Source organism: Lathyrus oleraceus, chromosome 2, assembly GCF_024323335.1.
Source record: "Lathyrus oleraceus cultivar Zhongwan6 chromosome 2, CAAS_Psat_ZW6_1.0, whole genome shotgun sequence".
Taxonomy (NCBI): domain Eukaryota; kingdom Viridiplantae; phylum Streptophyta; class Magnoliopsida; order Fabales; family Fabaceae; genus Lathyrus; species Lathyrus oleraceus.
The window spans coordinates 42,446,707-42,518,795 of NC_066580.1; the positions used below are offsets into that span (position 1 = coordinate 42,446,707).

Here is a 72,089-nt window from a genome sequence, read left to right on the forward strand (position 1 = left end):
GAGCCAGAGCTCTCCCATTACGATGTGGTTAGGGGACGAACCAAGCAAAAGCTAATGGGCATGTAACATTCGAGGCCGAAGAGGACAGAGAGTGGTTACATGTAACACTAGAGGGCGAGGGAGTGGTTGTCGGTGCATGAGGCATGACAATGAGACACTCCTAGAAGCTTCTAGGGGAAAAACCGAATTCACATCGGAATGAGAGGGATCATAAGGTTGTGCAGGTATGAGACTACATGGTTGAAGAAATGATTATAAGGATTAATTGGTACTACCTATACCAACAAGATGCATCTTCTTTTTGGTAGCCCAATAGATAAGAACTCTACAGTTAAGCGTGCTTAACTTGGAGTAGTATTTAGATGGGTGACCTTCTGGAAGTTTCCTGGAAAGCGTGTGAGTGAGGTCAAAACATGCTGAAAAGACCCGTGTTGGTTTGTGGGGTCAGTTAATAATCTTGAAGGCAGTCTGGGGCGTTACAACTAACACAACGGGAGAACTTTGGTCCATCCTGGGTATTAGTTTGACCAACTGGTGTTCTTGATCAATTGTTTTGTCGACCATCTCCTCATGTTGGACTGGGGTTTCCGGTTGAAGTGGTGGTGAGGGAGTCTGTCGAACTTGCGCTCTGGGAGCCCATAGGAAATCCCCTATTCGGGTCATTTGAGTTGCCAGTTGTTGGTAACTTTGAGTAGAATCTTGAATCAATGGTCTCAGTATGGTACATATTTTTTGAGTTAGCATATGGACCATTTCGTGATTTCTTTCATCCATTTGTTGTCTCATGACTGCGACAGAACATGATGTGAAAGTTGGGATCGACTGAGATGAAAAACCTAAACCCGGGGGTCGACCAAATTGGTTTACCAAAGGTCCTAACCCCTGGTAGGGTGGGAATGGTGATGATGGATTTTCGCCAAATGCCGAACTGCTATTATGTATACTTGCCATAAATTCAGTTAGCCTTCCTAAGGTTCGATACATGGGAACTGTGAAGCTGGGCATATGTTTCCTTGAAGTCCCCATCACCGTCGACCTTGGAATCTCATGCTGACGCGGTGTTAATATTGGTCCACTATATGCACTCGAAACTGCAGATATAGTGCCAGAACCAACATCAGTTGCTCGCGACACAAACAGTTCTTTGTCTGGATTTGGACGTGGTGATACCATTTTACCACTACCTAGTTGCATATACTGAACACAACATGTCCCTCCAGGTGTGCCAATGTTTTCGTACGTGTTTTCCACGTGAACAATCTTTAGCCTTCCTATTGAGCTTTACTTGCAGGACCAACTACAAAGTCCTAAACTAAAACGTTGAGTATATTGTTTGTTTTGGTGAAATGTTTGGATAGGTAAATATGCTTGTAAACAGATGCCAAGAAATAAACGGACAAAAGCAGGATAAAGATGTAAATAAATAAAATAAATAAAAATACTTGATAAGTTAAATGGTTGGAAGATAAATATGGAAGCAAGTATACATTTTTGCAGGAATAAACTCTTTTATCTTAGACGCTTGGTACTCTGAATGTTTTCCTTTTGCAATACTACAAATGTCACCCCTAAAACTGGAAATCAAATCTACTTAAGTAGTAATAAAAAATAACTGCTCTATGGTTGTTGTCAATTCACGACGCGCCACACGTCTGAGCCTGTAGACCAATGTCCGTTGCATCTTCCTTCATGTTCTGCTTAACCGATTGTATCAATCCTTGCATGTTCGCTTTGATGTCGACAAAATCACCCCTAATCGACCTTCGTTAGACTTGGCTTAGGTCCTTCCTGATTGTTGAACCGCTTCGACTACATTCCTCCTACTTCAATTTTTCTTCTTCGGCATAGTCCAAATTTGCTAGCTAACACCTGAAGCTAGCGGAAATATACCTGAACGCATCGCACGCTCAAACATACAATAGAGTCATCATCGAACTTTATTTATTCCCAAAGTAAAGGGAAAACATCGATAAAACCCGAAGAAAGAGATATGTTGGGTAAGGAAGTCGGTTATGCAAGGGGAAGGTATTAGCACCCTTACATCCATGGTACTCCATGGGAACCATTTTAATCGTTCTCGCTCGAATAGGTGTTATATCTAAAGATTACTTGCAAAATAATGGGGAAAAGAAAAAGAAATAGATAAAGTGCTCGGTGAGGATTGGGGCCCTCATGCCTACGTAACCTCATAATGCAATGAGGAATTCAGAGCTTCGTAGTTCAAAGAACTAGTGGTAGGAGATGAAAAGAATTGTGATAACGGTATGATCTGAACTAAAGGATTATATGATTTGAACTCTAAAAGGGTGAAAATCTGAACCCAAGAGTAAAACTGGCGTTGACCGATATGTGGACTAGTTTGGCTGCCACTATATGGTATAGTCAAAAACAAGGAGAATTAAGTGTTTAGGTACGAGCCAAACAGCTCTTGGTTCATAAGGCGACACAAGATGGAACTCAAAGAGGTAGTGTATTTGGCTCAAAGAATAAGTATATCATATGGAGTGACAGAAGGTAGTATATGACTTCATCATGGAGATGAATGGAATGAAATGCCCTAAGGCAGAAGTAATAAGTATGCTCGTGAAGGATTCGAACCCTCGTGCCTACGTATTTTCATCGTACAATGAGAAAATCAGAGCAATCGGTTCATCCCATGACGGCTAAAACAAAATGGAAGGAGATTGATTTACCAGGGTACACTACCCTTCTAAGTTGAAAAATGAATGCCAAGGTTCAAAACCTTCTAGGAGAGGTATCACTACCAGAGCTTATAACTGATGATGTCGAGGAACTGAATTGCCAAGGTTTAGCACCTCACAAGGCATAGAGAAACGGGTGCCAGAGTCTATGACTCTCAGGGCAAAGCACTGAATTGAATAAGCAAGGTTTAACACCACACGAGGCAAAGAGAAATATATGTTAGAGTCCATGACTCTCAAGGCAAATAACCAAATCGGATAGCCAAGGTTTAACACCTCACAAGGCAAAGAACAAGTGCCAAGGTTTATCACCTTAAAAGGTAGAGATAAGTGCTAGATTCCATGACTCTCAGAGCAAGGGATTGATTGAAAAAGGGTGTACAACCACCAGTTGCTAATAGAAGAAGATGCTCAATTATTAAAGTTTTGAATGATTGATATGCTTTCTTGAGGAAGAAGACTTGTCAATTGCATGATTTGAATTGCACTAAAGTCTATGAACATGGGAGAGTGCTTTGAATAGCTAGAGCATATGCCCCGTACGCAAAGTCACTCTAGACAAGGGTAGGAGAAACTCCATCTCATCATTCCTCATTACTTAAGGCTCATAGCGTGTGACTCTTATCATGATTGACAAGTGTTGTTAGAGGCTTTTGATTATTGAGAAGATCCTGATTGTTGATCTTGATGATGCCATGTTATATTGAGAAGACTTGACAATTGTTTGATATAAATTATGCTAAAGTCTATTAATGAGGGTGAATGCTTTGAATAGCTAAGGCCTACGCCCCGTACGCAAAGTCACTCTAGACAAGGGTAGGAGAAACTCCGTCTCATCATTCCTTATTGCTTAAGGCTTATAGCTTACAATTTGAATCACACTTGTCAAGTGTTGACACCTTTCCTGTGCTTGAGAAACTTTGCTAGCTATACTTGATTGATGTTGACTTGAAGTCTTGCACTTGAACCTTTAGGTCTTGAGCTCCAGAGATTCATCATGTCCACAATAGCTTAAGCGCAATGAACTTGCCATATCAAGTGATTAAGGGTCTTTTGATCACTTGAAATATGCTTGGGGCTTACAACACAATTACAAGGGATTTGGTTGACCAAAGTGACCTTTTGTCAACACTAATCAGTGGGATTAGAATAATAGTTGAATTATGTACAATGATATCCTATTGAAATTATCAACCAAATAAATCAGAGAATTTGATTCAAGCCCTAAACTAAAGGGTAAAGCATTAAAATCTTGATTTTGGGCCCAGGGGCAAAATGGTCAATATGTATAAATTGATTAAATGGAAATAATGATCAAGATTATTTAGAATTAATTAATTAAAACCAATTAATCAATAACACATGAATACATGATGGAAAATTAGGTTAAGTTCAATGAACTAAAAACCTAAAATTTCTAAAGATTTCTATTAATCGATTAATCACAATTATACAATTAATTAACTAGACAATTAACCCAAATAATACTTAATCTATAAACTGACAAACATGATTAATTATATTAAGCAAAAAAAGAAGTTGATTAAGCATAATTAAAGTGATTTAACTAATTAAAGGCAAATTAATTAAGTTGAAGGAGGGGGTACATGCCTAATGGTGCAAGGTGAACAAGATTCTGGGCGTAGAGGCCCACCAAAATCAGGCACATTTATCCTTGCAATGGGTTAAGGCAGGTGTGGTGTTCAGGAGAAACAAAACTGTTTGGGCGTTATAGTAGTAAATTCATGACCATTAAGCTATGGATAAACTTAACATCAATAAAACCAGAGTCGCCACAACGCTTTTATTGTTTTCAAAGGAAAAGGGGAAAGTACGAACAAAATCCAAAGATAAGAAGTTTTCAAATAAAAACTAATAAAATGTTAGAGATTACAGGTAAGGGGGTTGGTTACACAGAGGGAAGGTGTTAGCACCAAAAGTGTCCTAGGGAGCCCTTTTTTATGTGTGTATGTATTTTTGGTAAAAAAAGATGTTTGCAATAAATAGAGTGTGGGGATGAGAAAAGAATTCATCAATTTTATTTTTTTGTTTGACAAGACCTTCAGACTTGTGCCTACGTGCCAACATAAAAATGAGGGATCAAAACCTCGTAGTTTGTGGTATCAATTTCAAAGTAAGTGGATTGCTTTTAACAAAAGTTTAAATTTAAAAGAGGCACAAAGGGCCTAAAAGAGTTTGAATGAGTTCTAGTTCTTTTTGTCTTTTGAAATTTTAAGTCAATATGATTAGATTCATTTACAAGTTTGTTTTAGAAAAGAGTTTAAAAATGCAATGGCATATGGCCAAAGTTTCTAATTTTACAAGAGAGTCTAAGTTTAGAAATCATAAGCAAAGAATATTTTGTAAAGGTAGAGAGATTTAAAACTTAAGAAATGGGAGGAGATGAAGAGGCTAATCCTAAGCAAAAATTTAAAAGTTAAGAGTTGAAAAGATCTGACCAATGGGATGTAATCCAATAGACAAGAATGTCATATAGAAATCCACTTTCCTTTGGACTTTAAATCAAGCATTATCAATAAGCAAGTAGCAATATGAATAGCAAGACATCAAATAAAGATAGCCACATCTAAGCAAGCAGCTTCACAGTCTTCTTCTTAATCTTCCCATGTATCAGATGACATACTGCTTGATTGGCTCAGAATGAGGCATTAGACACAGGTTCAAAGTAACAGTTATATCAAGATCATGTAGCATATGAATTCATGTGGATCTCAATACTTACATCAGATGAAAACTCAAATCACAATCACTTGGTTTCAGAAATGTTTGCATTGGCCAAGTCCTTTTGCATAGGGAATGTTGCCTAACTCTAAGTCCAAAGCTCAGATCAAATCCAACAACCCACACAAATATTTTTTTAGGGGTTTTTGTTGTTTATTAAGTATTTTAAGGTCCTAAGACCACAAACACAAACAAGATACACAAACAAATATATACAATCACAATATATGGCTCAAGTGAGCAAAGTGAAAATGGCATAAACATAAACAAGTTAAATGATATGTAAAATGGCAAATGAAATGGTAAATAACTTGAATTTAAATGGCATAAAATAAATGACTTGAAATTAAAAGTAAGATAATAAAAGTTAGTCAAATGTTAGTTGATTAAATGTTAGTGGTGTTTTTGCTTTTCAATTGATTAAGTCATTCTTTGGAGAACACTCAACCCTCTATTCACAAGCATGGATCCTTGAACCAAGACATCTTCCAAAGGAAGGAAAAAAGTCCAAGTTTCCATATAATATCATGAAAGGGGGGAGACTTACAATCTCACTTACTAGAATGATATGCCTTTGTGTCAAAATTTAGCGCTATGTTAAGCAATCGTAATTGGACTTATGTAGAAGTCACAACTATCTGATGTTGGGCAATAGAAATTTTGGTGTTAATGCATATTAGAGATATGGTATAATGAACCATACTCCTAAAACATACCACACACAAAAAGAAAATGATCAAAGGATGTACCTAATCTCATTCATACCTGTATTGGTTCATCTAACATGAAGTTATTGATGAACCAATTAGCCTTAGGATATTGAGACTTCATTGGTCAATGAAAGGGATGAGATGGAATGGGATTGAAGATGAAGAGGGAGGGGAGATGAGACAAACACAAATTGTTCATGGGAGGAATTTTATCAAATTAAAATCATTCATTCATTTTGGGAGATGAAATATATCTTTCATCAATCCCCTAAATCCAATGATTTTAATCCAACAAAAGTCAAATCAACCTTGACCAAGGCCCAAACACAAAGTCAAACTTCACAAGTCAATAAAAATGGCTCAACATAATTTCTACACAATTAAGCAATTAAAAATCAAATTAAAATGCATTTAAATTAAATTATGTTTGATCAAAAACCTAAAACCTCTTCAAAACACCAAATAAATCGCCAAGACATTCATCATAGGTCAAACAAGGTCAAAGGACCTTGGACAACAAATTTCATAATTTTTGAAAAGTCAAAAGTATTTTTAAACAATAAAAAATATGCACAAAAACAATTAAATCATGAAAAATATCAAAATTAATCCAAAAAATAATTTTAATTCAGAAAGAGAAAGATAAAAATATTTGAATTTTTTTGGTGAAAGTCCCATATTTTTGGATTAAAAATGAAACTAATATGAATTAATTAAAAATAAGGGATTAAATTAAATAATCAGAAAATAAAAAAAAGGAGAGTCATCTGATCTCCGTCATTAATTGAGGTGGCAGATCAGGTGGTTAGAAACGCGCGTTCCACCAATGCTTTAGTCAACTGTCCCACACGCGTGGTAATCAATTTTTTTTTTTAAGATTAGAAGCTATGGACCAGATCAGATGGTTGGAACCTTGCCAACACACCACCGGAGCCCTAGCTCCGGTCATCTTCTCCGGTGAGGACCATCGGACTGGTCCAAGCTCAACTCAATGGAAAATGAAAAGTGAATATACTAATTTGAAGGAAAAATGCTCAGGAGCACGAATCTGGCCTCAATTTTTTCCAATTCCAAGTATATAAAAAGATACAGGGATTTGAATTTTGAGGATCATGCACTGAGTTGCTTCGATTTGACCTCAAAGTAACTCAATCTTCTTGCCTACATTGATAGGACTTCAGACAATCAAAAATCAACAAGAATGGTGAAGAATTAAGGGAGAACTGAAGAGATGAAAATTCTAAAAATTCACCTTTAATGGAGCTTCAGATTGACACGATCTTGCTTTCAATTATGCTTAGCCTTGCTTCAGATGCTTGATGGAAGTGAAATGGATCAAGGAAAAGGATGGACTCTTGGAGTTTCAATCTCAAAACAGATGGAAAATTGAAACTCGATTTTCAAAGAAAATCCTCAAGTTTATCCTTCAATGGTGAGGGTATGGGGTTGTAGGTTCAAAGCTTAGGCATGATGTCCTTAATTCTGAGCAAAGAGGGTCTTATTTATAAGCCATGAGATTGATTTCCACACACTTCCAATTTTGGCAATTTTTCAAAATTCCCTTTGCATGGTTGCATGGGTGTGTGCTAGGCCCATGAAATGATGTGATTTGATCCATAATTGAGTGTACATCATGCGGAATTCATGTTAGAAGGTCATGCAAATGTGTATGAAAAGTGGAAGTGGAAAACATCCAAATGGTTCTTCAACTTACACCCATGCGCAAGTCCTTCATACTTTGGTCAAATGAGGTGATCTTGGGCTTTTTCGAAAGGTAAGATTTAGGGGAACAACTTTCATGTTGAACACTTTTTGATTTGAAGCTTGGATCATTATAAATTTTGAGGTGGAATTTTGGGAAATCAAACATATTTGAAAATTTTCTAAGTCCCAAGTCAAATGTTCCCTTCTTCCATATTGAATAACTTTTTTCTATGGACTTCAAATGAGAAACGTTCCTTCATCATAGTTGTAGATATTTCAAGCCTCTTTAATATGGTCACAAATTTTACCCCATTTGGATTTGGCATGAAGGAGTTATGCATTTTAGAAGTTGAGGAAAACCACTTGTTCAATGGTATTGACCCAAAATGACCTATAATGTTTCCTCTTGACACATGCATTTGCAAGTTGAATTTGCACTTCCTACACACATCAAAGTTGACGTAGATATCTTGAATTTGATCATGAAATTTGAATGGTTTTTATCTCATAAAAATTGAGCAAGTTATGGTCTTGGGAAATTGACCTCCAAACTAGGACTCAGACAAAATGACATATAATCTTTCACCATAAAAAATGGCTTTCCAAACATAATTAGCTCTAGACCTCATCATTAAAGTTGTTTGGAATGTCATTTTAAATAACTTTTCTCTTGGAATATATGACAAAAATTGTAGGAGATAGGGTCTAGGGAACCCCGATTTTGACCAGTTGACTTTCTCTGATCAACCACCATGAACCAACTTGCTAGATTGACATTCTCTTGATTTTTGGGACTCATGGAGGATCATATATGCATAAGATGATGAAATATGAAATATCCCTTTAAATTTTTGATCAATTGTTGAAGAAACTTGTTGAAGAAGTCACACAAGATACCCAGATGAACTAGGGTTTCCAAGGCAAACCAACTTCAAACTCTTGATGATTTCTTGATCAAAATAACATATGAAGATCATGGGGATCCATATATGACACTTAGAGTCAAAGTGAACCAAATCTTGATTGTGCTCCTTGCACTGAGGGTCTCAAACCCTAGATATGAGCTTGATAGAGCATAGGTGAACAAACACACTACCTACAAAAGTAACAAACTATACATTGACATATTTTTGGTATTTTGGTTAGTGAATAAAGAAAAATGAAGCATGATATAATAAAATGTGTTTGGTGACCTCTCCTAATGCAAACCCAATAAATGACGGATAATAAGAATGCCAAAGTGTGATCATAATGCTAATGCATATGATGAGATAACATGAGAGATATTAGGATCAAAATTGGGGTCTTACCGGCGTTAGGCCAAACCGGATTCAAAGTCAACCCAACCAGAACGGTGCACATTCTAAAACAAAAAGAACAAAAGGTAAAGACGCTTGAAACCATATCGCTCACAGCAAACACGAACCATGCTAAAATCGCTTATCCAAAAAAGATCAAGGCGGCAATGCAATTCACGTCTCTGGTTTTCAGATCCCTGCTTGTGCGTCTCAACATCACCAACGCCTTCTTGACACAACAATGTCGCGACCGTGCATTTGCATAATTCATGGATTGTGCTTCAGAGCGGCGTCGCGTTTTCACAGATGAAATGAATCATCCAAAACGCGCTTGGGTTCATAAGTTATAAGCACAAAAAATGTCCATCTATCTGAAGCAGACATCAAAACGTGATTATGCAACAATCGCAGCTCAGCATCGCGTTTCACAACCGAATTTCGTGGATTCGCGTTTCGGTTCATAACGGCCACGTTTCACACGTTGCAGCCGAAGGAAAAAATAAGTGCTTATACAACAAGCTCAGCAACATATTCTCAACGCAGTTGTTCGAAACAGAATCAGAATCACAATGCAAAATTGCGGATTGAAACAACAAAAACTCACTGGTACGCTAGCTTCTTTCTACCCTTTGCTCTGCTTCTGTTGGTATTGTTGAGTCTGCGGCTTTGCGTCGTTGTTGATTTGTTTCCTCAATGGATTTTTGCAGATCAGTTGCAGAATCGATGAGGTTCGGTTGTAGAGTGGTAGATTTGGTACGGAAATGAAGCGATCATTGTTTTCAACACCTTCAAAATCAGTGACACGCGGAGGGAATCATTTCTTGGATTGTAAATGAGTCACGACGAGTTTACCGTTTGAATTCCGGCATAGTGAAACAACAGGTATGTTTTGCTCTCCCTTCTTCGATTTCAATTCTCTCTTCTTCTTCCTTCCATGCGAGGTTTCCTGTGAGAATAGACTAGTTTAATCAATGTGCAATGAAAATGCAGAGATTGAGGATGAGATAGTTTGAGAGGATATGTGATTGAGAGGATTTATGGATTCTGAAATCGATCTTCTGGCCAAATTAAGGTGTTCTCCAATTTATAGATGATGAAGAGTTAACAGAGTTAACTCTGTTAACTTGGATCGAAGCAAATTTCGTTAGGTGTGATTCACATTGTTAGTTTTAGGGCAGTGTGATATGTTAGAATCAGTTGAAATCATTAGAACCGTTAGTTAAACTCTTGCAACTTGGATTAATGTGTCAAGTTAATGCACTTCCTGTTAATTGTGAAAATCATGGTTAATTTTAGAAACTAAATGAATTGAGATGAGTAACTATTTTATTGTTAATTGTGAATGAGTATTAGTTGATTGGCAATTGGTTATATATTATTTGAAACTTGCTATGTATTTCCTTGTTAGAAAATGGTGCAGTTAAGCATTGCCTAGATGTTTTGTATCGTTGCTACTGATATGCTTTTACTGCTGCTTGTATACTTTGCATGATGTGTATTTTTTTTGGCAATGGTTTATTGGCATGGCTGGAAATCGATGTTGGAACTGTTATGAAATTTTGCAGGTCGAGTTTCTAATGGACATCTTGTATTTGTAGGATTCTGTAGGATGCAGGGTGCATTTTCTTGAAATCTGCAGGCTAATGCATCTGAATGGAGGAGCTGAGCTGAAATGTTTCAAGAATGTAACCTATAAGCGGGATTGGTTTATAACCTGTAGCTTTTGTAATTTAGATTGAAATATGAATGGGAATGTATAAATAAAGATTGTTAACATGGATATTTTATGTAAAAAAATGAATTGAAGTTTGTAAATAAAATTGGATTTTCATGGAAAGGTATTGAATATAATATTGAATGGTTTGAAAATAATGAATGTTTGAATGTTATGGAGGGTTAATTTATGGATTTGAATACACCTCGAATAGAAAGGATTAAATGGAGCACGTGTTCATTAAGTCGGAGGGAAAAAATATGAATGGAAAGTTAATTTGAATGAAACTAAATGGTTTGTGGAAGAGAACTATCAAATGTGTAAAAAGGAAATGTTAAGATTGGAACTTGGATGGATTAGTTCTTAAAAATAAAAAATGGCGTAGAGAAAGATCAATGTTACCAAAGTCAAGACAATGTGGACTTAGGAATGGATGGTTGACTTTGGTCAACTAGTCCACCAAAATGTCATCAGTTGACCAAAATCTACTATAGGCTAGAAATTATGGATTTCTTGTGTAAAATGGGCTTGTAACAAATGCACTAAAGACCCAAATCAAAGACCAATGACTAATGATTTTAAAGGCACCATACAAATGGGCCAAGATCAAACCCTGAACCAAATGACAAATCGAGGATCCAAAAGGGCAATGCACTAATGCGAACATGAATCCAAGATCTATGAATCTTGAAATCACCCAATGGATGGTTGTCTGGACCAACCTTGAACCAGATGAAATCCCAAGCAAGTGGTCATGTAAGCCAAGAGCCTTTTCCCCAATAAATTAGGGTTTCGTATACAAACCAATACCACTAGGCGACCCATATGAACAAGAATGATGCAACAAGCAACAATGCTTCATAAATGATATGCACCCAGAAACTAGGATTTCCGTATCAGCCAAAGCAGGCAATAAGGCACTACAAACTAGCTCACCCCAAGATAGCCCATACAATTAGGGTTTCAAGGACCAAATAGTCCATCAAAGACAAAAGCCAAGTGAACCAGGGTTTAGGCATGAATGGCATGCCATGATGCAATCCTAAGGTCTCAAGCAATAAGAGTTTAGGGTTTCAAACGTTGGTCCACATTAGATTCAATACAATAACCTATAGGGTTTGATTCCCAAGCCAAACCCTAGATTTTGTTAGGTATAAATAGCCACAAACTTTGAATCCATGATATATGTTTGCAAGTGTTAATATGAATGCATGATGCACATGTGTGAAATATGAGTGTGTACAGATGAATCTCAAGTCAAAGGTTAAGTAGAAAGATGAAAATGGAGGGGGGGACAAATTTTGGGGTATGACAACACCGTCAAACCAAATAAATAAGAGAGTCTCACAGAAGATGTCCAAGCTTTTCTTTGGACCTTTCAAGATCATCAAACGCGTTGGAGAAGTAGCTTACATGTTGGATCTCCCTTATCTTCGCATATGCACCAGGTTGTCCATGTTTCCCTACTCAAACCTAATCATGGAGACAACCCTAGCCAGGATTTTTGCCCTTCCCTTTGCATGGCAACATTCATTTTTGTGTGAGTGAAAATATACAAACAGACAACATGGAGCAGCAAGAGAAAGAAATAAGTAGGGATGTTGTGTATCAAACACGAAACCAAAACGAAAAGAATTTTTTTTGAAGTTAAGTTTCAAGATCCAACAAAGAAAACACATGCAAAAAGTCTGAGTTGTGATGTTCAACTTCCATCCGTGAAAATAAAGTTTGAGGGTCCAAATGACGCTAATTGAAGTACACATGTTACAAGTCTCTTAAGTAATAAAGTAAAAGTTATTCAGCTCATTTCTCAAGTTTGCTCACGCGATTCTAGGGACCCCACAGAAAGCTATCACCTCCCTTCCACTTACATGTGTCCCAACGACTCCAATTTAATGACATCCCCACCATTCATTAAAAATTCCCTTTTACAAAGCCCCGCGCAGACAACTTGCACACTTGTTCCCGAAGCTGCTCCCACCGCCCAAGACTGTACACCTTCACCTACCCCCACTTGTCCCACTGCCCAACAAACATGTTGTCAAGATTCCCCCTCATCTTTTCTCCCTTATCCCCAATCTCCACCACACACTCAGATCTCCCCTTATCCTCTATCCCCCTTGGATCGAATCCTCAAGCTATCCCCAACTCCTCAAGAGGCCCATTCCCCTTCCGACACGTGTACCCCATCCACCCTTAAGCCCAATGTCACCCCTCATTTATTTCAGTCCGACCCAATTCCTTCTTTCATACCACATGCCAATTCACCTATCAACCTTGAGGACAGGGTTCTTTATGGGCCTAAGAGTATTGTTAAGAAGCTTGCAAGATCCATTAAAGAGAGGAAGAAATGAATACTATTAAAAGATTTTATTATGAAGTAGATGTGCATTTAGAATTATGTTAGTGTGGTTGATTGTACATTTTATTTCTAAGTGGCTCATGGCCCATTTGAGTTGATTAAACCCTAACTATATATTGTAATTGCTGTTTGGAGATGAAGGCAGAAAAAAAATAGTTTTATTATTTTATCCTCTTATGCAATTTTAGATCTAGAGTAGCCTAGCATAATCTATCACATAGCCCCAACATGGACTTCACTAGTTAACATATGAGCTCAAAACTAAACCATAAACAATGCTTAAGTTTCAGACCAGTCCTTGACACTTAAATAGCAGATACTGAAGATTTAGCACCGATGGTGAAAGGAAAGATGATACATGTTAACTGATCACCATCATTATCATCGAAGGTCAGCTTCACATTATAGGTGCCCTGCAAAAGTAGCACAAATCTAAGCAATGAACTCAACAAGTTATATAGAGAAAATGAATCTATATATTGTCCCCGCAAACAGGGCGCACTCACGCACACGCGCACACATATATATGTTACGTGATAAGGTAATACTTACCGGCGGGGTGACTGGAGGCAATAATTCAGTATGAGTGAGCAAAAAGCTGCCTGGGCGGACGGGAAGCAGTGTTTCCTCGCTGAGAGCATGGTGAAATATTGCAGGTTTTCCTTCAATCCCAGCATATGAAATTTCATATATTAAATCACCACTATGAATTGGTGCATCTGCACCAAAGATAGATACCATACCATTTCAATTAATTTCCAATATGCTAGTAAATGATCTTAGTATAGTAGGAGAGAAAGAAGTATGACCAGTATAAGCTTCAATTTTGAAGGTGAAGGGCTGTCCTCTCACCACAGGGTCAGGTAATATTTCTACACTGCTGATCTTCACTGCATAGCCAACATCTTTTTCTGCATAGCATAATACTCAAATCAATAGACAAATAGTTTAACAAACATACTGAAAAAGAAGAGTAAAGGTACTATAATTACGACAGTATTCAAGATTCTGAGATTCAGCTTGAGCATGAGAAGAAGAAAGTAGCAAAAGTGTTGATGATAAGCATAAAATGAGGTTGAGCTTTGAAGTAGAGTGAACTGCCATGGCTATATCTTACTCTGCTACAAAACGTTTCTAAAGTGGCAACATTAGCATTACATACTTAAATACATTACAATATACAAGTATGATAGTTACGCATGCACCGCATGGATATTATTATATATTTTTTTCTCAAAAGGCACCGACTCGGTAGTTTGTGGACAACATTACTCTCACTTTTTATATTAAAATATATGTTTTTCTCTACAACATATCGGAAAAAATTAGATATTTTTATTTAAATTTTTTTATATTCAAATCTACACTTATTTTCTTTGTTAAATTCTAGTATTTTTTTTAATATATCATAACTTCTATCGAAAATTTTCTCTATTTTTTTTTTGTTAATAATATGATCTATATTAAATCTTATTAGTGTTTATAAACGTATATAGTAGGGATTTTTTTAATTAAATTTAAAGAAATTTATTATTTATATTTTTAATTGTTTAGATGCATTTATGGTCTATATATTTTAATTAAAATGAATTATTAGTCTAATTGTTTTACCAAAATAACCCACATTTTTAATTTTATTCTCAAAATAATTCAGATTTCAAAAAAATTCTCAATCAACCCCACTTTCAACCAAAAATATTTAGAACACAGAGTCAACGCCGAATGAATTGGCGTCTCCATTGTAAAATTAAAGGGTGGCGCCAATTGAACTGACGACTCCATCTAGTATAGTCAATCCAATTGGTGCTAGTGTGTTAAGCTTTAAGTGGTGGCGCTAGTTGAATTGACCTATGTGTGCATTGCTAAAGTGTGACGTTTTTTTCTCAGGAATCTCAGAACACATGTTGCTCTACAACTCAACATTTATTTGATTTCAGACAGACATGCAACTATTGAGAGTGCATACAGTAATCCTGAGAATGGATGGTAAAATCCTCCTTCTAGCCATGTCCATTGTATTAGACATATTGCACAAAATTTCATGTGAAAAATCAAAGATAAGAATCTTTAGGAAAAAGTTGTGAATGCAGGGTATGCTTTAACTCAACCATCATTCTGACACTACCGCGAGGAAATTAGATTGTCAAATGTGGATGCATTAAGGTGGGTGGATAACACTCCATTGGAGAAGTGGACAAGGGCATTTGACGAAGGACACTAATAAGGGCACGTGACAACAAACCTTGTTGAATCCATAAACAACATCTTCAAAATCATAAGAAACCTACCAATAATTGTGTTGGCGAGAGTAACTTATTTTAGGTTGGGATCACTTTTTGCAATCAGAGGCGAAAAATGGAGTTCGGTGTTACAGTTAGGATAATTATTCAGTGAAAGTTGCATGAAAGTGATGAAGGAGGAAACTATCAAAGCTAGCACACACGCGGTTACAATCTTTTTTTAGTCAGCGACACACTTTCAATGTAAAGGAAACAATGGACCACAATGAATGGAGGACAAATGGAGACTATCTGATCCAGCTAAATAAAGGTTGGTGTGATTGTGGCAAGTTTCAAGTCTTCTGCATGCATTACTCTCATATCATTGCAACATGTTCATATGCTCTCCAGGACGCTTCCAAGCATCTATCTGATGTTTACAATTAAGTCATAAATGTATTCAATGTGTATAATAGTAGCTTACCGTTGGTAGCAATGGAAGATTATTGGCCTACATATAAGGGGACATAATTTGGCACAACAAAAATATGTGACATAAGAAAAAAAAGTTGCTCCAACAGCACGCATATTATAACAGAAATGGATATGAATGATAAAATGGTAAAGTTATATGATATATGTCGTCAACCCGGATACAATCGGACAAATTGTCCCAATATTTGAGCAAGTTCTACGTGATCATTTATTTGTTTTCTTTGAATTTTTGTAACCTTTGTGTGTGTGTGTGTGTGTGTATAATTGGACAAATTGTCTCAATATTGGAGCAAGTTCTACGTGATCATTTATTTTTTTTCTTTAAATTTTTTGTCACCTTGGTGTGTGTGTGTGTGTGTGTGTGTGTGTGTGTGTGTGTATATATATATATATATATATATATATATATATATATATATATATATATATATATATATATATAACAATTTTTGGTTACAACAAAAATAACACAAAAAACCCTAAAACAAACAGTTTCCGCACACGAACAACACACGACATAGCATACCAACATATATACGCATAAAACAACAACATAAACAATAAATAAAAAATACTTAACACCATAACATGTCTAAGAGATTACAACAATCAAAACAATGTCATCTCTTGTAGACATCATATCACTAACATCATGTTCATCCTTAACTCACACCCACATACGCTGCATAGCATTATTATCATCTGCAATTGAAATGTACGAAATAAGTATCTCGATAATTCTAATTTTTCCCCATCATTAATCTCTCTGTCTAACCAAATTTTCAAACTCCTTTCAAGATGCTTGAAATTTTGGATGTTCCATAAAAACATTTTCATCGGAGGTTTCATTGTCGAATAACACACATGCCCATATCTATTGTCAATCATGATAGAGTTGGTGATGAAAATAAAAGAAGAATATAAAATGAGGTGTGAAGTAAATGGTAGAAGACACTTATATTTATACTAAAAAACACAATACACACTAGTGCCAGATGAATTGGCGCCACCATTGAAAAGGTATACACTTGTTCCAATTTGGATGGCAACACCATATGCAGGTGTCAATCCAATTGGGCCACCATTGGAAAAGTAGGTGAAGTCGCCAATTCACTAGGCACCACCACTATGTTCCAATTTTATTTTTTGTTTGAAAGTAGGTAGATATGGAATTTTTTGAAACCTGGAATATTTTGGGAATAAAATTGAAAATGTGGGTTATTTGGGTAAAAAATTCTTATTAGTCTCCATAATATTAAATTAATTTTTTGGTCTCTAGACTAAATATATTTTGAAATTTCTTTGACATTCTCATTTATAACCTGACAATAATGTGACAAGGACGGAAAAAAAAGTTGATGCAAAATGTTTTTGGATGAGGATTTGAAGTAGAAGGGGTAAGGATAAAGATATTAATGTAAGACAATGTAATGAGAATATGTTTATGTATGACAAGGTAATGATGAAGATGGTTTTTTTATAAGCAAGAAATTCATTTAAGAGAGTAAAAGGGGTACTCTTGCCCAAGAAAAAAACACAACATATTTCCTCCTACGGACAATTCAAAATGGATGTATACCAATCATAAAAGTTGCACCATATGTTGTTATTGTTTCCAATTACATGTCATTTCTATAAGATAAATTTAATTGAAAATAAAAGATCGTATAAGTTAAAGACCCTCCCTTGAAACAAAATGCTATTTTTAATTATCTAAATTCTCCAACAAGTTGAGAACCAAACCAAACCCTCCTTATTATTTCTTAAATTTTTACTTGGTGGACTTATGTACCTGTTGGAGTTGGCCCTACTATTGGAGCCCACCATAGAGCATATGCCCAACCAAGAATCCACTATTTCCCAAACTTTTCTAGTAATAGTGCAATGCAGTAGAAGATAATGAATATCTTCATTTTCTTCACAACAAAAGACACAAACTTTATCTTGAACTCCTTGAAGTATTCCTCTTTTTGTGAGTTGATCCTTCGTTGGTAGTTTGTCTAGAAAGACTCTTCATCCAAAAGTCTGAATTTTAAGAGGGGCCTTTTCTTTCCACACTCCTTTCAAAGGCATCCTCAAATCCTCTTCCAAAGCGTCCTCATAAATATTTTTTTATAGCCAACCTGTAATAAGAGTTTACAGTAAAAGTGTATGTGTTATCAGGCATCTAGGAGAAAGAAACAAGTTTCTTTTGGTGTTTGCTCTATCCCTAATGTAATGATGAAGATAATTATGTAGAACATGGTGATGTGAATATGTTGATGATAAGCATAAAATGATGTTTAGCTTTGAAGTAGAGTAAACTGACATGGTTATATCTTAGTCTGCTAAAACATATTTCTAAAGTGGCACTATAACATTACATACTTAACTACATATACAATATACTAGTATGAAATTATCAACTAAGCAATTATATATCAATTATTATAACATATTTTCAACTACCTAAATTGTCCCCCCTCCCAAATTAATTACACTTACAAAAGGGCATGCAAAATGTGTATTTGACAAATGGCCAAAGTAATACTCTCTCTCTCTATCTCTCTCTATCTCTCTCTCTCTCTCTCTCTCTCTCTCTCAATAAAAGGAAGAAGATGAAGATGGTTTTAGAAGATAAACCAGATTCTGACTGAAAATTTACTCTCGTACTTCAAAAACATTAATCAGGAAAGTGTTCTTTCATTCTAATTTTATCTTTGTAGGATTATATATCTCAGGGGGAGCTTTGTGCTTCTGTAAGATGTATTATTCAGTGATTACCCTGTACAAAATTATTCATCAAAATACATGTTTTATCATCATCAAAAAATGGGAGATTGTTAGAACAAGATTTGGTTCTGCATATACACCTTGAGTTTTGATGATAATAATATTGTATTTGTGTGAGAACAATTTTGGTACCCTAATGGTTTGTTATTGTGTAGCTTTAACATCCAGTTCCAATTCTGAATATATGACGTGCAACGTCATCAATTTTTGAACAGTGTGCTTCAAATCCGCTTATGCGCCAGCTATTAGAAGTTCTGGAAGATGCTCAATATTGTTGTTGCAATGATCTTTCTACTTCTGTGTTGGTTCACTCTTGAGAAGCATCCGAGGAGACACAATGTTGTTGCTGCAATGTTCTCTCAGTTCATGCTTCTAAACGTGACTCTGATCACCAAACTTATGAATAATGGAAAGCTTATGAAGTTGTGTTATGTAGCTGAAGATTCTTAAGATCTCAAGCTATACGATTGAAGTTATCAAGGTTCTGTCTGAAAATTCTGAAGACTCTAAAGATTCTGAAGATACCAAAAATCTCAAGCCAGACTACTGACGTTGTCAAGGTTCTGAGCAAAGATTCTGAATCCAGCTTTATGTTTATTTATTTCATGCTTCATCAACTTTCATCAGAAGCCAATGAACTTGAAGATAAGATCAAATGGGAACATGATCAAATAATACATAGTACAAATCGAACATCCTTTCCACTGCCTGATTTCATGGGCAAGGACAGTACTATACATCACACCTATCATTGAATTTGTGGGCGTAGGACGGTATGCAATATCACTCATATCCCATCCAACTGTGGACAACTGCTCTATAAGCTTTTCCCTTTTTGCCCTCCAACGGTCTTCTTCTTATGTTATATAAGTGAGACTTGGAGACTTAAAGAAAACGTCGGTGATACAATATTTTGACAAGTCTATTTCTTTGTGAAAAGCTTTCATTTGTTTGTACACATTTTTTCTTTAAGTGTTTGTTTATTCATTTGTGTAAAATCTGCTTGTATAAAAGCATCTTGTAACATACAAATATTATTCAAACTGTTTGTTTGATTCCTTAAGGAGGTTATCCTTGAGAAGACAAAGAAGGTTGTTCTTTGTGAGTCCTTAAGGAGACTAGGGGATAGTTAGATCCTTGAGAAGACAAAGAAGGTTATTCTTTGTGATTATTGTAATTTGTTGATTATAGTAGATTAAGTCTTTGTGTATAAGGCAAAATCACCTTGGCGGGTGGACTGGAGTAGCTTTGAGTTTCAAGCGAACCAGGATAAAATTACTTGTGTTTTTATCTCTTAATTTGTTATTAACTTGTTAGTGGTGTTCTTATTTTGGAAAAAGCTTTTGCTTGTAAAACCAAATTCAAACCCCCATTTATCGTGTTTTTCGCACCTTCACAAGTGCTGTGAAATATTAGTAATAGTAATTATACACATATATTTCCGTAAATAGGGCATTGCTTGTTATCATTTATCTAGTCTTCCATAAACACGTTCCACCTAACTTTGAGTAGAGGTAAACTAAACAAGAGGCCCCTAGTTGTACTCATGAATCCTCTTCAAATTAATGAAGTATCTCAGGTATACGACATTGGCATAGTATGCACTTTTGTCCATAAATATGGATGTGTCAACTAGATAAAAAAGGTATGACCTCAATGCACATACTCTATGACGTGTCAGCCTCAACTACCGCATCCAGGTGGTATTTATACAATATCTCCAGAAATCCAAATATGGCATGACATCCTCTGGGAGGACGATGTCTCCAGGAGACACGTGAACTCTGAAAGATGATGCTTCTGCATCAAATGAAGTGGCACCAACAACTGAATGAGAGGGTTTATCTCTTTCCCTTCGAACGAAAGCATGATTGACCACTCTATCATGCATCAATATCTCTATGTTGTGAGCCATTTTACTTGTAATTACACCAGAAAAGTTATATAATAATCAGAAAAGCCAAACTCAGGGGACAAAACAGGCAAAGTTTGGAAGTTAACTTCTACATCATGCTAAAACTAGAAGAAACAAAGAAGCAAAGCACACCCAAATGCTATAACCCTCAAACTTCAAAAATCTAAATACAATTCTCACTAACAATCTATTATGCTTCCTAATTTACCATAAACAACTTATTTTGCATTTAAGTTCAAACTAATACATCACAAAACAAAACAAAAATGAGAAACTTATCGAACATGAGAAATCAGTTATTTTTAGATTGAATGAAGTGGAGTAAAGGTTGATTTATATCCTAGGATTGAATGTGAGAAAGCTTGGAAAATGATGGAAATAGAGTTTTCTCACGAGCTCTATTTTGGATTTTAAGTAAACTTTCTAAAATGAAAAAGGAAAGCTGAAAGTCTGATACGTTATACAAATCAAATCGATCCGGACATTAACTTTTGTATAAAATACTGACATTAATCTCCGTAAAAAATATGAATGTTAACCTCCGTATTGCTTCAGATCTATTCCTTGACCAAGGTACTGAACAATGGTTGCATTTTTTGTGTGTTTGAAGGTTAAGTTCCTAATTTTAGGAATATTATTAATTTTTCACCCGGTGAACACCACTAAAGGGTGCAAACAGTAATGCCCTTATTTAAGATGTCATGTAAAATTATAAAAAAAGTGATGTTGTTTAGAATCTTACTTAAATTTAAAAGGGTTAAATACACTCCCCTTGCAAAGTTAGCAAGTTTCGGTATCCCCCCATATTATCATTTTTTTATTCCCCCTTTTAATTTAAAGATTCTAGGTGTTTGGCCCCCCAATGCCACTTGGCACAAATAATCTTTATTTTGTAATGACTTAGCAGGTTTAGTTGATATTTTATTTTCTATTAAATTAAAAGGGTGGTCTAGTTGGCATTTGTGTTTGGCCCCAATCAAACCCTAGAACCACAACCTCTACCCAATCGATTTGTGCATTTTTTTCATCCCCAAACTAATTCCCATCTGCTGCTCCAATCTATTTGTGCAGTCGTTCCATCCACCGCTCCAATCGATTTATGGTTTCGAGTTCTCAGCTGCTATCATCTTCTTCATCCAAATGGGCGGTAGAAAAACATCATCAAATGGTTTGAATCTACCCATATGTGGATGTGATCAAGCAATAAAGATGTGGAAGTCAAACACAGTCAAAAACCTTAACAGAAAATTCTGGAGATGTCGAAATGTTGGGGTAAGATATTTCTAGATTTGTTATTTATTTTTCAGGGAAAGTTCATTTTGTAATCTTCGTTTTCTATGTATAATATGGAAATTTGTGACATATTTGTATGAGATGATGAACTTGGATTCAATCAGTTTCATGGTGGGAATAGACCTCAAAAAACTGCACCAAATTGCAATAATTGTGAAGTGATAATGGCTTATTTGAGTGAATTTGGGAAGGACATAGGCAAGGAATTTGGGAAGGAGTTTAGAAAGGAATATGGTGTCCAACTCAAATCGAGGAAGCTTGAAAAGATAAAGAAGAAGCTTCAAATGAAGAAGAACAAAAGTCAATGTTTAACCTTTGCACTTATGGTGCCTTGGATTATGTTTTCCATTGTTTACAAATCCATGTAATATGTATTTTATAAGTTATGGTCAAATTAGGCATTTTGAAGTTATGTACTTTATGTTTTTCATTCTGAAGTTCATGTAATATGGATAAATAGAAATGACAGTGTATGAATTCCTATTTATTAATGAAAATTTTGGTATTTGTTATTTCCAATTTTGAGTTAAACTGAAATATTTGATATTGATAATAATAAGCACAAATAGTGCACATAAACCAGTTATGTCATTACAAAATGGCACATAAAGTGTACATAAACCAACAAAGTCATTACAAAATGGGACATAAAGTGCATATGTCAGAAAGTCATTACAAAATGAAACTTCAAAGTGCATTACAAAATGAAACATAAAGTACTTAAAATGTCACAAAAACCATTGCAAAATCTTTCACTTGATCTACTTAGAAGGATTCTTTGGCTTGTTTCTCCTAAATTTCTTGATTTTGAGACATGTACCATGATTAGAATTAGAACCCACTGCAGAATCTTCCTGAGTCAGTTTATCTGCATCATTCTCTGTTATAGTAATTGGTTGGTCAGAATTTGAACCAGAACCTATAATAGGTTTTTGAAACCATTTTAGCTTCAATCTTTCTGAAACCTTTTTGTAATCTTCCCAACAAGTCTTTTAACATTCTTAGCAAGCCTATTATTTGCAGGTTGTTCAACCATGTTTGGAATAACATATGTCTTAATTTCATGTAATTTATACATAACTTCGTCAAATATATCAACAAATAAACTATGTGGTGCATCCAGTTGAGTTGCAACATTCTTAGTTACATCAGGTTGAGTTACATCAGGTTCAGTTGTACGCCCTTTTGGTTTCCTCTGTAAAAAATAAACGGATGGTTATATGTTGGAAACTCCGTGCAAAAGTTAAATCATGTATAACATTAGACCTAGCTTAGTTACCTTTATTTTCAAGGCATTTGGATCTTGAGTTATGCTCTTGTATGACAATGAATTGTTCCCAAATTTATCACATTTGGTACATTTATAAGACACACATGTTCTTCTTCTCCTAACATCATCTTCACCATATTCCCTAATTCTAACTTTTCTAGGTCTGTGAGGTCGAGTTTTGTACAAAGGTGGTTGAAGCTCCTCAACTTCAAATTCAGGCTAGATGTCCATCCCATTTATGAGACTCACATAAAAACTATAACAAAGTGCATACTTTTGTCTTGAATAACATTCATCAATAGAGTCTTCTGGGTTTTGTTTTATATAACTTAGAGCAGCAACTGCATGTCTACATAGAATGCCAACTAATTCCCAAAAATTACAGTTGCATGATCTTTTTCCAATAACTCTTGTATGTTGAATGTGTGTGTAACCTATAATTGTTCAACCATTGACTAAGTTGGACACCAATGACCACTATTAAACACCTTTTTATCTAATATTCTCCTAGGCATAAGCATAACCCTATGTTGCCATTTGTCAAGTTTTGTGACAAATGTTGCCATCATATTCATAAGGTACATTCTAATCCACTCACACATGGTTAAGATAGGCTTATCCCTAGAAACTAAAATTGCGACATTAAATGACTCTGGAATATTTTTCATTAAAGCATCACATTTTTGGTAAAAAGTAAATGCATGCTTACACCAACATTTGGTAGGAACTCCCATCAGCGATGTCCATGCATTAAATTCCAATTGTTTGATTTCATTCATCTTTTGCAATCAAGCTTAGTAGTAAGTTTCTTTGGCCGCTCTTATCATTAAATCCTTTATAAGTGAGCCACCTCCAAACTTTTTCTTAAAATTTGCATACAAATTCCTGAGGCATAACCTATGCTCAATCCTCTCAAACATTTCATTAAACACAACCACTAATCCCTGACAAAAACAAACAGTCATACATTTTGCTGAACTTAGATGAAATGAACAAAGGAAACAATTTCAATTAACTAAAAAAATACATACCTTCTGCTGATTTGGGATGCAAATATATATTATATCTTGTCCAATATCTTCCATTAATAAATGAATAAACCACCTCCAACTTTCCTTTATTTCAGTTTCAACAATCACAAAAGCCAAAGGAAAATACTAGTCATTTGGGTCCCTACCCACAACTATTAGAAGTTGTCCACCATACTTTGCTTTTAAATGGCAGTCATCAACTCCAATAAATGGTCTACAACCATGTATGAAACCATTCTTACAACCATCAAAATAAAAGTAAAAAGATCCAAACCTTGGTTGTATCGATGGACTTGGCCTGTCAACATTGATCTTCACAGTATTCCCAATATTAACCATTCTTAACTCATCAGCATGCCTCCATAAATTTGCATACTGCTTATCAACATCTCCCTCAATAATCTTCTTGGAAATCAACTTTTCCTTCCATGCTCTAGCAACAGTGATCCCTACAGAATAGTGTTGTCCCATATCTTGCATAATATCATGAATTCTAACTGTATTAGTTTGTGTTTGCATTTTCTTCACTACTATCTTAGTCATCCACTTTGAGTTTGCAGATCTATTGCATATGTGTGGGTATCCACCAATGTCTTTATAACGTAAGTGTGTTGATGGCCCACTTTAGAGCATATAACTAAAAAATCACATTTAACCTTGCATTATACCCATACCCTACAACTCTCATTTTCCACAAAGGTAATTTCCCTACCATTTAATACTTACCACTCACGTATTGCATCTCTAAAATCAGCTAGAGACTTAAATTCCATGCCCCACTTAAACTGATAGTCTTTATTAAATTGCTCTTTCCTAAACTTTTTAAACTTAGGTCCTTGACTTTTCTCATCATCAGATTCATCTGGATATGAGTCATCCAATTCTTTACTACAATATTCATCATCCTCCATTTTCTTTTTGGAACTACAAATTAATCCTACAACTATGTTACATTCATTCAGGGGGTGGGTAAAATCAAAACCATATGTAATAACAGTTGTCCTCTCATCCTCATTATCATCAAACCTTCAACACCCTTATCATCAATTGCTTCCATATTTTTCATTTCATTAATGAACCTAGGTTCCTTCATTATCAGTTTTATATCAATCAAATCGTGTTCCAAATAAATGTGGCCATCGACTTGATTTGCATAAGCATATACAACAAAATCATATCCATCATCATCGTTTCTTATCTGAATTATTTTTCATCTATTTCTATTATTTTAGTCCAAGCCCTATAACTTCCTTCTTTATAACCCCATCCCTTCACCAATTTCTTAAGTTTATAAATACTCTATTTCTCAATGTGCTGCCCAGAAACTAAGGTTTGAACCCCACCTTTGTAGAATAATTCGTTGCGTTGTTCCTTATAAACTCACCTCCATAGTGAAAAACAACATTAAAGACTTGCATGTTCTGCGAAAGGTATTTACCTATTCAACGTTACACCATTACAACATTATAACATTACAATCACTATAACAAGATAGTTCAAATAGGCTTACCTGAGACATCTCAATGTGCTGCCTAGAAACGAAGATTTCAACCCGTCTGATGAATGTAAAAGCTTCGAAAGCTTCGTGTTTTGTCCTTCAAAGCTTCGTCATGCATCTTCGTCTTCTCCAATGGCGTCTTCGTCTTCCTTTAGTGTTTGATTTGGGAATGAAAACGTAACCCTAATTTTATAGGGGTAAAAACAACGTTTCATCAATTACTGCCAACTAGACCAACCAACATTTGCCAAGTCAATAAAATCGAAACTTGTTAACTTTGTCGAAGCAAAGTGTATTTAACTCAATTTAAAATAGTTTTATCTATACATTGACTACACGTTTTATTTATTGAATAATGCCGATAAAAAAATATTAAACCAAAATAAAAAGAAATATTGAATAGTGATTAAAGAACAGTAAAATAAGTCACCCAAAGATTTTTTTTCTTCATATGTTAGAATTTAGATCTAAAAATATTTACATATTTATAAAATCCCAAATTGGATAAATATAAAATTTTGAAGCTGAATTAAATTACATAAAAGAGTATATTTTTTATGCATGAAATTTTTTTCTTTCTTTCTAGTGGTATTTATTAAATATTTATTACACTGAATTCACCCAAATGCCATGCAACTAATAACTTTTTGTTAAGTTGAGATCGCAAGAACAAACTCTGCGTCTGTTCAGATTCCATTCCATTTTCCAATTTCCAAACCATGAAGCTGAATTCAACACTGTCGCCACACATCAGGTTCTTTCATTCATCCACTTTCTCACTCACACGTCGCTTCGATCTCGACGTTAATCACGTCGGATCCCATCGATCGACGCTAATTCCACATTCGCTTCGCTTCAATTCAATATTTTCTGTTTTTGGTCTATAGATTCCGAAATTGAGTTATCGGTGATCGTTTTCTTGATTAACCATTAAAGTATGATTGTTTTGTTTTGCAGAAACTGTGGTGTTGTTTAATGAGTGGTGAAAAATGCAGCGTGCTCCGGTGACGGTGGAGGAACTGTTGTTGGAAAAAGCGATTAAGGATGAATGTCAATGGGAGAATCTTCCAAGGCGACTTCAACAAACGGTTCCTTCCAAGGAAGAATGGATCTCAAGGTAACAATCTTCCTCTCTGATTTTTCATTGTTATTTGTGCTGTAACTGTTCATGTTATGGTTAGTATTAGAAAGTAGTAATAAGTATTTATCCAATTTAATTACAACTAAGTAATTCGAAAGTGGTTATAACTTATAACTACTTTAATTATTAATTCAGCTTAAATAAGCTCTTCTTAACCTAGAAGAGCTTATTTACGATTTATTTGAACTTATCTTATAACCAAAACAGTTGTGTAAGTGTTTGTGAGAGCTTAGGTAAACATCTTATGACACGTTCATAAGCTGTTTTATACTATTTCGATAAGTTTGACAGGATAGCTTATAAAATCAGTTAAAAAATTCAATGAAAATTGTTTGACCACTTTATCTCTTTGTTAACGGAAACAGTTAAAGATAGTCGATTAAATAAGTAGTTTATCCAATATTGTACTCTTATGATGTGCAAGATCGAGTGTTGTATCGTAAGATACTGCGTTCTAAGGATGCCTGAGAGTGTTACGATCAAAGAAAGACCGTTTTCATTGCCGGTGTGGATAAGATCGAGCTTTTTAAGGCAAGATCGTAAAAAAATGTGTTGGCCTTTTGGCCTGAACATGTGTTTATACGTAGGGGCAGTCCTCACTCTACCAACCGATTTTGTAGGGTTGAGTTAAACCCAACTATATTTCTTAATAATGTTTAATGTTTTTGTGTATGTGTGTATACATATGAATGAATTTACCATTTTTCTCTTGGGTAGAACCTTACGTGTCGTACTAACAATCCAAGTTTTAGGATCTTTCACAAACCGACCGATCCTACTTAAGATCTCTAGCTTGACTACATTGCTTATGGCCGTTGAAAGAGTTAAAATTTGTGGCTTTACTCTTTAGCTTTTACCACCGAAAACAAAATTATTCAGAGTCACTGATAAATTGAGAGCAGCTGAGACCTAAGTAGTGGAGTACAGTGGCCCCTATAATATCATAACTTTGAATTTGCGAGAGCATTGCAGTTGCTTGTTTGGCATCTCTGCATTGTTACACTCGTGCTCTTTTTGGGTAAGATTTTTCATTATTGAAGTTCAAAGAAAGAATTTAGAGATATTTTATTGCACTTCTATAACTCTTATTATAATACAACCTTTTCAAAGAAGAAGAAATTGCATCGCAATACTGGTTTTTGCAATATTTACCCAAAGTTGAATCCTCATCCTGTTGCTACTACTACTTACTATCTGGCTTTCTCATCCTCTATGTTTCTCTCTGTGTGCATGCGTGTGAGGAGGTAGGGGAAACAAATAACTTCATTAGACAGAAAAATCTTCATTATGGAACTATCAGGGAACTTAGCGAAGATTTTCATGTGCACTTTAGTTTGGTTTAGAAAGAAGCATACCTTTCAAGGGTATAATAGTATAAATTTGCACAGGAACCAGGAAGCTTTTGATTTTCAATGGCTGTATGTAGTGCCTTTAACTAGAAAATAAATATAATAAACAGAAATTCTGATTTTGAGAGCGGATTCTCACATCTGTGTTTTTTCTTCTCTAAATTAGGTTTCCGTAAGGTGATAATTTCTTGAATTACATGTCGTTTTTTGGTTGGTAAATTCCTAACTTTAATACTTCCTTCTCTATTGTTGGCCACGGGTATTTCATGCAGAACAATTGAATACTGTGTAAAGAAGAGACTTCAATGGAATAGTTGTTTGGCTCGTAAATTTTGTAAAGAAAGCGAGTATTATGAAAATATGATGCGGTACTTGCGGAAGAATCTAGCTGTATGTGCTTTTCAGAATGTCCGGTACTCTGTTTGATTCCTGAAATTTGAACTTCTATATCAAATACACTGTTACAAATCTTTATATGCCTTTGTTCTTACGAGATTAGAAAGATATGATAGAATTTTGTGCAGAGATTTGAAGTTTATATTATGCTTCGAAAATCAAAATTGTGAATGTTGTAATTATAAGATATTTTAATTTCTTTAGCTCTAAGATCACTTTTGGTAACTAATTTGATCAAATAACCTTGTGATTTTATTTTAAAAGAGAGAAAAAAAACTGTTATTTCTTGTACTTGGTATTTAAGAACTCCACATATAACCAGTACTTTCCAGATTTTAGCCAGTGCACTCATCTTTTGCTTTTTCAGTTGTACATCTGAATTTAATGTTCTTGTTGTCACTTGCAGCTATTTCCTTATCATCTGGTGGATTATGTTTGTCGTGTAATGAGACTATCACCTTTCAGATATTATTGTGATATGCTTTTTGAAGTAATGAAAAATGGTAACTATGTTGCTTGCTTGTTGAAATTCCAACTGAGTTAACTCAATGCATGAGGATTGTGCCTAACATTAGTTAAATATAGCATGATTTTGAGGGAATATTTTTTTGATGACTGTTATTTTAAGAGGAAAAGATTGATATTTCCACAATATAGCGGATACTTTTGTTGGCCTTTTTTTGTCACTTCACTTTTTATTTAAATTAGTAGTCAGTATTCCTTCATCAATTCAAGTAAAAACTAAAATGCATAAATTGAAAGAAAAAATATTGAGAAGAAAAATGTTATCATGGTGAGGTATGTATATGATTAATTTGGATAGAATATAGAAAATCTAGATTGAAAGAGGAATTTTTTTTTTAAATTATGCAGATGCTATACAAAATAGGGAATTTGAATTTAAAATTTACTAAAAGAAAAGAAGTTAACATTGACATTGACAATTTTTTTAGAGGGATACTTGCTAGTAGAATAGACGCTTGAGAAAGGATCTCTACTTCCATTGCAGTTGCTCCTTTGGCATCTCTGTAGTGTTACATTCGTGCCACTTTGTTTTTTATTTAAATTATGCCAGAAAGTATTCTTCCATCAATTTAAGTAAAAAATAAAAAAAACATCGAATGAAAGAAAAAAATATTCAAGAGAAAAATGTTATCAGCATGGGGCATTTATAATTGATTTTGAGCAAATATAGAAAAGATATATTTTAAATTATAGATAAGATATACAAAATAGGCAATTTGAATTTAAAAGAAAAGAAATTAATATTAACGTGTCATTTTTAGGATAATAGATTAAGAAAACAAGTCATTCTAAAAAGTACATGAATGAATGCACAAGATACTAAAATGTCACTTTGGTTTGATATGATCTTTCAGTTCTTGTTATTAAATCATAATATGTGCATGATTTATTGGACTTTATATTTCATCATTGATTAATTTCATATTATACTAAATGTTTGTTCGAGTAGAAACTGGCCAATTTCCTGCTTGTTTTGATTATTTGCAGAACAACCTTATGACAGCATCCCAAATTTTAGTGCTGCAGATGCTTTAAGACTTACAGGAATTGGGAGAAATGAATTTATTGATATAATGAATAAGTGCAGATCTAAGGTACTGCTAAGATTTTTCCTGTATGTCAATGTTATTGACGGCGGACAATGGCGAAAAGCCAAAAATCCGCCATATGATGCTGCCCTAAAACACCACGGCACCGCTGTCCTTCACAAATTGGTCATGGCAGTTGTCAAAAAATCTGCCAACACGATCTGCATGCCCGATATTTGACAACACTACTGTAGGTTACACATAAAAGTATACTTAATACTTGAATTGCATCTATGCCATTTTATGCATATTCACCTGTAGCAATCCTTGTTTCCATCTTACGTTCTAGGCTTCTATTCAATTGGTAAAAAGGAAAGATAATGAACCTTTGTATAAGCTGGCATGCCATTAAAGTCGATGTATAGAAGGAATCAGTTATGTTTAGGATCATAGCAAGACAGACATATATGCTTGCATTATATATTCTCAATGACATTACTTAGAGATAAAATAGGTGATTTCTTCATTTTCTTCTTTTCCAACCATTATGCTCAGCAATTTGAGTTTATGAATTCAGCAACTTCACTGCCCCTTGTTCTGGATAATGATTTGGTTTTGCATAATATAATCAACCCATCTCGAATATACCATATGCTCAAAGTACGCTTGCAATTTATATTATTCCTAACTCACCTGTCAATGCTCTTTTGGGAATATCCAGAAAATAATGTGGAAACTGAACAAGTCAATAGCAAAAGAACTTTTGCCTACTCAACCTGTGGATTTTCCAGTTGAACCCTGGTGGGGAGTTTGTCTCGTGAACTTTACCTTGGAGGAATTTAAGGTGGGGTATGTCTTTCACCCTTATAAGATAGAGGAGGATTTACTAAATTAATGGTCGATTGGCAGTGGAAAAAAAACATTTGGAAAAATGCTAGAAATTGTCTACTCTTACTTTGTTGCCTATTTCTTCTCATCTTTAATAGAAGCTATCAAATGAGGAAACGGCTGTAGTAGACAAAGCCTGTAAGGAGGAAGCAAATTCATTTGTCATGTTTGATCCTGATACCGTAAGGGGTCTTTGCAGACGAGGACTGGTCTATTTTGAAGTTCCTATACATCCTGATGATCGGTTTAAAGGTTTATTCTGCTTATGGTTTGTTCTATATATGTTAGCTTAATAAGTTTTACTTTCATAACTTCTATATCGTATAATTCCTGAGTTTTTGTCTGAAGCTTCATAATTTAAATAAGTAGGGTAGAATCAGTTGTGTTTTGCTCTAAATTAAGACAACTGACCAACTGGTATGATCATATTGGTGCCCCAATATTGAAACCATACAGTTCTGCTTATGGAAACATAACCTGCACAATAACAAACATTTCTAAATTAGTTTCATTTATTTACAAGAATGCATTGACCTAAATGATTGAAAGTATATCCAGAACAATTCAATAGCTACTTGAATTCAGATAGTATATTTTATTTAATTAAGATTCAGTTAATGGGTTCAGGTACATATTGGGTATAAAGAAAGACACGGAACTTGTTTCCTATGCAGCTAGATCTTGTTCAGACACTCTTGTCTCTCCTGTGAAATCTCAGCTGTTAAATTAATCTGACGGCTAAGAGATCAACACTCAGGTCTCGGCTGTAGATTAATCCAATGACTGGGATTTGGCCGGAGTGAATCTATACAATGTTGCCCATGAGATATTAGTCCATATGTACTTATGTAGAGCTTTTTTCTTAGAAGTAAAAACAAATTGTCCCTCTTCTACTAAGAACCTTCTCATTGTTATTTCTGTAAGAGAACCTTCTCAATTGTTCTTTTCCAAGAAATAAGAGTAGGCCAGCTAGTCACTGTTGACCCATGCTAAAACATAAAATAACTATTTAATATACTTTTTATGGTGCGCTTTCCATATTGTTGCAGTTCTTGTAAACAAAAGTTATTTATTTTCCCTGATGTTGGTTAGTTTATGATTCCTTAGTTGATGTCTTATGGACTCATAACTTGATATTATAAAAGTAGAACTACTGACCAAAGAATTTTAAAAAAATTAATATATTATTCTTTCTATTATTAATTTTTACCTGCTATTGAAGGGCCACAAATATCCATGGTCTTATTCAGTTACAAAATCATAAGTGGATACATAAAGATGAAAATTAGTTAAAAGAAGATATGACAAATAACATGTAAAACATCATTTTCAAAAGCCGTGTCTCTCGAGTAATTTCAATAATATTTGTGTTTATGGTGGCTCAGTTTCCAGGCTTGAAGGCTTTGTTTCCAATAGGGAGCAGTTGTATGAAGATCCTATTGAAGAGTAAAGTAGTTGTTTCAGTTTGTGTTTACATCATTTTTGTTCAAAGTATATATTTCCACATGGTTCGAGTAATTATGGATCTTTGCTTTCAGGCTGTTGTATGCAGTTTTTGTAGTCTCAAATGAAAATGCAACTGTTAGTGAGTTGGCAACAACCCTACAGGCTGAATTGTCACAATTACAAGCTGCTGCTTCTTTTGTGTGTCGTTTGGGATGGGCTACAAAAGTGATTGATCCCGAATCTATTATTGGAAATTCCAGTATAACTATGTCTCCTAGAAGAAGTACATTCAGTGACGAAGATGCTTCTGTTGCTAGTCAGGGTTCTGAGAATATGTCTATTGATAATGACTCCACTCAGCAAGGAGATGTTTCAGCTTCAGGAAACTATGGTCCTCGTTCTGCCTTTACTCGCGTTGCTTTAATAGTTGATGCTAATATTACATCCTATCTTATGATGGGATCTGTTTCACCAGGTTTATATCTTTTGCTCCTTCTGTCTTGAAGCTTATGTTCATTTAGGATAGTTTTCAGAATTATGTTTTTGAATTATTTTGTTAGTAAGTCTGTGCTGACATAGATAGTTATGAGCAATTCATATTAAGGTTGCTCGTGACCTATTATTGATGTGTACGAGTAAAGCTACCAACCCACCATTATCAGTCACATCTCATGCAGATGTTTTTAGCTCTAAAATTTTATTCTGCCCTAGATCTTATAGTTTTTAATGCAAGATAATGTTTTCAAGCTTCTAAGTGCCTATATTTTCCGGTTGCTGCTTTACTACACATCAGAGTGCGTGCTTCTAGCAGCTTGTGTTTTGGGGCATAAACAACAATTTGATAGCAACCTGGCTATATGTAGAATTGATTTAATAAGTAATCCAGAATATCCTCAATATATAAATTCAAATATTTATCAACAATTTGAGAAGTTTCTTAAAAATATTTAATAAAACTCGTGCTGCTCTTCACTTTTTTTCGGTAATGTGCTTACCAATAGTATAGAAAATCAGTCATGCGAGTCCATTTCAGGACATGGATAAGAGATATGGTGGGACTGTCAGCTAGGACATGTCTTGTAATAAATAATGCAAGTATCTTACAAGAAAAATCCAGATCTACTATCTCTGTTAGTTGAAATGGTAAAGAGATTGGTTTCTCTTGAACACTGTCGCAGTGAAGTCTTTTGAATGGGAAAAAATAGGCAGTAGGAGAGCTATTTCCCTTGAAGTGAGTCAACCCTGCTTGACTTGGAATAATCAGGGTTCAATATTTTGCCTTTGATCGAGATTGGTTTGCATCTTTGATCAAGATCATACTACTTTATTGAACTTTGTCAGGCCTGAAAACTCATGCCGTTACACTATACGAAGCGGGAAAATTGGGTCATGCCAGCATTGCTGATCTTTGCAAGGATCTTAGCACCCTGGAGGGTACAAAATTTGAGGGAGAACTACAGGAATTTGCAAATCATGCGTATAGTCTGCGTTGTGTGTTAGAATGTCTGCATTCAGGTGGAATACCTGCCGACAAAAAAGAAGAGGGAGATATAGATAAACTGGGTACAACTACCTCAGTCAATGATAAGTCAAGTTCTGTGATAGATGAGCCTGAAACCTCTTTGGCTGACAGATCAAGCAACTCCAGTGTTGGAGAAACTGTAGTAAGTACTGATGATTTAGAAAATTCTGAAACAGAGAAGAATGTAGTAGAGACTTCTGTTTACTCAGAACTTATTCCTAGTAGTATGGATGATGGAGCCCATTCTATTACTTTGGAAGATGGCAGTAATCATATTCAGCAAGTTGATAAGTCAGACACAAATTTCCATACCAATGATAAAGTAGTAGAAGTTGAAGGGTCAGATGTTGGAACAGAAATGCAAAAGAAAAAAAAATATCGTGTAGACATTCTCCGGTCTGAAAGTTTGGCTTCTCTTGCACCAGCAACTCTTAACCGTTTGTTCCTTCGTGACTACGATATACTTGTGTCTATAGTGCCCCTTTCCCATTCCTCAATTCTTCCTAGACCCACAGGTCCAGTTCATTTTGGTCCTCCCACATATTCTTCTATGAGTCCTTGGATGAAATTGGTATTGTATTCAACTGCAGCTAGTGGGCCTCTGTCAGTTGTTCTGATGAAAGGACAGTGTATACGCTTGCTTCCTGCTCCATTGGCTGGTTGTGAGAAAGCCCTTATATGGTCCTGGGACAGTACCACAGTAGGAGGGCTAGGAAGGAAATTTGAAGGAAACTTAATAAAGGGAAGCATACTCTTGCATTGTTTAAATTCACTTCTTAAACATTCTGCGGTCTTGGTGCTGCCTCTCAGTAAGTACGATCTTAATAAATCTGGAAAAGCAGCTACTTTGGATATCCCTTTACCATTAAAGAATGCAGATGGGAGTATTGCTTCTGTAGGAGAAGAGTTAGGACTTTGTGAAGAGGAAAATTCGAAACTGAATTCTCTGTTGACGAAATTGTCCGACAAGATGGAACTGTGGACGGTTGGTTATATTCGAGTTTTGAGATTATTTATTGGAAACGAATCAGATCAGTTATCTTCTGAAGTGAAGTACGAATGGGTTCCGTTGAGTTTGGAATTTGGGATGCCACTATTTAGTCCAACCTTGTGCAGTAATATATGTAGAAGGATAATTTCATCGGAGATGCTCCAATCTGGCTCATTTTCTGAACACCATGATGCAATGCAAAACTTAAGGAAGAAGTTGTATGACATTTGTGCTGAGTACCAATCAACAGGTTTCACCGGAAAGCTTCTTTACCAGAAACAGCAAGCAAAGGAATCTTTTGGGAAGCTTAAGAGCCATACTAGTGGAAAACTGAATCCACTTCTAGATCCTTCTTGTCCCATTTCAGGGGCATCAAGTGTCCATCAGAGGTTAAAACTTGCTAATCGACAGCATTGTCAAACTGAAGTGTTGAGCTTTGACGGCAGTGTTCTTAGGTTTGTTATCGAGCTTCTATTAGTTCAATATACTTGAGAATTCATTACATAAAATTGTATTAGCATTATATTGAAAAACATAAAACAGAAGGCCCATTATTTTGATTGCCTAATTATCTTGAGTCTATTGAATGGTGCATGCAGATCATATGAGTTAACTCCAGCTGATGTAGCTGCCACAACGGATGTTAAAGAAGCAACTCAAGCGGATACAATGAAAACTGAAGCAGATGAAAATGATAGCAAAGAAGCGATCCTTCCTGGTGTTAATCTTATTTTTGATGGTTCTAAGTTACTTCCATTTGATATAGGTGCTTGCCTCCAGGCTTGCCAGCCTATTTGCCTAATAACTGAGGCAGCAGCTATCTCAGCATCTGTAGCTATGAAATAGCTCTGCAGTCATTTAGATTACTCCACTTCAAAACTTGGACACAAGTGAATGACAATGCTAAAGATTTACTTGGCAATGTTGATGAAATCATCTGTTTCGTATGCATCTTCAAAGTGGATGGTTTGTGCATAAATTTGGGCTGCGGTTGGCGATAAGGTTCAATTCTTTTGGCTGGTGTCCGTGTTCCTTAGAAATTTGATGACACCTTTTGTACACATTAATACTTAATCAATGCTCTACTTTTTCAGGTTTTTCCAGATCAGGAATCCACATCAACTGGAGCTTTGAACAATGTATATATGACAGGAATTTTATTTGCCACTGTCACATACTTGCAACAGAGAGGACATCAAGTCACGAGTTGCAAATGCTTGATGATAGTGTAACTATAAGGCCATGTGTAATCACATAGTGCCCTAGGTTATTCATCAATACAACACTTTGGTAACAGGAATCAGTTTTTTTTAGACGAATTTCATTTGTTCATACATACATTTAGCCAGATGTGGTGAATGTCAACTGTTTTCAACAACAACAACCAAGCCTTATCCCATTAAGTGGAATCGGCCGCATGGATCAACTTTTGCCATAATATTATATCCAAGACCATGCTTTTATCTAAATGGTTAAGCTCAAGATCTAAAATTGTCAACTGCATTCAAGAACTAAAATTGGAAAACATTATTTGTTTGGTCGAGAATGCATTTTAACTATTGACTTGCCTCTTTCCTCTGTTAGGCTCGGCATAAATTTTTTAAAGGAATAGTCAACTAATTAGAGCATCACTTTAAAGCAATCCATTCAAATTTTACTCTAATGATAAACTCCATAAGAGCTCAAATGACTCCCCCAATTTATCACATATATCTTAAAATGGATCTCATAGTTTATCTAACATTTATATTTTAAATTGATGGACTGTTGATTGGAGAAAACTAATTTTCTATGGTGGTAAACTCAACTGAGAAGAACTGAAAAAGTTGGTTCTTACTTCTTAGACTTACAAACCATGGACGAAACCAGAGTTGGTGCCATTAGAAGTGAGCTTATGAATTACAAAAATAAATTAGCAAGGAAACCTTAGACTTTTGTCATTCATACAAGTGTTTTTTTTCTTCTCATCAACATAACACTTTTGCATCTTTACTTGTTTATAATGTTCAAGATTAGAGGTGAGTATTGTCTTTATCAACTTGAGAGCATAATTATATTCCTTTATGAATAGAAGCATTGAAAAACATAGACGAGTGGAGAGTTCTTTTATCAACAATTAGAGTGGAGTGGGACTTTAATTCTCTTACAATAATGGGAAATGCGGGAAAAAAATCAGGAGATAAATAGTCATAACCAATATTTATTTATTCATTGGGCATGACCTATGTAATGTGTATTTGACTTAATTAATTTAATTAATTTAGAAGTGATAAAATTAGTATAATCTGTCTTGTAAAAAGTGCTTAGATAATTAATCAGTTTTGGTGGATTGTTGATTATTTGAGCCTAGTGAAATTTTTCTCATTCCTTATGATGTCACAAAAAGTTATACTATAACCTAATTTTGGTTCATTTGTTCATCTTAATCCTTTTAGTTGTCAACAATGATAATATAATTGTGAGCACCATATGACTTTCCTCTCTCTCCCTCATGCTCAAATCTCTCTATTTAGAAGATCTTCTAAATGAAATAATGTGTAGAAAAGAAAGAGTTGAAATAGCTTCAATAGTTTAAATAAACTACCTTATCTTCAAATCAATAAAATGGTGAATGATTTTTTTTAATAATTAGCAATAAAAATAATTGAAAAAAAAATAAAATAAAAATTACACAAATCAAAGAAACAAATACAACAGAAAACAAATTTTTTCAAATTTTCTCCATCAATATCTTTGCGAGTTGTCTGCCCGTTATCGTTCCTTCCATCACTACACAAATGCATGTTCATCGTCCTCTATCCTTGTTGTCGCTTGTTGTCAAAATTGGGTTTCTAAGTTTGAAAAAAGAGAGACGTGAGATGTGATCTTTTGTGTGTTCGAAACATAAATAAGATTGATTTGAGAGAAGAATAAAAGAAAAAAAATGATGATATGACTACAAACATTTTTTTCCATGCGTTGATGTTTCTTGAAATCTTCTTTTCCATATGTTGATGTTCCTTGAATGTCGGTCGAATGACGAATACTGGTATCCTATTGTTCTGATTCAGTGGGAGAGGTATGTTAGATGCCCAAAAGTGCTTATTTGAGCTATCATATGTGGGCATCTTTCACTCTTTTTCCTTGCTAAAGTGGTCAAAACCACATTCGTTTTACATAGAATGCATCACATTGATAAACAAGCTTGGTGCCTTTGATTTGTGTGTTATTGTGCAGGAAAAGGCATGAACTAATTGAAAATAAAGACACAAGAGAATTGGCAAAGGAACCAAGTTCACAAGCATTCTATCTGCCAGCTCGCTAGGCGAGGATGTGGCGAAGCAAAACCTTCGCTAGGCGAGCTCCTGGCGAAAGGCTCCAGTAAATTGGTTAATTAATTCGCTAGGCGAACTGAAGGCGAGGTGGCAGCGAATTCAGTCTGCTTTGGTGAGAAGAGCAGCCAGCACTAGCTCGCTAGGCGAGGCTTTAGCGAGTCCCCAGCGAGCATTCCAGTAGCAAAACCTCTCAACCTCGCTGGGGCGAAGGTTGAAGCGAGTTCTTCGCTAGGCGAAGGTCTGTTCGCTAGGCGAACATGACAGTTCAACAGGCCCAGTTTTCTCTGGGCGCAGGGGCATTTTGTGCCCATTTTTGGCCTTCGCTAGGCGAGTCATTCTGCTCGCCTAGCGAACATGACAGTTCTGCACTTGTCTATAAGTAGCAGGTGCCACTTTTTGTGCCCATACCACTTTTTACCAACTTTTCCATTTTTTGTACTTTCTCCTAGATATTTTACAGCATTGTTTGGAGGGATTTTTTATGCCCTAATTTCATTTCTCTTCATCTAGCAACCATCTTCCACAAAAAGAAGGTGGATTCCCATCCAACTTCGATCATTCGACTTGGATGTTGATCAACCCTCTTTTCTTACTTGCCGACCAAGCTACCATGAAAATGTGTAGCTAAGTCTCCATTTGTCAAGGTTAGATGTAGGTGATTTCTAAGCTTTGTGTGTAAATGTAAGGATCATCATATGTAAACTCTTTAACGGTAAATATATGATGAAAACTTTGTTTCTATTTAAAACTCTTTGTGTTGGTATTTGATCGAGAGATGTTTACCGATTCTTGACCTAGGTTTTCATCCAAACTTGTTTGTTAGCTAGAGATAGTAACGAATGATTTTGTTCACCATAAGGTTGAACCAAAAAGTTGTCATTTTGATAGATTGTGTTCGAGAGAAACAATGGATCAAAATGGCAAAACTCACAATGGGTGTTCGAGAGAAACGCATTGAGAGGATCTTGTGAAATAATTTATCATCTAAAGGAGTTTATAATATTGTTGACCGTGCAAAAACATGCAAAGCAAATGTAATCATTGAAACCTAACTTTGACAATATTTCTCATATTAATCAAAACGTAACTTTTACCGCAATTAATTACTTTGTATGCAAGATAACTTGATTAAAACCAAAACCCTAGTGTTACATTAAGTTAAGATTAATTCAACCATTGAACGGCAGTGATATCTTACAATCTCTGTGGATACGATAACAAAACCCGACACTTAAAAACTGTCTCAACAAAATGGCGCCGTTGCCGGGGATTGTAAATTGATATTGCGAGCATCGCAATGGTTGTTTAAGTTTTAGCTTGTGAATTTTTGACTTGTGCTTGTAATTTGTTTGGTTTAGTGTGCAGCTTACGTTTTATGCGAGGGCAAATCCCTGTGGACGAACTTCTTTTCGATCCTGAAATCGAGAGAACCGCAAGGAGGCTCAATAGCAAAACTAGACGTAGGAGGCAACAGGCTAGACAACGCCAAGAGCAAGGAGAGAGTTCCTCAACCACAAATCCACCACCATTCATACCGAACATGGAGCCACAACCACCACCACAGATTTCTACTCCATGTATCAACAGTCCAAGGAACACCGCTCAGTTTGCCAACCACACAGGAAGGCAAGCTGAGATGAAGACGGGAACTCTGAATTTATTATATGGGAGTCCATTCACCGGAATGGACCATGAAGATCCATTTGCTTTTCTCACAAAATTCTATGAGATAGCATTGGCTGCCGGAGTGGATCAGGCTCAGGAGCTTCCGTTGTTCAGACGTTTATTTCCTCACGCTTTGCTCGGTAAAGCAAAGGATTGGTATCTTGATCAAACACCTGCCGTAATGACCGACTGGAACGTGTTAGAAGAGAAATTCATCGAAAGATTTTTCTCCCATAACCGATTCATGGAATCAAAGACGGCCATCTCGGTATTTTCTCAAGGAACCAGTGAATCTTTGAATGAAGCGTGGGAGAGATTCAAGTCCATGCTTAGGAAATGCAAAGGGCATGGATTTGATGAATTAACTCAAATCCATATCTTCAGAAATGGACTTCAACCAAACTGTAAGACGTTGTTGGATGCCACCTCGGGTGGCTCGTTGATGTCAAAAAGTGCCGAAGAAGCCACAAACATTATCAACCGTATGGCTTTGAATGATCTTCAAAGTCAAAGTCGTGGAAATTCTTTGAAGAAGGCGGGAGTGCTTGAGTTAGGGACGAATGATGCCATACTTGCCCAAAACAAGCTCATCTCACAACAAGTGGAACTCTTAACGCAACAAATCAAAGAGTTAAGAGAACCGTCAAAAGCTAAACAAATAGCTTGTTGTGAACTTTGTAAAGGTGAACATGACACCGGATTTTGTCCACCTCCCGGTTTTGACGAAGTAAATTACATGGCCAATCAACGGGACTATCAACCAAGACAACAACAACCTTATCAACCGCACCCTCAACAACAACAACAACAACAATTCCAAGGGAACCAAGGGTTCCAACCTAGAAGCAACTATTATCATAACCAAGGTTATGGAGGTGGTTCTTCTAGCCGTCAAAACCCTCCACAAAATCCGTATCAATCTCAACAACCGCCGGTTGTCAATTCTAAATTGGAAGATACATTGACGCAATTCATGCAAATGTCGATGGCCAACCAAAAAAGCAATGACGCGGCCATAAAAAATCTTGAAACTCAAGTTGGGCAACTTGCCAAGCAACTAGCTGAACAACACACCGGTCCTTCTTTCTCGGCTAATACGCAAACAAATCCTAAGGAGCATTGTAAGGCGATTATGACAAGAAGTGGGAGGGAGTTGGGTAGTGAAAATGAAAAAAGAGTTGAAAGTGAACAAAAAGGGAAAGAGAAAGAAATTGAGGAGGGAATAATAGAGGAAAATGTTGATGGTGAAGTAGGAGTGTGGAGTGATGAGGAAGTAGTTGAAAAGAATAACAATAATGGTGAAGTTGAAAAAGAAAAAGGTGTGGAGATTGAGGAAAATAAAAGTGAAGAGGTACTAAGGGAGGTAGTGAAGAAGCCGAGATGGAAAAGCGCTAGAGTAGCGAAAGGGAAGGAGGTAGTGAGCGCTACTCCTGTCCAAAACCTTCCTTACCCTCATGCTCCTTCAAAAAGGGAAAATGAACGGCATTACGCCCGGTTCATGGATATTTTTAAGCAATTACAAATTAACATTCCGTTTGCTGAAGCTTTGGAACAAATGCCAAAGTATGCCAAGTTCATGAAGGACATACTAACCAAAAAGCGGAGGTATACGGAACCGGAGACCATCGTCCTTGATGCGAGCTGTAGTGCCATCATTCAAAGGACGCTTCCTAAGAAAGAGGTTGATCCAGGAAGAGTTACATTGCCGGTTAAGATTGGTGACGTTTATGTCGGGAAGGGACTTATTGACTTGGGGTCGAGCATAAATCTTATACCTTTGTCAATTATCAAAAGGCTTGGCAACATCGAGATTAAGTCCATCCGAATGACATTACAATTGGCGGATAAGTCGACGACCCATCCTCATGGCGTAGCCCAAGATGTGTTGGTAAAGGTCGACAAATTCTTTTTCCCGGTGGATTTTATTGTAATTGATATGGAGGAAGATGATGATGCTCCGCTCATCTTAGGCCGACCATTCATGAAGACCGCAAGAATGATGATTGATGTTGATGACGGTTTAATGAAGGTGCGTGTTCAAAATGAGGAGGTCACCTTTGATCTATTCGAGGCGATGAAGCATTCCAAGGACCGAAATGATAGCTTTCGAATCGATGTGATCGAAGACGCTATTATGGAAGTTTCAAAGCATATTCACGAGATATCTCCTATGGAGTTAGCTCTCGACGACTCATTGGAGGTTTTCACTGTTGAAGAGGAGCTAGCTCTTGAGGAATGTTTGAAGGAACTTGATAGCTTGGAAGACCTACAACCGTGGGAAGTAGAGGAAGAAAATTTGAAGAAGGAGGTAATTGACGAGAAAGCGCCAATTGAATTAAAAGAGTTACCTTCAACTTTGAAGTATGTATTCCTTGATGATACCGAGGACAAGCCGGTTATCATAAGCAACCTTTTGACAATTGAAGAAGAAGCCCGTCTCATATTTGTGCTAAAGACCAATCAAGAAGCTATGGGTTGGACTCTTTCCGATCTTAAAGGAATTAGTCCATCCTATTGTATGCACAAGATTTTGATGGAGGAGGATTTCAAGCCGGTGGCTCAACCACAACGCCGCTTAAATCCTACGATGAAAGAGGTTGTAAGAAAGGAAGTGGTGAAGCTTTTGGATGCGGGAATGATTTACCCGATCTCGGATAGTCCGTGGGTTAGTCCCGTGCACGTTGTTCCGAAGAAGGGTGGAATGACCGTAATCCGTAATGACAAAGACGAATTGATCCCGACTAAAGTAGCAACGGGGTGGAGAATGTGTATAGATTATAGACGGTTGAATACCGCGACGCGTAAGGACCATTTTCCACTCCCATTTATGGATCAAATGCTTGAAAGACTATCGGGCCAACAATACTACTGTTTTTTAGACGGCTACTCCGGGTACAACCAAATTGCGGTTGACCCGGTTGATCATGAGAAGACGGCTTTCACGTGTCCGTTTGGAGTGTTCGCATACAGAAAAATGCCTTTTGGGCTTTGCAATGCGCCGGCGACATTCCAACGATGTGTCCAAGCTATTTTTGCCGATCTAATAGAGAAAACAATGGAAGTCTTCATGGATGACTTCTCGGTGTTTGGTGGTACGTTTAGTCTATGCTTGGCAAATTTGAAGACGGTGTTGGAAAGGTGTGTGAAGACTAATTTGGTGCTAAATTGGGAAAAGTGTCACTTTATGGTGACCGAGGGGATTGTGCTAGGCCACAAAGTCTCTAAAAGGGGGCTTGAAGTGGATAGAGCTAAGGTTGATGTAATTGAAAAATTACCCCCTCCGGTCAATGTGAAGGGCATCCGTAGTTTTTTGGGGCACGCGGGGTTCTACCGGCGCTTCATCAAGGACTTCTCAAAGGTGGCTAAGCCTTTGAGCAATTTACTCGCCAAAGATCAGGTATTTCTCTTCACCGACGATTGTTTGCAAGCTTTCGAGGTTTTAAAAGAAAAATTGGTTACCGCTCCAATAATAGTTGCTCCCGATTGGAATAAAAAATTTGAACTAATGTGTGACGCGAGTGACTATGCCGTTGGAGCGGTACTTGGCCAAAGAAAGGACAAAACTTTCCATGCTATACATTATGCGAGTAAGGTTCTAAATGAGGCTCAAATTAATTATGCCACAACGGAAAAAGAACTACTCGCTATAGTGTATGCACTCGAAAAGTTTAGGTCCTATCTTATAGGGTCGAAAGTCGTTGTGTATACCGACCACGCGGCGATTAAATATTTGCTAACCAAGCCGGATTCGAAGCAAAGGCTCATCCGTTGGATCCTCTTGTTACAAGAATTCGATGTCGAAATCAAAGACAAGAAGGGGTCGGAAAACTTGGTAGCGGATCATTTATCCCGTTTAGTGAATGTCGAGGTTACCGCATCCGAAAAGGAAATCCGGGAAGAGTTTCCCGATGAAAAACTGTTTAAGGTCCAAGTCATGCCGTGGTTTGCAGACTATGCGAACCACAAGGCTTGTGGTTTTGTGCCTACGGACCTAACTTCGAACCAGAAACGGAAGTTCCTTTCGGATGCGAAGTATTATGTTTGGGATGACCCATACTTGTTTAAGTTGGGTAGCGATAACCTGTTAAGGAGATGCGTAACTGGTGATGAGGCCAAGAGCATCCTTTGGCATTGTCACAACTCGCCTTATGGCGGACATTACAATGGGGTTAGAACGGCCACTAAAATTCTTCAATCGGGATTTTATTGGCCAACTATTTTCAAAGACGCACATGCCCATGCGCAAAATTGTGACAGTTGCCAAAGAAGCGGGGGGATAGGTAAAAGAGATGAGATGCCTCTGCAAAACATCCAAGAGGTGGAAGTTTTTGATTGTTGGGGCATAGATTTTGTAGGACCTTTCCCACCCTCTTATGGGAATGAGTACATGCTTGTGGCTGTCGATTATGTCTCTAAGTGGGTTGAGGCGATTGCCTCACCTCGGGCGGATGCGAAAACGGTGATCAAATTTTTGAAGAAAAATATATTCTCCCGTTTCGGAACCCCCCGAGTGTTGATAAGTGACGGAGGGTCACACTTTTGTAATGCGCCTTTGGAAACAATTTTAAAACATTATGGTGTATCGCATAGGGTGACAACTCCGTATCACCCTCAGGCTAATGGCCAAGCTGAGGTCTCTAATCGTGAGATTAAGAGAATCCTCGAGAAAACCGTGTCTAATTCGAAAAAGGAGTGGTCCCAAAAATTGGACGAAGCATTATGGGCCTACCGTACGGCCTTTAAAGCTCCAATTGGCTTAACTCCCTTTCAATTGGTATTTGGTAAAACTTGCCATTTGCCGGTTGAATTGGAGCACAAGGCCTTGTGGGCCCTCAAATTTTTAAATTTTGAGAATGAGTCGGCCGGTGAAAAACGGAAGGTACAACTACTTGAGTTGGAAGAGATGCGCGATGCCGCATACCACTCAAGTTGGTTGTACAAAGAAAAAGCAAAGAAGTATCATGACAAGAAGATCCGTACCAAAGAATTTGTGCCCGGACAATTGGTCCTATTGTTCAACTCCCGGTTGAAGTTGTTTCCCGGGAAGTTGAAATCGAAATGGTCCGGGCCATTTCGGGTGAAAGAAGTCAAAGAGTACGGGGCCGTTATCATTGAAGATATGGACGAGAAAGACAGTTGGACAGTGAATGGCCAACGATTGAAAGTGTATCTCGGCGGTCATGTTGATCGCGAGAGATGTGCTCAGCCGCTCGATGCTCCTCTGTGAGCATCGCACCGTCGAGCTTAGCCGACGTTAAACAAGCGCTAGTTGGGAGGCACCCCAACATTGTAAGTATTTCCTGTTTTATGTTTTATGTTGTATGAGTATTGTGTGCTGTTCCAGGCTGGATGACATGCAAGTGCTGCATTTGCAACAGCACTTGCTGTCATGCTCGCTTGCAGCTCGCTAGGCGAGGCTGCAGCGAGCGCGCTCGCTGACTGCTCGCTAGGCGAGGCAGTAGCGAGCGCACCAGTACTGTTCTATTTAAATAGTTCAGCAGGGCAGTTTTGCCCTTACCCTAAAAAAAATTTTTCTTCTAAACTGCTCTGCTGAAGATTTCGAATTGCCTTCTCAAATTCTCTCCTGTGCATCCATATCAATAACATTTGTGTGTCGGTCGATTGCAAACACTTCCCACTTCTCCTTTCCAATACCGTTTACCTCAAGGTTTGCCCTATTACATGTTTCTTTTTATGCATTATTAATTTCCAAATGTGAATGGTAATTAGGATAGGTGTGATAGGAACCTTGAGGTTGCATGCAATTTTGGGAGTTTGCAATGTTGTGCATTAGGTTTTCAAATTGGGGATTTACTCTTACTTAGGTTTTCAATGAAATTAGGTATCCCCAATAGCATAGAACAATTCATAGTCATGAGAAATCATTGGGTTTTGCTGTGGAAACCTTGTATGTACGGGTTTTGGGGGTAACAACTTTGAAAATGCAGAAAACCCCAAAACCCGTAAGGTTCGCTAGCACTCGCTAGGCGAACCTGGGGCGAGCATTCGCTGCCACTTCGCTAGGCGAAGCAGCAGCGAGCAAACCAGTCCCTTATAAAACTGCTTTCAGTTCTAATATGTTTGTTTCGTGTTTGTTGTTTCATCTCTTGTTTTGCAGAATGGAGTCAAGATCTAGTGCTGGCAAGAAAAGAAAGGGAGCGGCAACTACTTCTCGAACCGTGCCGTTCCAATTTGATACCGACAAGTTTGTCGGTGCTAAGCAAGCGGCACGGTACATCGCTTTGGAGAAGCGAAAATTTTTGCCTGAGAAGCGTTTTCTGATCAACCCACAGGGCACGTATAGGAGTTTTGCCGGGTTGATCGATGCAAAGAAATGGGATAGGTTGATAAATCCCTTGGAACACTATGACATCGCTACAGTGCGGGAGTTCTACGCTAACGCATTGCCAGATGATGATGAGCCCTTCACTTGGGTCTCTAGAGTGGCCGGTCGGCCAGTTCCTTTTGACCGGGATACGATCAACCAAATCCTCGGGGAGCCGCTTCAGCTGGGTGCTGACCAGAGAGACCAGTATCATATTGACCTCCGGCTGCACAAGGATGTCCCCGCAATTACGGCCGCCCTGCTTTTGAACGGGAAGTCGGTTGAGCTGAACCCATCTGGGGTTCCAGTCAGGTATCATCGGGAGCACATGACTCCCATGGCTCAGCTGATTCTGTTATTAGTGCTGACCAACATACAACCCAAATCCCACACCTCTACCGTGCCGATCCCAGTGGCACATTTAGTACATTCCATCCTTGCCAATGTCGAGATTGATGTGGCGAGGATAATTGCCAACGAGCTGAAGACGGTAGTAGAGAGCGGACTGAGGTCGGGGGCTCGGGTGAATTGCCCCCTTGCATTCCCTTGTTTGATTATGAGTCTGTGCATTAAGGCACGAGTGCGACTTCCGTCCCAGGGTCAGGTTAGGATCCCGGCTCCGATTGATGATCGCTATGTGGCTAAATATTGCAAAGCTAAGGCCACCGGTAGCAGTGCAGCCTCAGGTAGTACTAGGGCTTCTGATGGTCCTAGTGCTTCTACTCCCAGGGTAGATCCATACCTGCGGGCTGCATGTGAGTTCAATTTCGAGTGGATGGCAGCATCGCAGAGGGCTATGATTGACATGCACGACTCGATGCAGCGTTTGCAGCTGCAGGGTAGTGGTGCACATGCTTTGATGACAAGGGAGCAGTTTCTGACTAATGCAAATTGGCCCGTGGACGTGCCAGTCTATTCTGAGGGGGTGGGAGCTGACGATGATGATGATGAGGATGATGATGAGGCTACCGATTCTGAGGCCGGTAGCGAAGAGGAGGAGTTCTGAGCCCTTTGTGGGTTAAGTTTTTGATTTTGTACTTTTTCAGTTTTTTTATTTGTATTTTTGAATTTTGTATTTTGACCATGGGTTGTACTATTGGGGTGTATTGTCCCCCACGAACAAAATTTTATTTTTCAGTTAATGTTATTTATGTTTGTTGTTAATTTTGTGTGTTTAATAAATTTTTGGTTGAATGAGTGGCAAACCCTTCTAGATTGGTTGCTCCTCAAGAAGTACCCAATGAAGGTGCATCCGAGCTTGGATGGCAATGATAAGAATAACAAGTGAATGAAGCTAAGGTACATGGTTACCGTCGGCTAGAATTTTAGAATGCATTAGGAACTTTACTCTTTTTGGTAAATAGAATATTGTCTTTTTTCAACATAATTGAATGAATGTGTCATCTAGAACTTAAAACCATATATTGTGAGGAAACCTCCATTGTTCACTTAAATGCTGGATTCTAATAAGTTTTGTTGATTCATGTGATTCATTATTTGTCTGTTATTATTGTGAAATTGTGGAAGCAATTAGAAATGATCAAGGCACTTGTTTTCTTTCGAGCACAACTACATCCAAAAACACTTACCTGTGAGCAGAGAGAGTATTTGTTAACCCCTTCGAGCTTAAACAGTTGAATCTCAGCTTGAAATAAAGCGAGATCTCAAAAATCTTTTTTTTTACACAACCCGGAAAATCTTGTTTATTGTCTTTTGCCGTAAAAAGTTAAGAGCATTCACTTAGGGTGTGGAAGAAATAAGTTGGGGAGAACGAAAAAGAATTGGTAAGTACCACAACTCTTGAAAAAAGAAAAGAAAAACCGAGCAAGCATAGAAAAATATATGTATAGAAAATGTAGAAAATAAACATCCGTTTTGTATATTTGATGTGAAAGAAAAGAACAAAAATAGAAAGAATGAAAAAAAAAAATGCTTGCTTGGAAGAAAAATAGTGAAAAATAAAAGTAGAGTTGTGGAAAGTGTGTTGTGAAGGTTACAAATAAGAAACAAAGGAAACAAAGTCGAGTAGTGTGAATAATACTGTGAATGTCTCTTTTGCATCGGCACTTTCGTTTCAATGACCTTAGAAATGACCCTTGTTTGTTAACCTAACCAAGCTTCAACCGAAAAGCCCTTAGTGATCTTTATGCTTCCACAGTAGCATTTTTAACTGATTAGACATTGTATGAATCTGTTTGATTTCTTCATTATTTGTTAGAGAGTGAGATTAGTCCCGCGGTTGCAAACGCGCAAAATCTTCATTCCTTATTCGAAGAGGAGAGATAGGATGATTCATTCAGAATAGTATTGTTGTAGATAGATAAATATTTTGCATTGCTATTTAAGTTTTAGTTCTTATGTATTATTTTATTCGAACCGTTGGAAACGTGTATTTGCGGATTTCGCTTGTGTTTGAGCCGTTTATCCAACTTCGGAGAAACCGTTTCTTTTTGCAAATCCTCTTGTCTTTCAAGAGGCATACTTTGCTTGAGGACAAGCAAGAATCTAGTTGGGGAGAGTTGTTAGATGCCCAAAAGTGCTTATTTGAGCTATCATATGTGGGCATCTTTCACTCTTTTTCCTTGCTAAAGTGGTCAAAACCACATTCGTTTTACATAGAATGCATCACATTGATAAACAAGCTTGGTGCCTTTGATTTGTGTGTTATTGTGCAGGAAAAGGCATGAACTAATTGAAAATAAAGACACAAGAGAATTGGCAAAGGAACCAAGTTCACAAGCATTCTATCTGCCAGCTCGCTAGGCGAGGATGTGGCGAAGCAAAACCTTCGCTAGGCGAGCTCCTGGCGAAAGGCTCCAGTAAATTGGTTAATTAATTCGCTAGGCGAACTGAAGGCGAGGTGGCAGCGAATTCAGTCTGCTTTGGTGAGAAGAGCAGCCAGCACTAGCTCGCTAGGCGAGGCTCTAGCGAGTCCCCAGCGAGCATTCCAGTAGCAAAACCTCTCAACCTCGCTGGGGCGAAGGTTGAAGCGAGTTCTTCGCTAGGCGAAGGTCTGTTCGCTAGGCGAACATGACAGTTCAACAGGCCCAGTTTTCTCTGGGCGCAGGGGCATTTTGTGCCCATTTTTGGCCTTCGCTAGGCGAGCCATTCTGCTCGCCTAGCGAACATGACAGTTCTGCACTTGTCTATAAGTAGCAGGTGCCACTTTTTGTGCCCATACCACTTTTTACCAACTTTTCCATTTTTTGTACTTTCTCCTAGATATTTTACAGCATTGTTTGGAGGGATTTTTTATGCCCTAATTTCATTTCTCTTCATCTAGCAACCATCTTCCACAAAAAGAAGGTGGATTCCCATCCAACTTCGATCATTCGACTTGGATGTTGATCAACCCTCTTTTCTTACTTGCCGACCAAGCTACCATGAAAATGTGTAGCTAAGTCTCCATTTGTCAAGGTTAGATGTAGGTGATTTCTAAGCTTTGTGTGTAAATGTAAGGATCATCATATGTAAACTCTTTAACGGTAAATATATGATGAAAACTTTGTTTCTATTTAAAACTCTTTGTGTTGGTATTTGATCGAGAGATGTTTACCGATTCTTGACCTAGGTTTTCATCCAAACTTGTTTGTTAGCTAGAGATAGTAACGAATGATTTTGTTCACCATAAGGTTGAACCAAAAAGTTGTCATTTTGATAGATTGTGTTCGAGAGAAACAATGGATCAAAATGGCAAAACTCACAATGGGTGTTCGAGAGAAACGCATTGAGAGGATCTTGTGAAATAATTTATCATCTAAAGGAGTTTATAATATTGTTGACCGTGCAAAAACATGCAAAGCAAATGTAATCATTGAAACCTAACTTTGACAATATTTCTCATATTAATCAAAACGTAACTTTTACCGCAATTAATTACTTTGTATGCAAGATAACTTGATTAAAACCAAAACCCTAGTGTTACATTAAGTTAAGATTAATTCAACCATTGAACGGCAGTGATATCTTACAATCTCTGTGGATACGATAACAAAACCCGACACTTAAAAACTGTCCCAACAAGGTACTTGCAAATACTCTAAAGCTACCTTGAAATCTTCTTTTCTATGCGTTGATGTTCCTTGAATGTCGGTCGAATGACGAATACTGGTATCTCATTGTTTTGATTAAGTGGGAGAGGTACTTGCAAATACTCTAAAGCTAAATCTCCTACAGTTTAGAGATTCTAAAAGCTTTTTCTTATGACACGTGTGTCCTAAGACAAGTGTCAGCCGTCATTTTTTGGACAAAAATTTTGTTTTGAGCCTTCTATATTTCCATGTCAACAAATAAGATTTGCACACTCATACATTCCTTTCAATAAGTATAATTTTCTAATATGAAAATGGGAGCTCTATTATAATATCCTTATGATTGTTATCTTTTTTACAATATTTTAAGTTTGAGATTGTGAGACCTTTATCAAAATATCAAACTCTTAATATCATTGGTTGGTTGAATATGGTCAATAGAGATTATATGGGAGTTGTAATAGACTCGAAAATATTTTATCTATATTTAAAACAAGGAAGAAGAATTTTAAAAAGAATTCTGAGTCTGTATTTTATCGGTTGTTTAGTAATACATTCTAAGGAGTTGCAAAACAATGAATTTGAAATGATTGTAACTAAATGATTTAACTTGTTTTAATTCGTACGTGATATATGCGACTTTATCCAACTAAACATATACTTTATACAAGAAATCGATATACACAAGGAAATGATAAATCATAAATAATGTATTCTATGAAAATGATAAATTCTAAAATATACATTTCAATATTGAAAAGTAAAGAGAGAGAGAAGAGAGAAGGTACATATGATTTATCTTGGTTTGGAGTCTATCATCCTTGTTGGCACCAAATCTATTTTATGATAAGAAATCGTCAAAAATTATCTTCCACTATAATTTAATATGTGTTACGGAGTCCTTGGTACAAATTGCTATCTATAGAAATAACGAAATCAAATATCCATAAAATCTTCTATAAATCCTTAAGTTTTTATATCTTCACTCACAAGTATGATAAGGTTCTCTAGGCCTTATTTGATATTCTTCAAATATCATATTGTATCTTAATGATTCCTTCACATCTTCGTCAACACACAATATTTCTTCAAAATCTGATTTGAATTTCATTTGATCTGGAACTCTTGAAATCTGCTAAACTAAAAACTCATTTACTTCATAAGGAGCAGAAACCAGCTTCTTGATTTCGACTTTCATCACAATGAATTTTTCAAAATGTTTTCTCGACGAATTTCTCACAACACTTGATCCCCCCACCCCCCACTCATGATTTGAAAGAATTTTCATATAAAAATAGAATATTTAAAAGTGTTTGAGTATTGGGAATTTTCTAAAATCTATTAAATAAGATTCAAAAAGGTAAAAAAATGCAAATGGTGAATTGAGTGAAAAACTTAGCCTCATTATTCAATTCATGGTTGACCTTGATTTGAAAAAAATACAATGGCGAATTGAGTGAAAAAAAATACAAGGGTGTTTTATGCATGCAAAACGTTTTTTCAACAAAGTTCATCAACATCATTTAGAAAGTAATACAAGCCATAAATCTTATCTTAAAATATTTAAAGCGATAAAAATAAAAAATTCAATAGAAAAACAGAGTTCATCAACATCATTCACTAATAAAACAATACAATGCATACATCTTATCTTAGAATGGACCATTATAAAAAATAGGGAAATACTAAAGGGTGCTTGAGACACTGGTTAAGAAATTAAAATGATAAGTTAAGCATTATTTAAGAAATTAAAAAGATATATTTTTTTCTAAATATGAAAACATAAATAATTAATTTTTTAAATGAATATCATGTGTATTCAATGAAGTGAACATAATATATTTTCTTTATTTGAAATTTTTAATCAATATCCCGAAGACACTAATTAGCATGATCCTAAAATAATATATTTGTTGATTATTATTGATGAACTCAAGTGTCTTATATACATTAATTGGTAAGTTAAATAGTGAAATTTAACCATATTAATCATGATTTATGAAGACTTGTAATGCCCTTGATTATTAACTAATAAATATACATGAAAACTAATAATAATAATAATAATAATAATAATATTTTATCACGTCTTCTGATCTTAGCGGGAAATATCGTGTGTTAAGATTGTCCTTAAAATCTTGAAAGGGCGACACGTGAGAATCTTTGGTGACCAAAAAAAATTTTACACAAATTTTATTTTTTGGATAAATTTTAGACAAAAAGTTATTTTCACACAAATTCTCATTGCAAATTAGAAAATTCTTCCTAAAATTTGTCTCAAATATCTGACATACAAACTTTAAAGGGAAAGTTATTTTCACACTAATTTGAGCCAAAATACACCCTATTTAAGAACCCTTATTGCAAATTTTAAAACTTGTCCCAAATTTTGTTCCAAATATTATTTTGCACATATTTTAGACGAAATTCCACATGATAAAAAATCCTTTTGCAAATTATAAAATCTATCTGAAATCTTTTGAGACAAACTTCTATTATAATTCAAACAAAATTTTAGATATTATTATGTTATATTGTTTTGATTTGGAACATTCAATACAATATTAAAAAAATTGAATAAAAAATGGATTTATAATATTATTTAGTGTTAGGAAAACTCTAATCTTAAACTTAATCGAATCAATCTTGATGAACAGAGATCAATCTTTCTGATTGATCCTGTCTCTTGTTCTTAACCATTTACTCAGGTGAAACAACCAATTTCATGATGATTCTACAATATACAAAGAATGAAAGAAGAAAACAAGACAATTAGAAGTGAGAGAAAAGAGAAATATTGTATATGAAGAAGATGAATGTATTATTGTGTTGCACTTGAAGTGTTTGCTACAATGTGTGTTAATCACAACTATGATTTCTGAAACTACACAATGCTTACTAAACTTGTATTACACCTTTCATATATTTAAATGAAATAGAGCTTCTCTCTATTTATAGATGAGATTACTTGCACTCCAAGTAATCACAAAATAACTAACTTAAGTAAAACTAAGTTAAGTCAATCTTCTTCGACTCTGTCAACTCCTTCGACAACTACATGTTTCGACTGCATGCTTCGATAAACTGTATTTGACTTTATAAATATCAATTGCCACATCCAAGGAACTACGGCCTGGAAAACATTATAAGAAAAAGAAGAGCATAATAAAGAAAGAAGAAGATGATAATTTAAGCCTAGGAACCAAAAGTCGAGGTACTCATTCCATCCTTTTGAGCACCCTTGGAAACAGCTTGAAATGGGTTTATCCTTCAATAGGATTTGGAGCAGCATGGGAGAACTCTCTGCCTATTCCACAAACCGATCATAGACCTCGAGAATGACTTACATTGTCTATTGAAGGGAACCATGAAGTGTCAACTTCAGTTCGACAACCTCATCTTCAAGAGTTTTCAAGGCATTGTCATGAGCCTTAACATTTTGTAAAAGGAATATTCTATCCTCCCACGCTTGGTGGGTCACCTCGGCGACGGAATTAGAGGTCTTCTGATGATGTTTCTCTTTCGCCTCTAGAACAACCTCTGACTCAGTTACCAGTGCATAATGGGTTGAAGAAGAGCCATAAGTCTTCACATCCTCTTGCAAAGAGTCAACAAGCTTGGCTTTCTCTTGCAGAACCATTAACTCCTTTTGGAAGGTTAAGCACCTTGGCTCTATATCTTCACACTTCCCATTCCAAGTGTCCCTTTCCATATAAGGATTGTTGGCATCCAAGATATCTCCTCGATCGACAGCGACCAGAGAGAACAGGGAAGAGGTCTGGTACATGTTGTGGGTGATCTTGGAGACGAGCTCCATCTTCTCTATCTCGTAGAGGTTTTGAACGTAGGACATGTCCTCCATCGACACCACCATAACAACTTCCTTAAGAGTGCAGGAAAGTCAAGAGGAAAAAACGGCATGGTGATCAATGAAATTGTTATACGTTGGCTTGCGAGAGTCACTAACGTCGAACCGCAGGGAGATTGACGCTACAACTTCACAGTCGAAGACTTCGCCCAGTCGGTTTTAAGCCAGTGATGGCAGCGATGTCCAGGAGTGTCGGCGTGATCATGCCACACTTGGTATGGAAAGAGTTGGTCGAACTCTCCCAAAATTGGAGGGCAACTAATAACATGCCACAAGACTGAGGAGGGCCACAACGGGCAATCTGTAGAAGGGTGTAGATGCTTGTCCTTTTCCAATGGTCGATTTTCTCTGATTCTAACCGATCAATCCAGGCACAAAACTTAGGAAAATTTTTAGGAGGAGCAGCCCTGAAGTTCCTGTCGACGTAACGAAGGGAAAAGGGTTTTTGAGCAAAAACCATGGATTCAGAGATATGACTGGAGGGGAAAAGGGAAGAATTTGTTCTGGTAATCTCTGGGTGTCGGTTTTCTGGAAGAGGACCTAAGAACGCTAAAGGTTCGTCAGCCAAAGAAAAAGGGATCAATATCTGAGAACGCCAGATTTTTGCCTTCTCTTCTGTAAACGGAGGCTCAGGAACATATTCCATACCATCAATGGTGAGAGGATGTGTGAGTTTAGCAGCAGAGGGTTTGTTGGAGCTAGCCATGGAGAAAATGGAAGTTTTTGTTTTGGAGAAGAAGAGTTTACACAGAGTACATGAGATGATTGTATGCTGAAGCAAAAGGGCGAAAAAAGGGAAGAAGAAGAAAGAATGAGGGTTTTATAAAGGTTAAACCCTGAGCAGAGAAGAGTGAGTGTTTGATCTTCCACCTTCGACATGTATGCCCACGTTCCCACGTTTGCAGACACGTGGAGGAGAGAAGGCAGGCGTGATAGCAAACTGTAACACCTCAAAATTTGCCCTCCTCTCTTGGGACTAGCTTAACATATTGCATATCATTTTTAGGTCATTAGGCATTGAATATTGCATATCATGTGGTTACATTGTGCAAGTCATCCTCCTAAGTCTTGGTCAGAAGATGGGGAAGCCAAAGTGCAAGCTAGGGTTTTAGTGGACTGGTCAGTAATCATCTGAGGATGTGGAGGTCCAAATTAGGGTTTCATGGTTCTCAAAGGATATTGGTCTTCATCTTGTTTGAAGTGATACATCATCATCATCATGGTTGGTCATCTTCAAGTGTTGAGGCAGATTCCTTGAGATTAGGGTTTTGACCACTGGTCAACCCTAATCAGTTGCATTGGGCCAATCAGGGCATGATCAGGAGATGGGGTCTATGATGGATATGGGGATCATAATTTGATTATATGGAGCTAATTGAGGCTAGGGTTGCATCCTTGGGCCATTTCATCAGGAGATTGGAGCTCAGTTGGATCAATGCTGTGCCAAATTCATCTATCAGTTGAAAAAGTCAACTGTGGTCAACTGTGCATGATTTTATGGATTTGGAGGTGGAAATGAGTTGGATACACTTCATTCATGTTGGAACAAGTGATATTTGACATTTCAAAGCTTAAGAATGAAGAAAATCAAGTCAGGACAAAAACTGCCAAAAATAGAAAGTGACTTGTAATGGAAGTTTCCAAAAATGGAAAGTTTTTGACCTCAAAATTACATGTCCAAGGAAGCTTCAAATGAAAATTTGTTCAACATGAAAGTTGTAGATCTTGTTCTCACCTTTCCAAAAAGTCCAAGAACTTGAAAATCCCATGTATGGTTGGCAAGTTATGGTCCATTCAATTTCAAAAATGACCCATAATCAAAGTGGCATAACTTCCACATGGAGTGTCCAAATGGGATGATCTTTTTATGATCAAACTCCATTTAACATGTACTTTCATGGTGCATAATTGGAATTCATCAAAAATGGTCAAGGCAAAAAGTCAATTTTCAAGTGTACAGTTAAAGATCCAAGGGCAAAATGGTCCAAGTTGAGAAATAATGAGAATTTTGGAATGGGGATTTTTGCAACACCTCACAAATGATAATTAGAGATGGTTTGGACTGTCATAACATGTCAAGGTCCAATATTTGGTTAAGTCACTTTTGAAATGCACTTGAAATTGTACAAAATGCCATGACATGGTGAAAATGAGAATTACAAGTCCAATGACCATGAGACCAATGCCAACTCATCATAATTGATATTTAGAGAATGTGTGAGCTGTCATACAGCTGTCACAGGGCCATGGTGAAAAGACATATTTGCCCTTGCTTAGTAAAATCACATTTTGCTAATCACTTGCACTTTTGCTAATTGGATGATTAAGAGCTGGATAATTGGAAGTATAAACATCTAATCCTAACTAACTTTTGATCATAACACATTTCACAAGAATTCAACAAACTTTTCCCTCCAAATTCTCCAAAAACTCAAGAACAAACATCAAGCAAAATTGAATCAAACTCTTCCAATTCTTCACCAAATCACGAATTTCTTTTTGCTGCCTCTTCCATGGATCTTCCTCTTGAACTGTTTTGATGATTTGGAGCCAAAAAGCATTGGAATCGCAACTGTTCATCCTTGGTGCATCCATGGCATTTTGCAAATTCTTCCACTAGAAGCAATTTCAATCGAACCTAACACCTCCAGTCAACATCCTAAAGCTTCTCTTGCATCTGTTTTGGATCAACACGCGCCAAGAACACAAGAATCACTACTGCCATCTCAAGGTACCTCAAATTCGAACATCATCATTCCTTAAATATTCATATGCGTTTTGTAGTGTGTTCAACATAGATGATCGTGATGCCTTTAGTTTTTGAAATGGTTGATTATAGAGAAAGATATTTTGATTTTAAGAATTGATGTCAAAACCTAATTCAATCGATTCGTAGTATATGTGAAATTCTGGACGATTTGATGATGATATTTGGACTCTACACACTTAGACCTTTCCAATGACTATAAGTTTGTGAATTTTCGTTGAGATTGGATGTTCTTGAGTTCTTGAATGTTTCTGGAAAAACGTTGATGAAGGTGATGAATTTTCTGGAAATAAATGTGGTTTGATCTTCATGTTGCGTGTGCCAATTTGAATAGTTGTTTCCCTCCGTTCCAGCCATTCACAGCGTGACAGCGAAAAAATGAAAGCGCGGTCGTTTTGACCTTGGACTTAATAATTACAGAATTGCCATTGGATTCATTTATTTAATTAGAACAATTGCATAATTATTTCATAATTCATTTAATCTTTAAAAAATCATAGAAAAATAATTACAAGTCCAAAAATAGTGAGGATTTTTTTGATGGATCCTATTTTTTCCCTAGAATTTTATAGGCATGGTTTCATAAGTTGTGCTTGGAGAAATGTTGACCTGGCCTATGGATCTTTGACTTGTGTCATATTTGTATACATGTTGCCATTTTCATTGTGAAATGCTCATACATTAAAAGAAATTCATGAAATTTTTTGAGCTCATTCTAGACATGTTGAGGGTGATTTACATATAAAGTTTGTGATTTTTGGATACCTGAGGAGTGAGATATGATTTTTTGAATCTAGGTGTGACAATTTGTGTCACACCTAGTTAGGTCAACTTCATGAATATTGTTGCCTGGCCTATGATTGTTGGATTGAATTGAAATTTTGCATGGATGATTATTGATATGTTGAGATGTCATGTGAATTTTTCTGGATTTTTCTATGGCATTTTCCATTTGATTGATATTTTTCTTCACTGTGTGTTCATTATGCAACCTTGTGTGACACATGTTTGTATATCTTGTGTGAAATTCTCATATGGTTTTGGATGGATGTGAAATTTGGCATGCTGATTATAGACACCTTGTAGGACACCATTCTTTTGGTCCCATTCATTTCTTAAATGTCCTCACTGATTTATGAATTATTGAAGTGAATGCATGTGTTGATGCCTTGAATTGACTTGAATAATTGTGTCTGGATTTCTTGATTTTCATTGACCTAGTTCCTTTTGTCCAATTGAGCTGAAATTTGACATGCTATACCTTGAATATGTCCTGTTTAGGTATGATTTATTTGAGGATTTTTGGAATTGTTTTGGTATGCTTTTGATTGAAGTCATTCTGTTTGGACTTTTGAGGTTGCATTTGACCTAATTTGACATGTTTTGGTCATGAAATGATAATGGTGAATGGTATGAGCATGGGACCAATTGCATTTGCTTTCTATTTGCTTTAAGATGATTTTGGTTGAAGATCCCTTGCTGTTTAGATTTTTGTCACCTTTGGACCCTAGGCTTGGCCTAGTGGTCTTGTTTCTCACATTTGTTTGACTTTTCAGGATAAAAGGCACAATGCTTAAGGAGATTGAACCAAGTCAATTCAATTGAGATTGTTTGATGCTTGTAAACTAACATGGCTTTGTTTTGTAGGTTGTGAAGCTTGAGCTTGAGCTTATAGCTTGCATTTGTGTGTATTAACCTGTGTTGTCTGACTGATTAACATTTGCTGTTTATTTTTGTTTGTCTGAGTACTGATGATACTTGATTGATTTCAGGTACATTTAGTTGCTTATAGTTCCTTGTGAACTTGCTTGCTGCTGCTTGGTTGTGTAAACCAATTGAGGTAGGACTTCTATTCTCCATGTAGTCTGGAAGACCTGGTCTGTTACTTGACCAGGCACCTGTCTGAAGTCCTCCTTAAGAGGCAATGTTTGTGCTTGTTTATTTTTGTGCTAAGCAGGAAAAGACCTTGATTAAGGCAATTGGTGGAAGCCAAGGGATATGCAATCTATCCCCCACTATTCTGTTGAGTCATCCCTCTGCTCACACAACTGGTGTTGATGCATTGGGATACAAACCCAAGATCTTGTACTTTGTACAGTGTGTCAGAGTCTTTGAGTGTAGAAGGGTTCCCACTTTCTGAACCCACACTCCTTTGTCTGAAGCTCTCCCTGGCCAGGGATAAGAGCTGTGAGGTCTCATCCTCACTTCACCTTTCATATGCTTTACCTTAACCTCTCAATGGCAAGGTTAAGAGCAAATATAACCCATGTACAGATGACTTGCTGAGGCAGTCAAACCCATTGTTTGAGCCCACTTGATTGGTTATAGTGTGTGCTATGTGAATATTTGCTTGACATGCTTATTTTGTTTTGTTGTATGCTTGTATGCTTGCTTCTTTCCTGGATAGGATTAGCTTGTTGTTGTGCAAGTAGGTAGAAACCTGAACATAGGGCAATGATGCATGATAACACTAGGCTCGAGTACAGCTCCCTGGTAGTGTGTCTCCCTTTGTTTCTGGCTAGAATTTCAGTCCCTTGAGGGGAACTACATCGCCCTGATCCTTGTTCCAGACGAGGTATGTAGGCAGGTGGTCGTGCGAGACCACTCCGGGCACCCTTTTTCTTTTTTGTGTGTGTTGTTTGACAGTTGCTAGGCTCGAGTCCCCGACTCCTTAGTAACTTGTTGTGTGTTTGTGCTTGTTGTGTGCTTGGAAGCTGATGTAAGTCCATCAAGTGGCATTCGGGTTCCAGTGTGGGTTTGCTGGGTTCGGATGCTGACGTAAGTCCAGTGATTGGCTGTCGGGCTCCACGTTTGCCCTTTTGTGTGTGTTTTGGTTCGGATGCTGACGTAATTCCATTGAGTGGTAGTCGGGCCATGTTTGCCACCTTTTTGTGTGTAGGTGTTTTGCTTTGTTTGGCGTGCGTGAGCCGAACTACGGTAGCTCTGATTCTCGTTCCAGACGAGATACGTAGGCATAGGATGCGATGTCCTGTCGAGCCCTCTTCTTCTTAACCCCACATGTGTTGTCCGGTGAGTGTGTGTGTGATGTTTATAGCAACCTATTATTTCTAGAGCGTGGATCCCGTCGAGTACGACGGACGTGAGGGGTGCTAATACCTTCCCCTTGCGTAACCGACTCCCGTACCCTTTCTCTTTGGTCGCGAGACCATGCTTTTCCAGGTTTCTCTGAGCGTTTCCTTTCCCTATCTTGGGATAAATAACGTCCAGTGGCGGCTCTGTGTTGTTTTTGTTTCAGCGCTCGCCGGTTGATTTTCGCGGATGCGACAGCTGGCGACTCTGCTGGGGACCAGATGTTGACCTATGCTGGTCCATCGTCCCTAAGCGAGTCTCTCCTAGCGCTTTAGGATAGTTTAGGTTGCTTGTGTCGCTGTATTTATTGCATTTATTATTCTAACATTGTATATATTTGCATTAAATATTTGCATGCATCATACTATCATGTTGTTGCCGTCCTCTGTGCAGGTGGTTCCTCTGTTTGGGGTGGGTGTTCTGAGTGGGGCTAAAACCCAGGCCCGAGTATACACCTAGGATTAGTGTGGTCTCATGTTTCTCATTTGCTGTATCAGCATATTGTTGTAACGTGACATACCACAAGCCGGACGAGGTTCATTTGATAGTGCTTTCCTCTGTGGGGTACCCCACTTTGGCTTAGTTACCTCATCTGAACTATTGACTCTGGTGACCGATCATTTCCCGGATCTTTGGTTTAGACGATCTCAGGAGAGCTACAATGGCACACCCGAAAGGGCAAACCCATTGAGTATCTTTGCCCGATTGTCGAGACTATTATCCGCCTTAGGGTGACCTGATTAGAATTTACCTGTGAGGGGAGGGTGATTCTTTCAGATGCATGTTCAGATGACGACTCAGATGGTGACTATTTGATCTGTGGATCAGAGGCATATTTATAAGTTGGATTTATGGCCATTTATTTCTGAGACGCCGGAGTGCTGTCCGTGATAATTATCAGTGGGGATCCGTTTATTTCAGGATTCCCCGGGCCGAGTTATCTATCAGTGGGGATCCGTTTATTTCAGGATTCCCCGGGCCGATTCAGAGATGGTTAAGGGTATCTGCTCAGAGACTGATGATGATGATGATGTATCTTTCACTTCCGTTTATTTCGGAACCTGTGGGTCAGATTTGTGTTGGCACATTCCTCAGATGGTTATGATCAGTCCAGTTACCAGGTTTCAGTGCAGATGATCAGTTGGCTTGGAGGATGGCAACGCATTGCATTCATTCATCAGCATCATTACATTTTGCATTAATTACATATAACACATGTTTACCCATATGCAGGGACACTTCTGATCGAGATCCTGGTTGAGAGGCCTTCTGCTCAGATATGAGACCCGGTTTGAAGCGCGATGTTGCCTACAGTTTCTTCAACCCTGAGATTGACGAGTTAAGGGGTATGATAGCATTGATTACACCCGACCATGTGGGGATGTTCAGAGAGGCATACAGTAGTATCCTGAAGATAGTTTTCAGACTCAGTGACAGTGACAGAAGCGCCATTCATACTCTTCTCCAGTTCTATGACCCGGGACTGAGATGCTTTGTGTTTCCAGACTATCTGTTGGGACCTCTGATGGAGGACTATGCTAGCATCCTGGGTATCCCGATTCGAGATCAAATTCCTTTATGTGCTATTAGAGGAGAGCCTGATGTCCTTGGGATTTCCCGTGCTCTTTACCTGAGTCCGGAAGTGACCAAGGAGGGTTTAAAGGAGAAAAGAAAATTACCGGGTTTCCACTTGAGTTTCTTGGAATCTAAGGCCAAGGAACATGCTGCTGTGGGTAATTGGAAGACGGTTTGTGCATTGATTGCTGTGAGCATTTATGGGATTGTTTTGTTCCCTAACCAGAAGAACTTTGTGGACCATAATGCTGTCAGGTTATTCATGCAGAGAAACCCTATTCCTACTCTGATTGGAGATGTCTACTACTCAGTCCATAATCGGAATGAGAAGCTGCGTGGGGGTTTGATCAGGTGTTGTGCTCAGTTGCTCTTCAGGTGGTTTATGGGGTATTTGCCTTCTCGGGGTGCTTTTGCTCAGATTGATCCCGCTGTCAAATGGTCATTCAGGTTGATGGGTCTGCGGGCTGACGATATAGCATGGACTCATAATGGTTTGGCTGGACGGGATTTTATATATAGCTGTGGGACTTTTCCCAATGTGCCTCTTATAGGAGTTCAGGATTGCATCAATTACAACCCGACGCTTCTTAGGAGACAGATGGGGTTCGCTATGGAGGTTCCTCCCCTTGAGTGTGAGACTCAGGAGTCCTTTTATTTTCCTGTGGAGGGTAATCAGGCCAAGCTGATGCAGGTGTCTGGGGCATGGCGCAACATTCAGAGGAAGGGTAAGGTTCCGTTTGGCAAAGTCAACTGCCGGTATTTGCCTCTATTTGATGACTGGTTGCGGAAGAGGATTGAGGTTACACATCTACCATTTCCTGGAGACGATCCTGTGTGTCCTATGATTGAGGGTCCAAGTTCTTCTGTCAGTATGGAAGAATTCCTCGAGATGAAGAGGGCCAGAGATCGGTTGCTTGCAGAGAAAGCAGAATTGGAGATGACTGTTGCTCGGATTCAGACGGCTAACCAGGAGATCAAGATAAAGATGGAAGATCAAGATAAGCGGCATGCCTTGTAGGCCAAACGCTTTGAGATGGATACAGCCTACTATGGGAAGGTTAGCCAAGCCTTAGCATCATCCAACAGGGAGCATGACATCACAAAGGAGAAGCTGGCCGGAGCTGCAAAGGTCATGGAGGATGAGAAGAGGAGGCAAATCCTTGTCAGAGATCAGAGAGATGCTAGAGCCAGAGTCCTCGCTGCAGAGTGGGAAGCGGAGAAAGCAAAGATCATCGCCGAGAGAGATCACTACATGGCTGAGAGAGATCACTACTTCAGGCAGATGAAGATTCATCAGAAGGAAGTTGGGAGACTACAGCAGGAGAACACCGAGCTCAGGTTCGCCGCCGAGTTCGCGAGGATGGAAGATGAGATAGGGCCATCTGTGGGACCCTCATCTGGATAGATCTTTCATTTGTGTTGGATTACCGTCAGGCTTGTTGACGGAATTCACCTGCTTGTATTTCTTTCCTATTCTGGAGGGTTGTATCTGATTGTATCTGATTTGATGTATGACTATGGCACTGTTTGTGCACTTTTTGCTATGTGATGGTTATTTTCGTTCAGTGATTGATCTTCAAGCTTTATTTGCTTTACCGTATGCACTCACACAAGCACACACGTGGTTGGAGGTATCATGCTAAATCACATATCTCCGATCTGCACAATGAAATCAAATGCTGAATGACTGAATATTGATGCCGAATTATTATTTGTCTTAATGATGCCAGGATCGAGAGACAAAGTGTTCCTCATATGGATAGACACTACATTCATGCATAATCATAATAACTGTGTTTTATTTTGCAGGTGTTTGTTACTAACGTGCTTGATCTTTTCAGGAATCATTGCTCGTGCTCGCCGAGTCATACCTTTGCACTCAACTCGCCCTCACAGATATTTCACCCGACGCAATACTCCCAGACTCATGGATCTTCCCAACGCAGATATACTCGAGCTGAAGGATAAAATGAGTGAACTGATCAACATCATGCAAGGCTTTGCAGTTGGTCAGAAAGCTCTGGCGGACAAAGTTGAGAAGCTCGAGCGGGCTTCAGCAGCGAACAGCGGCGTTAACCTGGATGGTGTCTCCAACCAGGGTATCGGGTGTTCCAGAGACGGTGGTAAGAGGACAACCATCGGTGTTGTGAATAATGTTGGTGCTGGTGGCCAACCGGGGCAGAATTTGAAGGATAATCTTTTGCCTCCATTCTACGGGTTTGATGAGGATAGGGAGGAAGACAGGGAGGCTGACCAGTTTTCAATGCAGAATGAACCGTTTGTTCCCTACAGTGCTCCGCCTTAGAGTAAGGAGATTCAGCTGCTGGCTGAAAAGATTAAAGTGTTGGAAAGCTATGCCACTCCCGGGGTGGTCAATATGTCGAATATGGGGCTTGTTGAGGGGATTGTGATCCCACAGAAGTTTAAGGCGCCCACTTTTGACAGGTATAATGGGAGTTCTTGCCCAGAGACTCATCTACAAGCCTTCGTCCGCAAAATTTCTGCATACACAATGGATCAGAAGCTGTGGATGTACTTTTTCCAGGACAGCCTGTCCGGAGGCTCCCTGGAATGGTATACCAAGCTGAAATCCTCGGATATTAAAAACTGGCAGGATCTTGGGGATGCTTTCTTCAAGCAGTATCAGTTTAATGCTGACATGGCTCCGAGCCGTACCCAGTTGCAGGGTATGTCTCAGAAAAATAATGAAGGATTTAAGGAGTATGCCCAGCGATGGAGGGAACTGGCTGCAAGGGTGCAACCTCCTCTTGTTGATAGAGAGATGTCAGACCTGTTCATGGGGACCCTGCAGGGGCCATTTGCTGAGAGAATGGTTGGTTGTCCGGTGACCAACTTTTCTTATATTGTAGTGGCAGGGGAGAGAATAGAGAGCTGGCTGAAGCTCGGTAAAATACAGGGTACTGCTTCTGCTTCTTCTTCAGGGTTAAAGAAGCCATTTGGCAATGGTGGGTAGAGGAAGAAAGAAGGTGACACCAGCGCTGTCTACTCGCACCGAGGACCCAGTAGGGACCGTTACTTCCAGCACAATGCTGCAGTAACCATTCCTGCTGAGTCTCAGCCTGCACAACCGCAACCGCAGCAACAACAACAGAGACAACCTTTTCAACAGAGGCCGCAGAGGGCCGGGTACCAAGTCAGGGGCCGGATGAACGACATGCAGTTTGACAGGCCTCCAGTGACTTACTCTTTTCTGCTAAAGAAACTGCAAGACTTAGGGCTGGTACAGTTGAGGACGCTGGCACCTTTGAGACCTGATCAAAGGCCAGCTAGTTATAATGAGAATGCGAAATGCGAATTCCATTCGGGTGCTCCCGGACACAACGTAGAGGACTGCAAAGCTTTTAAGCACGTAGTCCAAGACCTGGTGGATTCGAAAGCGATCAACTTTGCACCAACTCCCAATGTTAATGCCAATCCCATGCCTGCGCATGGTCAAAGGGGGGTGAATGCCATTTCAGCTGAAAATAGAGTTGGGCTGCCTAGTGTGGACCAGTTGAAGGCTCCGTTGGCTGAGATCAAGGGTCTGTTGTTGAAAAATGGGGTTTATCCGGGCTGTGGCTATGAGTGTGCTGAGTGCACTGTCTCCGTCAATGGGTGTGAGCTTCTGAGGAAGAATGTCCAGGGTCTGATGGACGAGGGGAGCATCGTGGTTGAGAGGGCTGATAAAGGAAAGGAAGAAGTCTCCACCATAACAATTTATTATGATCCGGTGGATTTGTCAAACCTTGTTGAAGCGGCTCCAGTTACCATCACGGTACCTGGACCAATTCCCTACGATAAAGATGATGCCGTGCCTTGGCATTATGGTGGGGAAGTTTATTGCAATGGGGAGAAGTTGGAAGAGCGGTCTGCAAGTGAAACCACCGTGCTAAAGGTGGATAATGCCGGTCCCAGCGGTTTCACTCGCAGTGGAAGACTGTTCGCTCCTGATGTGTTGAGGAGAGGAGAAGAAGAAAAAGAGAAAAAGGAAAAGGCCGAGGCTTTAGCCAGGGCAAAAGGAAAGGCTGTGGTGGATGGAAGTACTCCTGTGGTGACACCGGCGCCTGCGGGGTCGGAAGATAAGCTTGATGATGATGCTGAAGAATTCTTGAGAATCATCAAAAAGTCAGAGTACAAATTGGTGGATCATTTGTGTAACACCTCAAAATTTGCCCTCCTCTCTTGGGACTATCATAACATATTACATATCATTTTTTAGGTCATTAGGCATTGCATATTGCATATCATATGGTTACATTGTGCAATCCACCTTCCCAAGTCTTGGTCAGAAGGTATGGAGTCAAGGTGCAAGCCTAGGGTTTTACTGACTGATCATTGGCCATCTGAGGATTGGGCTGTGAATTAGGGTTTCATGGTTCTCAATGGATGTTGGGCTTCATCTTGATTGCAATGATACATCATCATCATCATGGTTTATCATCATCAAGTGGTTGAAGAAGATTCCTTGAGATTAGGGTTTTGACCACTGGTCAACCCTAATCAGTTGCATTGGGCCAGTCAGGGCATAATCAGGAGATGGGGTTTGTGATGGTTATGAGGTTCATTTTGTGATTGTATTGAGCTAAATGAGGCTAGGGTGTCACCCTTGAGCCATTTCATCAGGAGATTGGAGCTCAATTTGATCAATGCATTGCCAAATTCATCTATCGAAGGAAAAGTCAACTGTGGTCAATTGTACATGATCTGATGGATTTGGAGGTGGAAATGAGTTGGATACACTTCATTCATGTTGGAATAAGTGTTATATGACATTGCAAAGCTTAAAAATGAAGAAAATCAAGTCAGGACAAAAACTGCCAAAAATAGAAAGTGACTTGTAATAGAAGTTTCCAAAAATGGAAAGTTTTTGACCTCAAAATAAAATGTCCAAGGAAGCTTCAAATGAAAAATTGTTCAACATGAAAGTTGTAGATCTTGTTCTCACCTTTCCAAAATGTCCAAGAACTTGAAAATCCCATGTATGGTTGGAAAATTATGGCTCCGTGAATTTCAAAAATGACCCGTAATCAGGAGGCCATAATTTCCACATGGATTGTCCAAATTGCAAGTTCTTTATATGCACAAACTTCATTTGACATGTACTTTCATGGTGCATAATTGGATTTTCTCAAAAATGGTCAATGCAAAAAGTCAAATTTCAATTGGACAGTTAAATGGACCAGGGGCAAAATTGTCCAACTTGAGAAATAATTGGAATTTTTGGATGGGGATTTTTGCAACACTTCCTAATTGGCATTTGAAAGTTGTGGGAATAATCATAACATGGCTAAGCTTCATGGTTTGGAAAATAGCTTTTGGAATGAACTTGAACAATTGAACACATAGCCATTCACATGTGAATTTCCAAAATACTCATCCAATGAAGGCGAAACAAGTTGCAACAGCTCACACATGTCATTTGGAGAGTGTGTGAGCTGTCCATGAGGTGGCAATGAGCTGGCACATGAAGTTACAATTTTGCCCTTGCTTGAAATTAACACATTTCACTAACACATTCCAATTGGTTAATTAGATGGATTAAGTGGTAATTAAGCAAGCATATATAATCCTAATCATCATCTAATCATAACAGAATGCACCAATCCCAAAATCAGATCTCAAATTCCCTCCAAATTCTCAAGAATTCTCAAGAACACAAAACCAAAAATTGACAAGAACTCTCTCATTTCTTGATCAATCTTCGAAATTCTTTGTACTGCAAACTCCTCTCATCATCATCTCCATCTGTTTTTGGACATTGGATCAAAAGGAGCTGCCATTCTCGACTGTACCTACAAGCTTCATCAATGGTGAATTCGAGTTTCATGCACTAGGAGCAAAGGCAAGTGAACCTGAACGCATCAATCATCTTCCTTATCACTCTACTACATCTGTTTGTGGAAATCAAAGCTCAAGAACGCCAGTTTCAACACTGCCATATCAGGTATTCCAAAATTCGAATGTCACGATTTGCTAGATTGTTATATGTGTTGTATAGTGCGTTTCACGTAGGTCATCGTGATGTGATTGGTTTTGCGAATGGATAACTGTAGAGGATGTAATCTTGATTTTAAGTTTCGAACCAAAACCCTAACTCGATCGATCCGTGAGATTTAGGAACTTTTAGGTTAAATTAGGTTGATATTTGGATTGTGCGTAGTGAGACGGTTCCAACGAGTATGCATTTGCTCATTTTGGTGACGATTCGAGGATCATGTGTTCATAGCAATTCTGGGAAGAAGATGATGAAGTTCTGGGCAAAAAGTGTGTTAGATCTTTGTTTCCGTTTGAAAATTCAAATGAGATGTTTGCCGCTCCCGCGCTCCACTATTTACCATTGTGCCACTGGTTAATTCATTTTAATTATAATTTAATTCTAAAAATTGTAAATAAATCATAAAAATCTTATATAATTCACAAAAATTATTAAATGATCAGAAAAATATGTGAATTTTTTCCTTGACTTCCTAATTGACTGTAGAATTTATTTGACTTATTGTTGGAAGTTGTGCTTGGTAGAATTTTGGTTTGACCTAGGGTTCTTTAACATGTGTGTAATTTTGGTACATTTTGCCATTTTGTTTATGAAATTCTCATGGTTGCAAAGAAATACTTGAAAATTTTTGTGGTGATTCTAGACACATCAATGGTGATTTACATGTGCATTTTGTGAATTTTGGATATTTGTGGCTTGAGTTATGAATTTTTGAACCTAGGTGTGACAATTTGTGTCACACCTCATTATGTCAACTTGCTGGATTTATTAGAATGACCTAGACTTGTTAGAATGATGTGAAATTTTGTATGATGGTTCATTAACATGTCAAGATGCTATGTGAATTTTTGTGGAATTTTATGTGGCATTTTCAAATTGATTGCTATTTTTCATCTCTGTTGGTCAATTGTGCAAGCTTGTGTGACATAGGTTGGTAGATTTAATGTGAAATGCTCATATGGTATTGAATGGCCATGAAATTTGGTATGATGATTATAGACACATGATAGGACATCCCTGTTTTGGTCCCATTCATTTCTTTATTGTTTGCATGGACTTATGAATTTTTGAAGTGAATGCATGTGTTGTTGATGTGGTTTGGCTCATATAATTGTGTCTGTTTTTGTTGATTTTGATTGACATGGTTCCCTTTATCCAAATGAGCTAAAATTTGACATGCCATACCTTGAATATGTCCTGTTTAGGTGTAAATTATTTGAGGATTTTTGGAATTGTTTTGATGTGGAATTGAATGCAATAGTTCTGTTTGGATGTTTGGTGTTCCATTTGACCTAGTTTGCATTGATTTGTGCATGAAATGAATGTGGTGAATGATATAAGCATGGGATCAATTGTGTTTGCTCTTGTTTGACATCAATTTGAGTTTGGTTGATGATTACCTTGCTGTTTAGGGATTTTTCTTGCCTTTGGACCCTAGGCTTGGCCTAGTGGTCTTGTTGCTAACATTTGCTTGATTTTTCAGGATGAATAGCACAATGCTCATGGAGAATGAATCAAGTTAATTGGATTGATGTTGTTTGATGTTTGTACACTAACATAACTTTGTTTTGTAGGTTGTGAGGCTTGAGCTTGAGCTCATAGCTTGCCTTTGTGTGCCTTGCTTTGTACAGTCTAACTGATTGACTATTTGGTGTTTATGGTTTGTCTGCTTGAGTACTGATGATGCTTGATTGATTTCAGGTACATTTAGTTGCTCAAAGTTCATATTGAACTTGCTTTTGCTGCTGCTTGGTTGTATAAACCACTTGAGGTAGGACTTCTAATCTCCATGTAGTCTGGAAGACCTGGTCTGTTATTTGGCCAGGCACCTGTCTGAAGTCCTCCTTAAGAGGCAATGCTTGTGATTGTTTATTTTTAAGCCCAAGCAGGTAAAGACCTCTATGAGGAAATTGGTGGAAGCCAAGGGATATGTGATCTATCCCCCACTATTCTTGTTGTGTCATCCCTCTGCTCACACTGCTGTGTGTTGATGCATTGGGGTACAAACCCAAGATCTTGTGCTATGCACTGTGTGTCAGAGTCTTTGAGCATAGAAGGGTTCCCACATTCTGGACCCATGCTCACTTGTCTGAAGCTCTCCCTGGCCAGGGATAAGAGCTGTGAGGTCTCATCCTCACTTCATCCTTTCATCTGCTTCACCTTAGCCTCTCAATGGCAAGGTTAAGAGCAAACACAGCCTATACAGATGACTTGCTGAGGCAGTCAAACCCATTGTGTGAGCCCACTTGCTTGGTTATAGTGTGTGCTATGTGGATATCTGTTTTAGATGCTTGTGTTGATTGATGTATGTTCTATGCTTGCATGCTTGCTTCTTTCCTGGTTAGGATTAGGTTGCATTTGTGCAAGTAGGATAGAAAACTCAACCTAGGACCATTGTGGAATTCATGATAACTATTAGGCTCGAGTCAGCTCCCTTTTAGTTTGTCATTTCCCAGTCTCTGGTTAGGAGATATTTTCAGTCCCTTGAGGGGGAACTACATCGCCCTGATCCTTGTTCCAGACGAGGTATGTAGGCAGGTGGTCGTGCGAGACCACTCCGGGCAACCTTTTTTCTTTTTTGTGTGAGTTGTTTGACACTTGCTAGGCTCGAGTTCCCGACTCCTTAGCCTGTTGTTGTTTGTTTGTATGTGATTGTTGTGTGCTTGGAAGCTGATGTAAGTCCATTGAGTAGCATTCGAGTTCCAGTGTGGGTTTGTTGGGTTCGGATGCTGACTTAAGTCCAGTGATTGGCTGTCGGGCTCCACGTTTGCCCTTTTGTGTGTGTTTTGGTTCGGATGCTGACGTAATTCCATTGAGTGGTTGTCGGACTCCATGTTTGCCACCCTTGTGTGTTTGATATGTTTGTTTTGTTTGGCGTGCGTGAGCCAAACTACGGTAGCTCTGATTCTCGTTCCCGACGAGATACGTAGGCATAGGATGCGATGTCCTATCGAGCCCTTTCTTCTAACCCCACCTGTGTGTCCGGTGAGCGTGTGTGTATGATGTTTATAGCAACCTATTCTTTCTAGAGCGTGGATCCCGTCGAGTACGACGGACGTGAGGGGTGCTAATACCTTCCCCTTGCGTAACCGACTCCCGTACCCATTCTCTTTGGTCGCGAGACCATGTCTTTTCCAGGTTTCTCTGAGCGTTTCCTTTCCCTATCCTGGGATAAATAACGTCCAGTGGCGGCTCTGTGTTGTTTTTATTTCAGCGCTCGCCGGTTGATTTTCGCGGATGCGACAGCTGGCGACTCTGCTGGGGACAATACATGTTGACCTATGCTGGTCCATGGTCCCTAAGCGAGTCTCTCCTAGCGCTTTAGGATAGGTTTGGTTGTTGGTGTTATTTATTTACCGCATTTATTATTCTAACCTTGTTTATATCTGCATTAAATATTTGCATGCATCATTACTGTCACGTTGCCATCTTCCTCTACAGGTGGTTCTGTTATTTGGGGTGGGTGTTCTGAGTGGGGCTAAAACCCAGGCCCGAGTATACACCTAGGACTAGTGTGGTCTCATGTCGCCTCTTTCGTGTTAGGTTAACATGTGCCTGGCGGCGTGATGTACCACAAGCCTGACGAGGTTCATTTGATAGTGCTTTCCTCTGTGGAGTATCCACTTTGGCTTAGTTACTTCATCTGAGCTGTTGACTCTGGTGACCGATCATTTCCCGGATCTTTGGTTTAGACGATTTTAAGAGAGCTACAATGGCACACCCGCAAGGGCAAACCCATTGAGTATCTCCGCCCGATTGTCGAGACTATCGTCCGCCTTAGGATGACCTGTTTAGAATTTACCTGTGAGGGGAGGGTGGTTCTTTCAGATGCATGTTCAGATGGACTTAGATGGTGACTTATTCTTCCGTGGATCAGAGTTCTATCTATGAGTCGGATTTATGGTCGTTTATTGCCGTGACGCCGGAGTGCTGTCCGTGACTTATTCAGTGGGGATCCGTTTATTTCAGGATTCCCCGGGCCGAGATATTTATCAGTGGGGATCCGTTTATTTCAGGATTCCCCGGGCCGTTTCAGATGGTGATGTGTCTGCTCAGAGACCGATGATGATGATGATGATGATGTATCTGTCTTCCGTTTATTTCGGAACCCGTGGGTCTGATTGATGATTGGATACTCCTCAGATGGTTATGATCAGTCCAGAGTCCAGATTCAGTGCAGATGAACAGATGGCTTGGAGGATGGCAACGCATTGCATTCATTCATCAGCATCATTGCATCTTGCATTAATTACATCTAACACATGTTTACCCATATGCAGGGACACTTTTGATCGAGATTCTGGTTGAGAGACTTTCTGCTCAGATATGAGGACCGGTCTGAAGCCTGATGTTGTATACAGTTTCTTTGATCCAGAGATTGGTGTGTTGAAGGATATGGTAGCGTTGATTACTCCTGACCATGTGGGGATGTTTAGAGAGTCATACGG

General features: G+C 37.9%; 2 protein-coding genes and 1 long non-coding RNA gene across 8 annotated transcripts; 2 read left to right on the forward strand and 1 right to left on the reverse strand.

The window, feature by feature from the left end:
• Positions 1 to 13,368: 13,368 nt before the first annotated feature.
• Positions 13,369 to 14,415, reverse strand: LOC127117986 (uncharacterized). The gene is made up of 4 exons (XM_051048114.1): positions 14,225 to 14,415; positions 14,042 to 14,143; positions 13,785 to 13,951; positions 13,369 to 13,645 (listed from the first exon to the last, which is right to left on the reverse strand). The coding sequence occupies exons 1-4, from the start codon at positions 14,334 to 14,336 to the stop codon at positions 13,538 to 13,540; spliced, it is 489 nt and encodes a 162-aa protein (XP_050904071.1). The 5' UTR covers positions 14,337 to 14,415; the 3' UTR covers positions 13,369 to 13,537.
• A 7,173-nt stretch (positions 14,416 to 21,588) lies between these two features.
• On the forward strand, positions 21,589 to 22,441 carry LOC127117989 (uncharacterized). 2 transcript variants are annotated; one of them, XR_007802073.1, is made up of 2 exons: positions 21,589 to 21,905; positions 22,008 to 22,441. It is a non-coding gene; the product is annotated as an uncharacterized LOC127117989 (long non-coding RNA). The 2 variants fall into 2 exon arrangements; XR_007802072.1 differs by having other exon boundaries at positions 22,031 to 22,441.
• A 3,872-nt stretch (positions 22,442 to 26,313) lies between these two features.
• On the forward strand, positions 26,314 to 36,480 carry LOC127117987 (uncharacterized). 5 transcript variants are annotated; one of them, XM_051048115.1, is made up of 12 exons: positions 26,314 to 26,479; positions 26,683 to 26,842; positions 28,488 to 28,605; positions 29,018 to 29,114; positions 30,124 to 30,230; positions 30,886 to 31,008; positions 31,151 to 31,304; positions 32,438 to 32,498; positions 32,591 to 32,973; positions 33,840 to 35,466; positions 35,611 to 36,013; positions 36,106 to 36,480. In XM_051048115.1, the coding sequence occupies exons 2-11, from the start codon at positions 26,715 to 26,717 to the stop codon at positions 35,855 to 35,857; spliced, it is 3,045 nt and encodes a 1,014-aa protein (XP_050904072.1). In that variant the 5' UTR covers positions 26,314 to 26,479; positions 26,683 to 26,714; the 3' UTR covers positions 35,858 to 36,013; positions 36,106 to 36,480. The 5 variants fall into 5 exon arrangements, with proteins under 5 accessions (XP_050904072.1, XP_050904073.1, XP_050904076.1 ...); XM_051048117.1 differs by lacking the exon at positions 26,314 to 26,479 and having other exon boundaries at positions 26,814 to 26,842; positions 28,488 to 28,628; XM_051048116.1 differs by lacking the exons at positions 26,314 to 26,479; positions 28,488 to 28,605 and having other exon boundaries at positions 26,741 to 26,842.
• The last annotated feature ends 35,609 nt before the right edge of the window (positions 36,481 to 72,089 follow it).

Coding starts and splice junctions, on each gene's coding strand:
- LOC127117986 (XM_051048114.1), bottom strand. CDS start 14,336: ATGGCAGTTCACTCTACTTCAAAGCTCAACCTCATTTTATGCTTATCA. Junction 14,144..14,224: donor TCAGAATCTTGAATACTGTC/GTAATTATAGTA, acceptor TATGCTATGCAG/AAAAAGATGTTGGCTATGCA. Junction 13,952..14,041: donor CAAAATTGAAGCTTATACTG/GTCATACTTCTT, acceptor TCTTTGGTGCAG/ATGCACCAATTCATAGTGGT.
- LOC127117987 (XM_051048115.1), top strand. CDS start 26,715: ATGCAGCGTGCTCCGGTGACGGTGGAGGAACTGTTGTTGGAAAAAGCG. Junction 31,305..32,437: donor TCCTGATGATCGGTTTAAAG/GTTTATTCTGCT, acceptor ATGGTGGCTCAG/TTTCCAGGCTTGAAGGCTTT. Junction 32,499..32,590: donor TATGAAGATCCTATTGAAGA/GTAAAGTAGTTG, acceptor CTTTGCTTTCAG/GCTGTTGTATGCAGTTTTTG.